This window comes from Nicotiana sylvestris, chromosome 7 (assembly GCF_000393655.2).
Source record: "Nicotiana sylvestris chromosome 7, ASM39365v2, whole genome shotgun sequence".
Classification (NCBI taxonomy): Eukaryota; Viridiplantae; Streptophyta; class Magnoliopsida; order Solanales; family Solanaceae; genus Nicotiana; species Nicotiana sylvestris.
This window is the reverse complement of record NC_091063.1, coordinates 13,051,843-13,123,931: the sequence shown is the minus strand read 5'-3', so window position 1 is coordinate 13,123,931 and position 72,089 is coordinate 13,051,843. Positions and strand designations below refer to the sequence as shown.

At 35.7% G+C, this 72,089-nt stretch overlaps 6 protein-coding genes across 6 annotated transcripts in view; 1 reads left to right on the top strand and 5 right to left on the bottom strand.

Moving 5' to 3' along the window:
- Positions 1-33,955: 33,955 nt before the first annotated feature.
- Positions 33,956-35,029, bottom strand: LOC138872758 (uncharacterized). Its single transcript, XM_070151176.1, has 2 exons — positions 34,505-35,029; positions 33,956-34,042 (listed from the first exon to the last, which is right to left on the bottom strand). The coding sequence occupies exons 1-2, from the start codon at positions 35,027-35,029 to the stop codon at positions 33,956-33,958; spliced, it is 612 nt and encodes a 203-aa protein (XP_070007277.1).
- An 899-nt stretch (positions 35,030-35,928) lies between these two features.
- Positions 35,929-41,203, bottom strand: LOC104221629 (membrane-associated progesterone-binding protein 4). Its single transcript, XM_009772709.2, has 8 exons — positions 41,021-41,203; positions 40,827-40,912; positions 40,653-40,724; positions 40,315-40,352; positions 38,444-38,487; positions 38,232-38,278; positions 37,675-37,849; positions 35,929-36,436 (listed from the first exon to the last, which is right to left on the bottom strand). The coding sequence occupies exons 1-8, from the start codon at positions 41,129-41,131 to the stop codon at positions 36,269-36,271; spliced, it is 741 nt and encodes a 246-aa protein (XP_009771011.1). The 5' UTR covers positions 41,132-41,203; the 3' UTR covers positions 35,929-36,268.
- A 366-nt stretch (positions 41,204-41,569) lies between these two features.
- On the bottom strand, positions 41,570-42,025 carry LOC104221630 (uncharacterized). Its single transcript, XM_009772711.2, has one exon. It carries the CDS (start codon positions 42,023-42,025, stop codon positions 41,570-41,572), a length of 456 nt encoding a protein of 151 aa, XP_009771013.2.
- A 1,726-nt stretch (positions 42,026-43,751) lies between these two features.
- Positions 43,752-50,292, top strand: LOC104221628 (uncharacterized). Its single transcript, XM_009772707.2, has 12 exons — positions 43,752-43,876; positions 44,012-44,159; positions 44,989-45,071; positions 45,181-45,256; positions 45,370-45,437; positions 46,661-46,736; positions 46,874-46,995; positions 47,153-47,236; positions 47,514-47,660; positions 48,779-48,887; positions 49,002-49,121; positions 49,909-50,292. The coding sequence occupies exons 2-12, from the start codon at positions 44,072-44,074 to the stop codon at positions 49,980-49,982; spliced, it is 1,047 nt and encodes a 348-aa protein (XP_009771009.1). The 5' UTR covers positions 43,752-43,876; positions 44,012-44,071; the 3' UTR covers positions 49,983-50,292.
- Positions 50,293-50,928: 636 nt separating this feature from the next.
- On the bottom strand, positions 50,929-58,068 carry LOC104221627 (uncharacterized). Its single transcript, XM_009772704.2, has 8 exons — positions 57,692-58,068; positions 56,420-56,857; positions 56,146-56,320; positions 54,888-55,185; positions 54,141-54,213; positions 52,658-52,748; positions 51,780-51,859; positions 50,929-51,589 (listed from the first exon to the last, which is right to left on the bottom strand). The coding sequence occupies exons 1-8, from the start codon at positions 57,773-57,775 to the stop codon at positions 51,272-51,274; spliced, it is 1,557 nt and encodes a 518-aa protein (XP_009771006.1). The 5' UTR covers positions 57,776-58,068; the 3' UTR covers positions 50,929-51,271.
- Positions 58,069-65,533: 7,465 nt separating this feature from the next.
- The window catches only part of LOC104221626 (DEAD-box ATP-dependent RNA helicase 53, mitochondrial-like), a 6,832-nt gene continuing 276 nt past the window's right edge, over positions 65,534-72,089 (bottom strand). Inside the window, exons 1-8 of the mRNA XM_009772703.2 lie at positions 71,825-72,089; positions 70,733-70,860; positions 70,138-70,549; positions 69,943-70,041; positions 69,545-69,769; positions 68,683-68,844; positions 66,641-67,181; positions 65,534-65,965 (exon numbers count right to left, since the gene is read on the bottom strand). The exon at positions 71,825-72,089 is cut by the window's right edge and continues 276 nt beyond it. Coding sequence (XP_009771005.1) covers positions 66,654-67,181; positions 68,683-68,844; positions 69,545-69,769; positions 69,943-70,041; positions 70,138-70,549; positions 70,733-70,860; positions 71,825-72,089 — 1,819 coding nt within the window. The 3' untranslated portion in view covers positions 65,534-65,965; positions 66,641-66,653. The remainder of the gene's footprint in view (positions 65,966-66,640; positions 67,182-68,682; positions 68,845-69,544; positions 69,770-69,942; positions 70,042-70,137; positions 70,550-70,732; positions 70,861-71,824) is intronic.

The following is a 72,089-nucleotide window of genomic DNA, read 5'->3' as shown; positions in this document are numbered from 1 at the left end:
GAAAGAGAGGAAAAGAAAAGGAAAGAAAGAAAACACAACAACAAAGTTAATTATGATACAGTGAACTACGTTTGACTTGATCCCGAAAAGGTACGTAGGCAGCTTTACTCCGAGGTTCAGTCATACCAAAATAGAAATCCAAAAAATCCCCAAGCAAAAAACTGGGGCAGAAGTTGTGATTGTTGTGAAAGGCGGATTCCAAAAGTTGTAATTTGAACCCATTTGAATTGTTTTGAGCCTTTTATACCTTTCTTTCTAACCCAATCCAAAAGCCTACATTACGGTCCAAAGAAAGACCTTCTGATCAATTTTTGATAAGTGCCAAGTCGAGCAGGTAGCAGTAATTCGTGGCAATGGCAACACTCTGGTTCAAGCAAAAAGAACAAAAGATAAAAATGAGAGAGTCTTATGGGTGAAAACCCTCACGGGAATCGTAAGGCGACGGGAGCTGAGGGAAAATAAAATGAGAGAGTCTTAATGGTGAAAACCTTCACGGGCACCTCAGGGCGAAAGTGAGTTGAGAAATGGCAAACTGAGAAAGGTCTGCTGATGGAAACCGTTTTGTGGTACCGCAGGAAAACAAGGTTGAGGTCTGGATAAGTCAAACAATTGATGGAATTTCTGGGCAATGAGGTATGGCAACTGAGAGTTGTTTAGTCGGATTGGTTGGGCCGATTAATCCGAAATGCATGTCATGACCATTGGTGCTAGCTGTTCCGGTCAGATAAGTTTCTTTTCTTTACTTCGTTTTTAGTAGTCATCCGGTTTTGGATTCTTCTTATCCTTAACCCGTAAAACCATTGCATTTCATTCTCGTTTAGGGGTTTTGTTTGTCTAAATGTTCTAATGTCAGTTATGTTCAAAAGCAAGTGAGAAAGGATTTCCAGGCTCACCACCAGCTTCCGGAATTGTAAAGCACAACGTGGTCAGAGCATGTTAAAAACAACATGATGTAAAATGGAATAGGGGAAGTCGTCGGAAGTTGCATCGGCAGAATATTTGGGAAATGTTATAGGAAATGTGAAGGTTCAGGCAAAAAGGGCCGGGAAGATGAGACAACAGTATGGGTACAAAAAAATTCAGGTGGTCAGAAATTGGGGAATGTGGAAGTCGGTTGGAAAATCAGGTAGTTCAGAGGATGTCAGGCAATACAAAGCAAGGCAATGGAAGGACGATGCAACAAGAATGCCATCAACTAACCACCATTTTTTTAAACTAACGAAATTTTTGGTGATTGAAACAGGGGCAGAAGAATTGTTTGTCAGGAGGAATTCGCCGTGAGGGAAGAGCGGGTATTAATCAAGTTTAATCGCAAGTGTGGCATGGTTAAAATACAAGATAATCATGAATAGCATAAGGGAATATAGTTTGGTTGCAAAGTTCGCATGTTTAGGATAAATGCGAGTTATTAGGAGTCCGCCAGGAGAACAGAGACATACTTTTCAAGTTTGAAGTCAGGAGTCCGCCTGGAGAACAGAGACATACTTTTCAAGTTTGAAGTCAGGAGTCCGCCTGAAGAACAGAGACATACAGGTTACATTTTAAAAGTTAGGAGTCCGCCTGGAGAATAGAGACATTCAATTTCAAATTCAGAAATCAGGAGTCCGCCTGGAGAATAGAGACATACCATTCAAATTTTATACAATTAGGAGCCCTCCTGAAGAACAGAGGTGATACAATTCGAATTTTTGTTTTTCAATCAAATCTCTTTGTCTAGTTTGAAGTCACGAGTCCGCCTGGAGAACAGAGACATACTTTTCAAGTTTGAAGTCAAGAGTCCGCCTGAAGAACAGAGACATACAAGTTATATTTTAAAAGTCAGGAGTCCGCCTGGAGAATAGAGACATTCAATTTCAAATTCAGAAATCAGGAGTCCGCCTGGAGAATAGAGACATTCAATTTCAAATTCAGAAATCAGGAGTCCGCCTGGAGAATAGAGACATACCATTCAAATTTTATACAATCAGGAGCCCGCCTGAAGAACAGAGGTGATACAATTCGAATTTTTGTTTTTCAATCAAATCTCTTTGTCCAATTTGAAAACAGGAGTCCGCCTGGAGAATAGAGACATACAGTTCAAGTTTCGGAAGTCAGGAGTCCGCCTGAAGAACGGATACATACATGTTACATTTTAAAAGTCAGGAGTCCGCCTGGAGAACAGAGACACGTATTTTGAATTTTAGCAGTCAGGAGACCGCCTGGAAAATGGAGGTGTTAAATATTTTAAGCAGTCGAAGTCAGGAGCCCGCATGGATAATAGAGGAGTAGTTTCAATTTTAAGTTCGGCAGTCATGAGCCTGCCTGGATAACAGAGGAATACATTCGAGTTCGAATTTATTTAAGTTCAGCAGTTTGGAGATAGGGAATAACATCTCAATTCACCAGGGGAATAACAACAGGGAATTTTTTCGAGAAAGCACAAGACAATGAGGCAACAAGGAAACACAGAACAACAAGGCAGCAAGGAAGTACAAGAGCAAGTTTGAAGAATTTAGATAGGATTTTTGTAATTCATAGAGCATAGTTAGTTTAGCTTCTTTTATCTTTGACGTGGTGTAATAAGGGAGGTCAGCAAGCAGTAACAGCAGCAAACGCAGTGAAATCACAGTTCCTGGTAGTCCCAGCTACCAGACATTCCCGAACTACACTGACCTGATTCCTGTTTAGCCCAGGATATGTAGGAAACCTCTGAAACAGGATGCGGTCAAACTTTTCAAAATGCTTCACAACGGAATATTTGAACGGGCAAAAATCGCTCGTATTTGCTCACTTATCTTTGCCCGAAAACCTTTCGTGTTTCCGAGCAAAGAGGGGCAGCTGTGAGCACGTGATTTTTGCCCTATATATGATTATTCCCAAAATCCCAAACAAAATAATTTTTCTTTATTTTTACAATTTTTGTGCATTTCGGTGTCATTTTCTGATAATTGTTGCATTTTTATTTGCGCATGTTAATTTTTATAAAATACAAAAATATGCATTTTCGCATTTAGGTTTTATTTATATTTTAGTATCAATTAAGGGTTAATTTATTTAGAACAAAACATGACAAATCACAAAATTAGTTCACTTTTGCATTCTAATGATTTTTATTGTGAATTTGTCATGAAATAGTTTTTAAAACAATTTTAGGAATTAATTAGTCTTTATTTTGAAATAATTAGGATTTCATGTTGGTGTTACATCTTTATAAAAATTAGAAAAAATTATAAAAATTTAAAAATGAGAAAAGAAAATAAGAGTAGGAAAGTGGTCTTAATAAAGACTCAAATTTGGGCCAATTCATTGATAATTTTCAGGCCCAAACGCCCTTAGACCATTCCAACCGGATCCAGGCCCAATGCTTCAATACCCGGTCTACCCAACAAAGTCCAAACGACGTCGTTTCCTCAGCCTTTAATCACGACCGTTGGATCTCATCAATCCAACGGTCCGGATCTAACTAGGATGTTTGGTATATAAGTGTCCGAACTTCCCCCCTTCACCCCCATTCGTACCGTATCCTTCTTCCTCATGAACCCTAATCTGCGCCGCCCCTAAATCCCTCGCGGCGGTGAACGTCACTTACACCGTTCAAACCCAAATTAACACCATAGATCCCCCATGAATCCCTCTTGCCATTCCCGTTATTGGTTTCCCTCGAATGTTGTCGGAGCTCGTCGAATCTCCGGTTGAAGTTTCCGGTCAGATCGCAGGTTTATCCAAACCAACCCAAAATCATACCACACAATTCCCAGACTTCCCTAAACCCAAATCCATGATTATTTTCCTTCAAATCTCTGTGAAGCGGCTCGAATTTCAGATCTAAGAATTTCTGGCCAAAACCCTAAACCAAAATCTTTATGATTTCGAACCGTAATATCCTTAACCATGTGTTCTCTTGTAAGAACACATGGTTAGGGATATTGCGTGTCAAAAATCTGAAAGGATTCGGACGTCAGTGACTGGTCAGAGTTTCTCGTGCTTCAGTGAGTTTTCCTGTTTCTTTTTACTTGCATGGTTGAAGTTTTAGTTACAGTCTTGATTTCATTAAGTGTTATGTTAATTTTACGATTTATTTTTGTGTATTAGTATAGTTCTGTCAATTTCTTTTAGTTCTGAATTTGATGTTTGAATGGTCGATTGTGAGCTTATTGGTTAGGAGTTAGTTTAATTTCATTTAATGTTGATCAGTAGCTTAAGCTTTGCTTTGATTGATCCTGGTCTCTGGTTTTCCTAGTTTGATTGAGTTGGTGTGATTGAACATTGGGATTGGTTAGTTCGATTAGTTAATTTCTGAGTTCTAATTAATCAGTCCTAGTTAGTTTTGGATTAATTTAGGGGATTGGTTATAGCTGTTGAGAATGTGGGTAGAATCAGTAACTTTGAGAAGCTTTCAGGGGTAGTTTGGGCATGGAAAAGGGTAATTCTGATAGGAATAGTAATTTCAAAGTAATGAAAAGGGCAGTATAGGTATTGCATGGGTAGAAGAATACCCTAGGGCCTTCTAGAATAGGATTTTAGTGCACATTTCAGCACAATAGAGGTGCTTACTTGAGTAACAAGTTAGAAATAAGAGGACTAAACTGAAAATAGGGGAGGGACTAAAAAGAAAACCCAAAATCTGACTAACCCTCTTGTATCACCTATAAAAGGGCATCAAGTGCCTTGAGGAAGGGGATTTTGAATTTTCAGCCCAAAAATCGCCACCAAAAGCTTTCCTCCTTGCTTTCAATTTTAGCTAGCATTTCAATTCCAATACTTAAGAAGAAACATCAAAAGATGGAAAAATCAAAAACAGTTTTACTAGTTCATCGCTAGTGTCAGTGATTCTCAGTCTTTTTTTGGGCATTCTTCATTCCAACTCGAGGTTCTATTCCTAAAAAGTGTTTGGGAGTGACTAACGACTGATTCAAGTGAGTTTGGGGCCTATTAGTTTGGACTTCAGTGGAGATTTGGGTCCAGCAGGATTTGAGAGCATCTAGGTTCAGCTGTGAGGGCTAGGAGTGCATTCCAAGTGTGTGTTGGGCTGATCTGTTGAGTCTGCTTATATTTCTTATTTTTCAAAAGCAGTTCCTGGCCTGTTCTGTGATGATATATTGTTGAGTTTGTTGCTGTTGCTGTTCAAAGTAGCTGACTTCTTTCCTTCTCATATTTTCCCTTATCCAAGTATACAATTGTACCCCTGATGACTGTGAGCTCAAGTGGGCGGAAATGAATTATGTGAAGAATGAATTTACTTGCAGAATTGAGTTTTGATTTAGCTAATTTCCAGATCTACGTATTCAGTGCTTAATTCATGGATATTGTTTAAGTTTTGCTTGCTTTTGTGCTAAATGGACTATATAAACTGTTATATTTCGGAGTCATGTGATTATTATGAAGTAAACACTAGTGTTAGTTGATTACATGATAGGTTGATAGTAATGTTGGCGTGAATTAATTCAGAAGTAATTAGATTGCTTTATACTATTGAGATCGTGTTTACAGCTCGGTTTTCACCTTGATGATGTCTAAGAACTCACCGGAATATCAGTGGATAAATTAGTCTGTGCATAAAACTGGAATTCAATTGACTAGTATCCTTCTAATTCGAGTAGATGCGTATTGTTTCCCCTTTGCTAATTATTGAACACTTAAAATAATTTAGAGGTAATTTCAGGGGGCGTTTGGTTGAGCTAAAATCAAGGCCTCGCTGGGCTCAGCGATAAGCCATCTCAGGCTGTCACACGGACGACCTTCATGAGTTTGGGCTTCCTAAGGGATTCGATCCCAGGTGCTGTTATCTGTCACCTGGGCTTCCCTTTCTCCTGCCTGACCAAATTTTGGGCCGTTTCTGAAGCCCATCAGTGGTCCAGCTCATTGTTGAGGTTGGACTACTGAATTTTATTCAGTTTACATGTAATTAAGTTCTCTTTCTTCTTTTAGGGATATTTGATCACTAGAAAATTGTAGTCACTTTCAAATGGGCCTTTTAATAAGTGTTGAGACGAATCTCGCCAAACAAAATCTCAAATACATGGCCCCCATTTAATTAACATATGAATCCTTAGAATTCGAGGCGTGCCATTTGGTTGAATTTCCATGGCCCTCGCAAATTTAACAACACGTAGTTGCTTTAGGCGCGCTATTTAATAGTCTACTTTCTTAAACTCGGGTGCGCATTGATGCGACCCAAATCTGAATCTCAACGGAGTCGAAATATGTCAACGACCACGGGTGCATTGATTGTGACGTGGTTCGAGACCCGTTTTCACGACGTTGCAATTCTCATAATAATAATAAAAGCGGTTTGAAATTAAAAAAAATTCATAAGAAAAAACATGTTCTGAAATCAGATAAAATTAAATACAACAGTTAAGCGACCGTGCTAGAACCATGGAACTCGGGAATGCCTAACACCTTCTCCCGGGTTAACAGAATTCCTTACTCAGATTTCTAGTTCGCGGACTGTTAACAGGGTCATAAATTTCCTCGGTTAGGGATTCAACCTGTGACTTGGGACACCATTAATCTCCAAGTGGCGACTCTGAATAATTAATAATTAAATCTCGTTCCGATTGTTCTTTAAATGGAAAAACTCCTTTACGCCCTTGCGGGTGTAGATGAAAAAGGAGGTGTGACAGATGGGATGCCCTCAGAGGCTTGATGATGTTAAGAACGCATATACCCATGTATGTCATGACATTTATACGCATATGCATGACATTATAAGTATTAAATGATTCATAGGGCTATTTAGACATACATGTTGAGTCTTTTACTCCATGTTTCTCTCATGTCTTTTATTTACTGATTTTTCATTCCTTACATACTCGATACATTATTTGTACTGATGTCCCTTTTTCCTGGGGACGATGTGTTTCATGATCGCAGGTCCCGATAGATAGGTTGAGAGTCCTCCAAGTAGGCTATCAGCTCAGCGGAAGATGTTAGTGTGCTCCAATTGCTCCGGAGTTGCTTATTCGGTCAGTATGAATAGGACGTGTATTGATTAGTATGACAGGGACCTATCCCGACCTTTATGATATTATATACTCTTAGAGGCTTGTAGATAGATGTCATGTATACGGATACTTGTATGACATTGTCGGCCTATGTTCTGAGTATATAAAGGATCATGTCGGCCTTATAGGCTCGTACATTATATGTATAAGTCGGTATATCAAGTTAAGTATTTCCTCACGTGTTATTCTACTTATCACACGACAACCTTTCCTTCTCATTTACCTATAAGAGTATGATACGAAAAAATGTGTTACGTTGGTACTCGGTTAAATAAGGTACCGGGTGCCCATCGCGGCCCATCAGTTTGGGTCGTGACACATAACTTTAATTTTTAAATATTATTTTCTAACATTAACTTCAAATATATTATTTTCAAGTTCAATAAATATTATCCAAATGCCTACTAAGATTATATAAAATTCAAAGTGATAAAAAGATTAGTTAGAAAGTAAATATTATTGAGATTAATTTAGTACTACAAAGTCAAATAGGGTTCTCAATTAATTCCCAAAAAGCTAAAGAGGTAATTCTTTATTTACTTTCTAAAATATTTACTGATGGGTAATTTAAAACAAAAAGGATTGGCGAGGAATGTCAAAATTACATTACATGAGAATACTTGTTGCTTTGACAAAAAAGAAAAGGAATAGAGTGTTTGGATTCACTATTAATGGCACGTTCCTGCTTGAAATGCAATCAGGGTGAAAGAAAATTTTAGTGGGACCCTTAGGTTCACAATATGGACAACATATCTAAAAGATTGTTGAAAGAAATTTTACCTCATATAGCAAACTATTACACTCTATTTATTGTAAACCAAAATAATTTTAAAATATTATTACTTATAGTTACTTTTTATATTTTATAGCAAAATATGTATTTATTATATACACTATCATTGAAATACGAAATATGTCAGTTATGTTTTTTTTCTCTCTCTTCCAGTTAGCACACCATCTTTCTCTCTCTGTGTGTGTGCAAGATTTTAGGAGCAAATTTCTCAGAATGAATCCCCCTTGATTTTGCTCCTAAAATCGTGGTTCATTAAGCACATGGCCGGTTCTTTCTTACTACTCTGTCATTCTTCTTTTTCTCTTCACTCTCCTTTTTAATTTTCGCCATTGCTAGGTTTTGAGGAAGAAACTTCAATTTTCGTCTTTAATAGCTGATTCAAGAACCCCAGATAGGGATATACAAGGTACACCCACTAAAGCCTTCAATTTTAAAGGGCCATCTTTCGATTTGTGAATCACTCAAGATGAAGCTGTATTTGCAGGTTCTACAACAACCATGGAAGCCGAGAGGCGAACCAAACTACGGAAGGACTCTATGAAACAAGTTGAAGATGCGAAATCCTCGAAAAGAACCCTAGTTGATGATGTTTCTAAAATTTCAGTACACAACATAAATGTGAAAAAAAGAAGAAAAATTAGCGATGTTGCTTCTGGGAGCAAGGGAAAATAGGTCGCTAAAGGAAGTAGCTCGAAAACACGGAAGGAAGGTGACGTAAAAAAATTCCATACATGTTTTCTTATAACCCGTCTGCTTTTAATATACATGTATTTCTGTTTGTTTGTCCTCATACATTTAATTAGTTCGTACATGGTTTTGCCTATTTTGTATTTAATTGTATTTATGTGTATTTGAATTCGGAAAATAATAATTTTAAATACACCAATAATACTGTATCAATATTGTCATAATTCAAGCTTGTATTTTGTTTGTATTGTATTTTGAGATACAATGAAAATAATGTATTCATATATATCTGTTTGCGAAGTCAGAAAACACCTATTTTAATCACAATCAAAGTACTGTACCAACCTAGTTGTATTTATCTGTATTTCAAGTATGTTTTTACTTTTTTGTGGTGTTTGTATACAGGAAATTAAATTCTTTGTTAAACACCCGCCTACTTCATTGCCACATATCTGATCCTGCACTAACTCCAAGATGATCTCCGACCTCAAAGAAAAGCTTAGTCCACAACAATACCAACTCTTCGGTCAAACTTGTTTGAGTATATTCATCGGTATCAAGCATTGTGAGGTTCAACATCAATTTTTCAGGCGCTTCATAGTGCGAGAGCTGGAAGAAAGTTCTCTTGAAGCATTTCTGATACATGTAAATCGAACAACATTGTGCTTTTCACTCAGGGAGTTTGCGGTAGTCACTGGTCTAAATTGTGTTGGTGATGTTGAAGATTTTAAGTTTAACACAACGAGGCCTAACATGTTTGTGGAGACATGCTTTGGCGGAGCAAAGACTATGAAGAAGACTAATTTAGTAAAATGCTTTAATGACAAGAATTGGGGCTTTGAAAACGATGAAGATGCGATTAAAATAGTTGCGTTATATTTCATACATACATTCATATTATCTAGTGAGAAGAATTGCACAACCATTCCAAAGCAATATTTTGACTTGATCGAGAGCGGGAGATATTGTGATTACCCATAGGGTAAGGATGCATTCACTGCCCTTCTCAAATCTATTAGCCGGAAGATGACTTCCCAGAAAAAGTATTACAGGATTGCTGGCATACCTCTTGCTATGCAAGTATGGTTATACGAGTGATGTTCAAAGGTCGACCCCAAAATCACACTCCGAGTTGATAACCAAATTCCCAGAATACTCAATTGGAAGTTCACTGACAACCAACCACCGTTTGATTATTTGATGAGCGCCATGTTCAACGACGAGAAAAATCGAGTAATTTATTCTTATTTAACTGACTGATATGACATACAAACATATGTTTATATAATTAAATACAGTGTTATAAATCAATACAAAGTACATTTGAATACAACATACAGTTATATATATGATTGCACATATTCAAATATGCAGTGACATACATAATACATAAATATAGCTTCACATTGAATACATTATTATAAATCAATATAAAATATATGTGAATACAATATACAGTTGTGTACATGACTGCACATATACAGATATACAATAACATACATAATACATAAATAGAGATTTACATTGAATGTATTACTGTTTTCAGATGAAATACAACAACATTCAACCAATCGCTACAGAGTTTGCAGTTATTCAGAATAATTACAGCATGTATTCGTATATCAGATTTTAGTCAATGCAACTACATATAGAAAACTAATAAAAATTTACAATTATACGGGTAGACAACGCCTCATTCAATGTAAGAATTTCTGGATATCTTTTCACAAGCATTACACATGTGTGTAGCATCTTTTCGATTGCTACAATTCTAACGTCCAAACATCTTCCTAACTTCTTCTAGGAAGTCATAGATTGGCGATTCTCTTGCTAATACACATGTCAAATTGATTGACTCGGCAATATTTGATGTCATAGTCCATCCCCGGTTAACAGGAGCATACAACCTAGCCCACTTTTTGTATCCAGCTAATTCTAAGTTGTCACGACCCAAAATCGACCCGGTCTTGATGGTGCCTATCGTGAAAATAGGCCAGCCGACACAACTCCCGAATCAACCATTATTCAATAAAAGTTATCTTTACACCATTTATTACTCAATAATTTCCTGCTATAAATTTAAAAGAAAAGTGCGGAATAAATACACAATCCCGACATCGGGGTGTCACTAGTCATGAGCATCTACCAGGTCTGAGTACAACAAGAGTCTAAAAATGTACTAAATACAGTAATAAAAATGAGAGGAAGGAAGCAGTGTTGCGAACGTTGTGCAGCCACCTTGATAACTCTGATGACTTCGCGTCTGGGCAATCAACACCCGCTACCGGGTTCCGAAATACCTGAATCTGCGCACGAGGTGTAGGGAATAATGTGAGTACTCCAACCCAGTAAGTAATAAGAGTAAATAAATACTGAGTAGTAGGAACGATGAATCCACATTATGATAAACTCAGTAAGCACAACAAGCTTTCAAATCAGAATATGAGTCAATCGTCTCATTTAAAATCCAGCTTATGGTAAAAATCATTTGAAGATGCTTTCTAACAGTTTCAATAGAGGTTCAATACACTTTATAATTAAAGAGATGAAAATCATAATCGGCCCCTCGGGCAAAACATAGTTCGTATACAGCCCCTCGGGCAAAACATGAATCATAAACACCTCATAACATAAAAATCTCAGTGGAAATAACAAAGCCAAATCAGTGATTAAATTCCGAACATCTCATAAAAACTCCAGCTTAAATGAAAGTTGTTTAAAAGCATTTGTTCAACATTTTCAACAGAGGCTCAGTATAAAGAGGAGTGGTAATAACAATTTAATAAAAACAAGCCCCTCGGGCAAAACATCACTCATATATGTATACAGCCCATCGGGCAAGCCTCTCAGTCACTCGAGACTCCACTCTCATCAATCAATGCTCACACTCAACACTCACACTCAATAAGTACCATATAGTAATCGTTGCGGCGTGCAGCCCGATCCAAATATCTCGTCGACGGCGCTCATTGGGGGTGTGCAGACTCCGGAGGGGCTCCTACAGCCTAAGCGCTATATATATATATATATATATATATATATTGTTGCGACGTGCAGCCCGATCCATAAATATATAATCCTCACAACCAGGCCCTCGGCCTCTCTCAGTCATTAACCTCACAATCAAACTCTCGGTCTATCTTAGTCACCAACCTCACAATCAGATCCTCGGTCTATCTCAGTCATCAACCTCACAATCACTCGGGCCATCAGTAAATCAGGGAACTCAGCCCAAACAGTTTTCACATTTTAAGAAGTAATGTGATAAAACCAAATTTAAACAATAACAGGTAAAACATGACTGAGGATATGCTTTCAAAACAAATAGAGTGAGGAAAAATAGTGAAAATGCCCCTAAGGGTCTAAACAGGTCGGTACAAAGCCCCAAACATGGCATACAACCCAAAATATAATATCAGTCTCTAAAATATGGAATATCGTAAGGTTTCAAATTAAATACACGACTTAACAGTCATACAGGACGGACCAAGTCACATTCCCCAACGGTGCACGACTCCACGCTCATCATCTAGCGTGTGTGTCACCTCAAAATAGCACAACGATGTAAAATTCGGGGTTTCAAACCCTCAGGACAGTATTTATAATCATTACTTACCTCGATCTGGTCCAAACTCTAACCCGCGATGCCTAAGCCCCCACGAATCGACCTCCGGATGCTCCAAGTCTAGCCACAATCAGTACATAACCAATAGAATATGCTAAGGGAATGAAGCCCACTCGAAAATATTCAATTTACATCAAAATTCTCGAAATTGCTCAAACTCGGTCCCTGGGCCCACATCTCGGAATCCGAAGAAATTAATATCAATGGAAGCTTCATCCTCTGACGAGTCTATACATACCAAGAACATCAAATTCGGACCTCAATTGCCCCATCAAATTCCTAATTTACACTCCCCAAATTCAAGCCCTAATTCCCCAATTTTTAGGTTTTAATTTCCACATATTTCATGGTTAAACAAGTAAGAATTAACATAGGATCGATTATAGAGTTCAAAAATCTTAGCTCCAAGTGTTTCCCTTCGATTCCCTCTTCAATCCTTCTCAAAAACTCCAAAAATCGTTCAACAATGGATAAAATAGACCAAAACTCGCGAAACTCACTTTTAAACATTCTGCCCCAGGTAAAATTACCTTTTTCGCGAACGCGACCGGTCTCCCGCATTCGCGTAGACCAAATTCACTGCCTCTCTATTTTTCCTTGTGCGAACGCGGATAATTTCTACGTGAACGCGATTCTTCGCCTTACCAGGATTTCGCGAACGCGGTCCAACTATCGCGAATGCATAGCACATGGGCTTGGGGTGCCCAACGACCTTACTCCTCCTCGCGAACGCGACCCCAGTCTCGCGTCCGCGATGCACATGAAGCCTCCACCTTCGCGTTCACGTACCCTTCCTCGCGAACGCGTAGAACAAAAAAATCAACATATAAAACACCCTTCGCGAACGCGAGTCCTTGACTGCGAACGCAAAGAACAATTTGTCTGCAACACAAAACCAGCAAAAAACTGCCAAGTCCAAAGTCCAAAATTGATCAGTTTAACCATCCGAAACTCACCCGAGGACCTCGGGATCTCAACCAAACATGCCAACACATCCCATAACTTCATTCAAACTTGTTCCAACCTCCGAAATGATCAAAACAACATCAGAACACCAAAATCATATCGGATTCAAGCCTAAGAATTTCAAGAACTTCCAAATTCCGTTTTCGATCAAAAAGTCCACCAATCCTTGCCCGAATGACCTGAAATTTTGCACACACACCCCAAATGACACAACTGAACTAGTGCAACTTCCGAAATTCCATTCCGACCCCTATATCAAAATCTTACCTATCAACCGGAAAACGCCAAAATCTCAATTTCGCCAATTCAAGCCTAAACCTTCCACGGACCTCCAAAATGCATTACAATCATGCTCCTAAGTCCCAAATCACCTAACAGAGCTAACCAAATCATAAAAATTCCAATCCGAGATCATATACAAACAAGTCAAAACTTGGTTAAACCTTTCAAATTTCAAGCTTCAAACATAGAACTGTTCTTCCAAATTCATTACGATCACCCTGAAAACCAAAACCAATGATTTACATAAGTCATAATACATCACACGGGTTAAGTCATGCCCGAGAACTGGCGAGCAAAGTGCAAAAGCTCAAAACGACCGGTCGGATCGTTACATAAGTAATCTTTCATACGAATATCCACCTTCTCCACCTTTTCTATTAGACTATCAAATTCATCCTGGGTGTATGCTTTTGCTATTGAAAAGTATACCCCACTCAACTTCTCATGACTCTTTTTGAATCTCCTGATACATTGTTCTAGATATGCCATATACAAGCAAAATGCAGCAAGGTAGGATACACTCTGCATACAGCCTTGATGTTGCTCTCATTCCTATATGAAATAATGTACATGGTTTTTCGTTCGCCATAAGCTTCCTTGAATTTCTCAAAGAACCACAACCAAGCAGCAGCATTATCTGAATCAGCCACACCATATGCTAGTAGTAGGATATCCCTTGTAAATACAATTGTATGTATGTATTACTTTTGTTGTTAATTGACTTACATGCACCTTCCGACGTGCTAGCCGAAACAAATGTCCTTGTGTATGCTTATTTTAGGTGGGTTCCATCTACAACGACGATAGGTCTACAATAATCGAATCTCTGTATAAAAGCATACAACAATATATTTACATGAACTCTTTTTTAGGAGATTTTTTTATTCTGATATGTGAACCGGGATAAGTTGTATCCAATGTATATAAGTACCCCGGTAATTTATTGTATGAATCAGTTCGTTCCCTCTCAAGAAATTCAGTACATTTTCTCTAGCGCGCCATGCCAACATGTAACTAACATCGACACCAAAGTATAATTTGACATCATCAATTATATCTTTTGGCGTGTATTTTCTCTTATGACTAGTAAACTTGGAGCTAATCATGCCCCCAATCAACCTACTAGTTGTTTGACGTTGCTCATACACCTTATCCATTTGTGATTTGTTAATACTAGAAGCCTTAAATTTCCATTCACAATGTTCAAAAATACATAACAAGGTATAGCTGCAAATACAATTTTAATACACATACAATCGATTTTGTGTACACAACAACATAGAATTAGTTATGTAATAATAGTAAAACCTAATGGCATATGAATACAATATATAGATTGTCACACCACCTTTTTCCGCCCTCGCGGGGGTACAGGAGTTTTTTCCAATTAAAGGACAGTCGAAACGGGATTTATTTCTTTATTTCAGAGTCGCCACTTGGGAGATTTAGGGTGTCCCAAGTCACCTATTTTAATCCCGAATCGAGGAAAAGCATGACTCTGTATTACAGTCCGCGAACCAGAAATCCGGATAAGGAATTCTGTTAACCCGGGAGAAGGTGTTAGGCATTCCCGAGTTCCGTGGTTCTAGCACGGTCGCTCAACTGTTATATTTGGCTTGATTATCTGATTTTATACAAATATGGACTCATGTGCAAGTTTTATCTTTTTACCGCTTTCATTATTATATTTTTTAAAGAATGTGAACATCGTTTAAAAACATGTCTTTGGATTGGGTCACATAAAATGCATCCACGATCCGGAACATATTTTTATTCAATGTTTTGGGATTTGGATTTGGGTCGCATAAATGCATACCCGTGTTTAAGAATGTATTATTATTATATCGCGCCTAAAGCAATTAGCGATTTATTACTTTGGGGTAGGGCCGTGAAATTTGCTAAAACGACTCCTCCTTAATTCTAAGCAATTAAATGTACATTTATTGAGGGCCCCGCAATCTATACATTTTATTAAGCGAGGCTCATCTCATTTATTTTCCTAAATGGATAAATCTTAAAGCGACTACATTTTGCTATTTAAAATTAGTCTCTAAAATGAATAAAGAAAATCCTAATTAATTACGTTTTTTTTATTATTATTATTTAAGAAAACATGACACGCTAATTGCTTGATTCATACAAATATTGATGAAAAAGGAATTTTATTCTTAATTTCGAAAATTATAAATTAAATAAAATTTCAACAACTAATATTCAAAATAAACAAATATAGCTAGATTAAAACTTAGCATTGTTATTTTTTTAAAAAAATATTATTGAGATTAATTATTCACAATCATTTGAAACTAAATTTAACCATAATTACTAAAGCTTATTAGAAAGTTTATTAGACTTAAACGTTCTTCTAATCTTGCTTAAGCTCAAGTCATGCCTTAATGCCTAATTTACGATGTTTAATTTAAATTCGTGTCTTAGCTAAATTTAGCTACTTGTTCATGATCAACCTATAATCTTGAAGCCTTCATAACTAGTGAATTAACCTATTTTGCCGAACCGATTTATTACAGACTAACTTATGATATTATTTTCTTATTCCAGTTATTATTTAGTAATTCATGAAATAGCTTAAATACAATCAACAAAAGGAACAAAGAAAAAAAAACGAAATTAAAACTTCAAATTTTCATTCTTCATATGTATTCACGCTTCATATTTCGGATTACAATAACCAGCTTTTCAGTTGTGTACCTGATATTGGAAGCAAAAGAAAATGAATATGAGAATCAGCAGCAGCAGTAAAATCAGTACAACACAGCAACAATAGCCCAGCAACAGTAACAACCCAGTAACGGACCGGTGGAGTAGTAATCTCAAAAAAAACAAAAAAGCTTCCAGCTTTGATGAAACAACAATTAATTCTGATTTCAAACAACAAAAGAAAGCAGGATATTTTTTTTAGTTTTTTTTTATTTGAAAGCTTAAATATTTTTCGGAATTTTCTATCTCTTAAATATTCAGCCCTTTTCTCTCTCTTATTTTCAGATTTGTTTCTCTCTCTCGTATCTGTGTATTTTTTTTCTATCTCTCTCATTTGATTTCAAGACTTCACATATATAACCCATCCCATAAATCTTTTAATCAATTAAAATCAACCCATTTTCTCTACCAAAACCCATTATCTTCCCACTCATCCCCATTATATTAAATAAACATATCACACCACCCCATTTCATTTTGTCCCCCATGTTTTATTTAAAATAATGCAAGATTCCCCTTTAAATTAAATCTTGTCCCCCCTTTATATTAAATAATCATATCACAACCCACCTCATTTCATTTTGTCCCCCATGCTTCAAATAAACAATTACAAAATGTACAATTCCTAAACTACCCCTTCCGACCTTACTGAAATTACCAAACTACCCCTGAACGTATTACAAATTTACCAAACTACCCATCAGCTATAACACATCAATTAATCAAACTTAACCAAAATATAGACAATATGATCAATTTCTAACAATGTTCAAACAACAATATGAACACGGATGAACATCATAACAACAATATCACATGAACATGATTTTAACAACATTTCAACAACAAATCACATGAACACAAATTGAACAACCAAGAACAACTAAAATTTGATTGAACAATATTTTTGGCAACAACAAACCTATTTTTCGGATTTAAACAACAACAACAATCAAACAAGTATATTTAGATTCCTAAATTCAATAATATTGAACTTAAAATCAACTCTAACAACATTACAACCAACAATTCCTATATTAAACTTTATGAGACAAATTCAAGAAATAATCACAAATGGTAAACAAGAAATCAAGCTATACAAATTTCGGATTCAAGAACAATCAAACAAAGTATGAACATGAATTAAATCTATTTTAAACAACAAACATGATGGATTTAAACGATTAAACCAACATATTTCTCTAACACAACTAAATTCTTTAAACAAATAACAAGACCGACGAAGAAACAATTATGAAATTAAACTTGAACTTAACAATATTAACAATTTCTAACAATACATAAACACATGAAACAAATTGAAGAAATAGTTAATTAAATTTCAATTTGAATCTAACAAACATCAAACTAACAAATACTTACTTAAACAATAATACAAACATGAAATAAACATGAAAACAACTAATTAAACTTCTATTTTGAAATCTGAAAATTAATTTAACAAACAACATGAACACACTAGAAAATTATTTCAACGATGAACAACGAACAAAACAAGAATTGAATTCTTTAACGATTTTGGATCCGGAAAATATCAAACAAAAATATGGACAAAAATAAAACTCAAAAAAAACTAACCGGAGATGAATCAACAACGAACTTTGATTGTAAACAAATCTATCCGAGAACGAATCTCGCACCAAGATAACTTGACGTCGAAGACGACTACGAACGGACGACCAAAGAAGGTGGTCGTTTGGCATCGTTTAAAACGAACAATGGCAGCCCGCCACAAGCAGAAGGCAGCAGCAGCAACACTGCTGGAGCAGCAGCACGGAACAGTAGCAGCAGCAGTGTCGGAGAAGATCCAACGGCAGCCATGGGAGCTCGAGTTCGAGCTCGATGAAGCTCGTCCATGGCTGGACGCGGCGGGCAGCAGTTGTGGTGGTTTGTTTGGATGACACAACAACAACATGAAGGATGAAAAATGCAGCAGCAGCAGTGTTGGAGAAGAAGAAAATGCAACAGCAGGAGGAGAAGCAACTACGGGCAACAACGGTGGCGTAGAAGTTGCTCGACGAACTTGAAAAACGCAGCCATGGCAGTGAGGGGATGTCGTGGGGGTGAGAGTGGTTGTGTTGTGTGTGTGTTGACGTGAGGGGGGCAGGGGTGTGAGGGGGGAAGGTCTGCCATGGGAGGAGCTTGGGGAAGCTTGAGGAAGAAGAAGAAGATAGGAGGGGGCGGATGGATTTCTTAGGGTTTTCTTCTTCTTCTTTTCTTTTTGGTTTTGTTTTTGTTTTGTGTTTTGAAAAATAAAGAAGGGTGTTGGGTATTTGGGTTAATGGACAGGGTCGACCCAGTTCGAAATGGACAGGGTCGACCCAGTTCGAAATGGACTGGGTCGTAGGGAAGATTGGGCCATTTTTTGGGCCTGTGGCTTGAAATCGAAGAAGAGGCCCAATTCCGACTTTATATTTTTGTTTTCTTTTTTCTTCTTTTATTTTTCTAAAACTAAATTATAAAAATACTTAAACTATTATTAAGAACTAAATTAAGTTATAAAAGCGCAAATTAACTCCCAATAACAATTAACGCACAATTAAGTAATAATTAAGCATAAAATTGTATATTTGGACATTAAATGCTAAAAATGCAAACGATGCCTATTTTTGTAATTTTTATTTTTTGTAAAACAAATTTAATTACTAACAATTGTAGAATTAAATCCTACATGCGAAAGGCGATATATTTTTGTATTTTTTATTAATTTAGCAAATAAACATGCACAAGACAAATACAAATAATTCTTCAAAATATCACAAAATTGTACACCAAAGAAAAATCATTTTATTTTTGAATTTTTTGGGAGTAATTCTCATATAGGGCAAAAATCACGTGCTTACAGCTGCCCCTCTTTGCCCGGAGACACGAAGGGTTTTCGTGCAAAGATAAAGCGAGCGATTTTTGCCCATCCGAGTACTCCGTTGAAGCATTTTTTTGAAAAAGATTTGACCGAACCTTTGCTTCAAAGGTTTCCTACATATCCTGGGCTAAACAGGAATCAGGTCAATGTAGTTCGGGAAATTTTGGTAGCTGGGACTACCGTGGGACTGCATTGTTACTGTTGTTGCATGCTATTACCACTGCTTACCGATCTCCTTGTTACACCATGCTTAAAAGAAAACAAGAAGCTAGGCTAGAGTACAATTTGTTTTTGTTGCCTTGCTTCCTTGTCTGCTTGCATTTCTTCCGGTGCTTTTCTTCTTTTGACACATGTACTTGAGTTTGTACTGTGACCTCTTGTTGCAACCTTCTGTTTCCCGGTGCCGGGGAATTTTATTGTTTCCTGCTGGGGATTCCTATTGTAACCCTCTGTTTTATTGTCCTCTGACTTGATCTTGAAATGTATGCCTCTGTTATCTGGGCGGGCTCCCAACTTCAATACTTGAAAATTAAAGACTTGAAATGTATGCCTCTGTTATCTGGGCGGGCTCCCAACTTCAATGCTTGAAATGTAAAGACTGAATGTATGCCTCTGTTCTATGGGCGGGCTCCCAACTTCAACAACTGAAATGTAAAGACTGAAATGTATGCCTCTGTTCTATGGGCGGACTCCCAACTTCAACACTTGAAATGAATTACTGAAATGTATGCCTCTGTTATATGGGCGGGCTCCCAACTTCAACAACTGAAATGTAACGACTGAAATGTATGCCTCTGTTATATGGGCGGGCTCCCAACTTCAATGATTGAAATGTAACGACTGAAATGTATGCCTCTGTTATATGGGCGGGCTCCCAACTTCAATGATTGAAATGTAAAGACTGAAATGTATGCCTCTATTATATGGGCGGGCTCCCAACTTCAATGATTGAAATGTAACGACTGAAATGTATGCCTCTGTTATATGGGCGGGCTCCCAACTTCAACGATTGAAATGTAAAGACTGAAATGTATGCCTCTGTTCTATGGGCGGGCTCCCAACTTCGACCAATACATCGTCATTCCTTTCTTTAGGTTGGCAAGATTTCAACAACTTTTAAAAACGCCTTTCCTCTCTTCAGGCGGGCTCCTGACTTCAACAACAACTTTGGAAATAATCGCCATTCCTCTCTTCAGGCGGGCTCCTGACTTCAACCAATACATCGCCATTCCTTTCTTTAGGTTGGCAAGATTTCAACAACTTTTTAAAACGCCTTTCCTCTCTTCAGGCGGGCTCCTGACAACAACTTTGAAAATAATCGCCATTCCTCTCTTCAGGCGGGCTCCTGACTTCAAACAATACATCGCCATTCCTTTCTTTAGGTTGGCAAGATTTCAACAACTTTTAAAAACGCCTTTCCTCTCTTCAGGCAGGCTCCTGACTTCAACAACAACTTTGGAAATAATCGCCATTCCTCTCTTCAGGAGGGCTCCTGACTTCAACCAATACATCGCCATTCCTTTCTTTAGGTTGGCAAGATTTCAACAACTTTTAAAAACGTCTTTCCTCTCTTCAGGCGTCAAAGTAAACTTAAGAGGAAATGCGTCTCCTATGGGTAAAACTAAACTTAGGAGGAAATGCCTCTCCTATGAGTCAAAGTAAACTTAGGAGGAAATGCGTCTCCTATAGGTAAAACTAAACTTAGGAGGAAATGCCTCTCCTATGGGTGAAACTAAACTTAGGAGGAAATGCCTCTCCTATGGGTAAAACTAAACTAAGGAGAAAATGCGTCTCCTATGGGTAAAAGTAAACGTACGAGGAAATGCATCTCCTATGGGTGAAACTAATCTTAGGAGGAAATGCCTCTCCTATGGGTAAAACTAAACTTAGGAGGAAATGCGTCTCCTATTAATGAAATTTTCACTTAGGAAGTGCGTCTCCTATGCGTGAACCATTTCCATCTTCCTGAATTATTTACTTACCTGTGTTGTCTTTCCTCGAAACTGCTGGGGATTATTTTGCTGGGGATGACTTCTTCCTTACCCACTCTGTGTTGTCCGACCCTCTTGAAACTTGGTCGAGGATGCTTCTACATCTCGATGATCCACTAGGGATAACACTGCTGTGGATAACTCTGCTGAGTAAATATGTTATCTTACTCCTTCCAAAATTACTTCCTTTTGAGTATGATGTTTCATTCCTCTGCAAACTACTTCCCCCTTTTTCTTTTTTTCATTTTTTTTTTAAAAATAAAATAAAAATGACAAGACTGAATGTATTCCTCTGTTATATGGGCGGGCTCCCAACTTCAACCAACAAATCGCCATTCTGTTCTTCAGGGGGCTCCTGATTACTTAAAATTTGAATTGTATTCCCTTATTCTCCAGTTGGGCTCCTGACTGTTGATACTTCCATTGTATTCCCTTATTCTCCAGGTGGGCTCCTGATTGCTGGGGATAATACTACTGGGGAAGTCTCCTTTCTTCCCCTCCTTCAAATTCAATTTTTTTTTCTTTTTGTTGTTTTTTTTTTGTTTTTTTTTTCAAAACTGCTGGGGATAAAAGTGTTATCTTCTCGGGATAACGTTGTTGAGGATAACGCTGCTGGGGAATTTTATCCCTTCAAATCGATGCTTTATTCTTCTGGAAGCTACTGGGGATGATAATGGCTTTTTGCTTTTCTGAGCACAAGTGTCATCCTTTTATTCTGTCTGCTGGGGAATACTTCCTCCATTGAAACTTATTATGTTGGGGCAACACTGGTTCAAACACCACTTCCCTTGAGACTGGTTCTATCTTTATTCTTCCTCGAATGGGTACCTGACTTCCAGAAAATTTTCCAAATGAAAGGAAAATTTTCTGCCCCAGTTTGACAGTCTCCCTTATGGCATGCATTTCTGTCATCAATACCATTTCCTTTACCTGTTTCAAATCAAACAAAATTTGTTAGTTTAAAACATGGTGGTTGGTTGTGATACTCCTACTGGGATGACTTTTCCTTTTCTCCTTCCTTGCTCTGCGCTCCACAACTTGTTGGGGATGATATTATTTGCTGGGGATAATCCCTTACTGCTGGGGATATCCCTCTTCTTTTGTGGCATAGCTCGGAAACTGGCATTTCCCCGACCTTTTAGTCTAGTATGAATTTCCCCAAATCATGCTCATTGTTCTTCTTGATTTGTTCAACGGGCCTTGGCCTTAAGGTTTATAACCTTTGATTTCGGCAAGGGTATCCCTCTTGACACTTGTCAATCCTTTTGTCAATTCCCTTTTGCTGGGGATATCTTTTTTGACACTGGTCTCGCGTTTGTTCCTCGCTGACTATACCACTTGAATGTACTAGTCAGATCTTATCTTGCATAATTGGAAAGCTGATGGCATATTTTGAAGTCAATTCACACTTGTTTTGACCAGACAGACTCTATTGGGGAGTTTTTCTATGAAAGGAAAAGATGAAAAGGAACAGAATAAAGACAAAGGAAAAGGATGACTCTTTAACAAAAGAAACTATAAATAAAAACCTATCAAACGCAGACACCGACTCTAATGGTCATGACATGCACATGTGGCCTATCCTCTGCCATCAATCATCTTTCAAGACCTTCAATTGGCAATTCCCCATCTGATTCTTAATCTTATTCGACTTGTAGTGCCCGAAGGGTTTTCACTATCAAGTCTCTCTCATTTTGGTTTTTCTCTCAGCTTTCATCGCCTTATGGTGTCCGTGAAGATTTTCACCGATAAGACTCTCTCATTTGTATCACTTTCCAGTTGGGGATTTGGAGTGTTGCCAGTATGACTCTCTCTGTTGGAGATTAGAGTCCTTTCTGCTGTGGAACATAATGTTATGTTCGCCGGTAAGACTCTTCATTTGTCTGACTTGGCATCTTTTAAAGACTGATCAGAATGTCTTTCTTTGGACCGTAATGTGGGTTTTTGGATAGGGCTAGAAAAAAAAGGGTATTAAAGGCTAAAAAATGCATTAATTTTGGGTTATTAGTTACAACCTTCGGAATTAGATTTATTTACAACAAACGCAACCTTTGCCCCAGTTTCTTGCTTGGGGACATTTTAATTTATGATTTTTTCATTTTTCAAAACTATGATCGAGCCGTGAAGCGCCTACGTATCCTCTTTGAGGAATCAGGTCAAACGTAGTTCCCAATTCCTATTTTTTCATTTGACTTTTTTTTTTTTTATCATTTTTCTTTTCTTTTCTTTTTCGTTTTGTTGTTTTCTTTTCTTCTTTTTTTTTTCTTTCTTTTTCTTCTTTTTTTCTTCTTCATGTTTTCATGCCATGCTCGCGTTTTCTAGTCGTTTTTACTGATTCCGAACGAGGGGTATGAAAGAAAAATAAGTAAGGCTCAAAAGAGGTAACGAAGGATAAAATGTTTAGGTAGCAGAACAAAATGCCTTCGTCCTTCCAGTTTTCAAAACATGTCAAATGCAAACAACACAACAAACAATAGATTTATAGTCTCTTCTGACGGTGCTGGGCTTGACAATTATGTTAAACATTTGCTTTTCCCTTTGTTATTTCTAAAACATCGTTGGGCGACACTCTCATTATCATGAATGACCCTCATGCCAATTTAGAGAATCTTGATTTTAACGGTTTTCTTTGTGTTTAACTTGCCCCAGTTCCACATGACTCGGGCTTCAAATAATCCCAAACCATTCTTATTTCCTTTAAATGGTCTGATCGCCTTTTCAGGGTTTTACGATTAACTTTTAAGGTTAGGCCCAAACTGTGTGCGCATGTCATGTCACTAGAATCGGCGCTGAACAAAATGACAAAAGGACTAAACAAAAAGATGACTGGAAATAATAAAAGACCGAATTTTGCATTGGACTACCGGTGAAATGGTTAAAAAAAACAAAAACAAACCGGAATAAAATCCTAAACAACCTGGACAAAACTTAAACAAACTGCTATGATAAAACGGAAAGATAAGCGGAAAGATATTGACATAAAACAATATCTGAATTACAACCCTAATAATCCGAACAACATAAATGTCAACAAAATAAGTCACCACAAGCTTCTCTCTTGTTAACCAAGGAACAGAGCGTCCTTCCACTTTATCAAGACTGGCATCTTAGCCATTGAGCTTTGCATCGATACTGCCAAGACCATTACCAGCTTCAATATCATCAACATCCGTTGGCAAGTTCTCGAGGGGGCTCGAGTGCACCATGTCACTGTTATTAATCACAACCCGCCCTTCTTGGATCATTTTCTCTACTTCCCTTCTCCAACTATGACAGCTCTCAATGTTGTGCCCTATGACATTGGAGTGGTAGGCGCATCGCGCTGCCGGATCAAAGCTCCTTGCAAGTGGATTTGGAGTACATGCGGGGAGTGGCTCAATAGAGCCAGCATGCTTTAGCCTTTCAAACAGACTTGCATAAGATACTCCGATAGGGGTGAGAGCCTTTCCTCGTTTCAGCAACCTTTCGTTCCTAAATGCTTGATTGGGCCGGAAACCTGATCCAGGGGGCTTCCGGTAGGCTTGTGAGGGTGGATAGGCCTTCTGTGGAGCTGGGTATTTGGAAAGTGAAGCCCGTCTTTGGGAATCTCGTGGAGAGAAGTAGCATTGGGGAGGGGAGTAGCGTGGACGAGTGATGGAGCTACTCGGGTAGCTAGGAAAGCTGTCATAAGTGGGCTGGGATGGAGAGTATGGGGGATGGGTAATGCCAGAGTTTGAAAAGCTTGGCGGTGGTGGGGGTGGTGCTTTCCCAGTTATCCATGCCTGATACATGTCTGCCACATGTTGTCTCAGCATTTTCACTTCTTCTACCAACCCGTTGTTCTGTTCGACCAATTGTTGTCGGTCATCAGTACCGACCCACCCTGTTCTGAGGTTCTGTGTCATTTGCTTTGCAGGGAGGAGTTACCACAACCAACCACTTTTCTATATATGAACACAGCAAAGGGAAGCCATCACGTTAGTGTCAGGGCATTTGACAGATAATCATATATTAGAGATGCATTGCACCTAAGCAGTTAAACCATTCTATCAGAGATGCGATGCACTTGCGCTTTCCTTTATTTTTCTTTCTTCCCTTTTTTTCTTTTTCAGTGGTGGTCGAATCTTATGGAGATTGCCTACGTATCATGACCCCGCATGAATCAGACCTTGCGTAGTTCGGACCAATAAAGATAAACAATACTCAACATTTTTTTTTATTTTCATATTAAAACAAACTGGGTTTCAAAGGTTTAAAGATGACATACAAACTTGAAAATCAAACAACCCGCATATTCTAATCAAAAGATTTACAAACTCAAAAACAAACGGCCAGCTTCCTTTCCCCGTTTATCAAATGCAACCAAATGACTATTTTTGCAAATGTGGCCCCTTCCAATTCTCACATGAATTTTGAGGCTGGGGAGGATTATTTTATGACACTTCACCAACTTGTCCATTCTTTTACGAAAATAACCTTTCGACAACTGAAAGATACTCTAAGGCTATTTCGGCAAGAACGGTTTAAGACGAGGCTGAAGCTGGCTCGGCTTATTATGACAAAATTCAAACGGTATTCACCTGACCGCCGACTCTTTGTTTTTTTTCTTTTAAAATTATAATAAAAACCTGGTGTTGCAAACACGGCCCTTCAGCGCCTCGGGGACGAAGATTTATAGGGCTGTGTGGGTCAACTAGACCAAAAATCCTAAACATGACCCAAAAGTGGCTGTTTATGCAAAGTCAGCCTTCCGGCGTTCCTTTCGGGAACATTCGGCTATTTATGACATAACAACATCACCTGACTTATTTATGACTCTTTTTATCGTTTTTCAAATTAGAAAACTCAATATTGCAAACACGGCCTTTCAACGTCTCGGGGACGAAGATTTTTAAGGCTGTGTGGGTCAACTGGACCAAATCTTAAACATGACCCAAAAGTGGTTGTTTATGCAAAGTTAGCCTTCCGGCGTCCCCTTCGGGAACATTCGGCTATGTCTTGATAAAACAGCGTCACCCGACTTCTTAGAAATTTGACATATATATTTTTGCTATTTTTTTTTAAAAGGGAAAGTTGGACATCACCCGAAATTTGCTAAAACGACTCCTCCTTAATTCTAAGCAATTAAATGTACATTTATTGAGGGCCCCGCAATCTATACATTTTATTAAGCGAGGCTCATCTCATTTATTTTCCTAAATGGATAAATCTTAAAGCGACTACATTTTGCTATTTAAAATTAGTCTCTAAAATGAATAAAGAAAATCCTAATTAATTACGTTTTTTTTATTATTATTATTTAAGAAAACATGACACGCTAATTGCTTGATTCATACAAATATTGATGAAAAAGGGATTTTATTCTTAATTTCGAAAATTATAAATTAAATAAAAATTCAACAACTAATATTCAAAATAAACAAATATAGCTAGATTAAAACTTAGCATTGTTATTTTTTTAAAAAAATATTATTGAGATTAATTATTCACAATCATTTGAAACTAAATTTAACCATAATTACTAAAGCTTATTAGAAAGTTTATTAGACTTAAACGTTCTTCTAATCTTGCTTAAGCTCAAGTCATGCCTTAATGCCTAATTTACGATGTTTAATTTAAATTCGTGTCTTAGCTAAATTTAGCTACTTGTTCATGATCAACCTATAATCTTGAAGCCTTCATAACTAGTGAATTAACCTATTTTGCCGAACCGATTTATTACAGACTAACTTATGATATTATTTTCTTATTCCAGTTATTATTTAGTAATTCATGAAATAGCTTAAATACAATCAACAAAAGGAACAAAGAAAAAAAACGAAATTAAAACTTCAAATTTTCATTCTTCATATGTATTCACGCTTCATATTTCGGATTACAATAACCAGCTTTTCAGTTGTGTACCTGATATTGGAAGCAAAAGAAAATGAATATGAGAATCAGCAGCAACAGTAAAATCAGTACAACACAGCAACAATAGCCCAGCAACAGTAACAACCCAGTAACGGACCGGTGGAGTAGTAATCTCAAAAAAAAAACAAAAAAGCTTCCAGCTTTGATGAAACAACAATTAATTCTGATTTCAAACAACAAAAGAAAGCAGAATATTTTTTTTAGTTTTTTTTTATTTGAAAGCTTAAATATTTTTCGGAATTTTCTATCTCTTAAATGTTCAGCCCTTTTCTCTCTCTTATTTTCAGATTTGTTTCTCTCTCTCGTATCTGTGTATTTTTTTTCTATCTCTCTCATTTGATTTCAAGACTTCACATATATAACCCATCCCATAAATCTTTTAATCAATTAAAATCAACCCATTTTCTCTACCAAAACCCATTATCTTCCCACTCATTCCCATTACATTAAATAACATATCACACCACCCCATTTCATTTTGTCCCCCATGCTTTATTTAAAATAATGCAAGATTCCCCTTTAAATTAAATCTTGTCCCCCCTTTATATTAAATAATCATATCACAACCCACCCCATTTCATTTTGTCCCCCATGCTTCAAATAAACAATTACAAAATGTACAATTCCTAAACTACCCCTTTCGACCTTACTGAAATTACCAAACTACCCCTGAACGTATTACAAATTTACCAAACTACCCATCAGCTATAACACATCAATTAATCAAACTTAACCAAAATATAGACAATATGATCAATTTCTAACAATGTTCAAACAACAATATGAACACAGATGAACATCATAACAACAATATCACATGAACATGATTTTAACAACATTTCAACAACAAATCACATGAACACAAATTGAACAACCAAGAACAACTAAAATTTGATTGAACAATATTTTTGGCAACAACAAACCTATTTTTCGGATTTAAACAACAACAACAATCAAACAAGTATATTTAGATTCCTAAATTCAATAATATTGAACTTAAAATCAACTCTAACAACATTACAACCAACAATTCCTATATTAAACTTTATGAGACAAATTCAAGAAATAATCACAAATGGTAAACAAGAAATCAAGCTATACAAATTTCGGATTCAAGAACAATCAAACAAAGTATGAACATGAATTAAATCTATTTTAAACAACAAACATGATGGATTTAAACGATTAAACCAACATATTTCTCTAACACAACTAAATTCTTTAAACAAATAACAAGACCGACGAAGAAACAATTATGAAATTAAACTTGAACTTAACAATATTAACAATTTCTAACAATACATAAACACATGAAACAAATTGAAGAAATAGTTAATTAAATTTCAATTTGAATCTAACAAACATCAAACTAACAAATACTTACTTAAACAATAATACAAACATGAAATAAACATGAAAACAACTAATTAAACTTCTATTTTGAAATCTGAAAATTAATTTAACAAACAACATGAACACACTAGAAAATTATTTCAACGATGAACAACGAACAAAACAAGAATTGAATTCTTTAACGATTTTGGATCCGGAAAATATCAAACAAAAATATGGACAAAAATAAAACTCAAAAAAAAACTAACCGGAGATGAATCAACAACGAACTTTGATTGTAAACAAATCTATCCGAGAACGAATCTCGCACCAAGATAACTTGACGTCGAAGACGACTACGAACGGACGACCAAAGAAGGTGGTCGTTTGGCATCGTTTAAAACGAACAATGGCAGCCCGCCACAAGCAGAAGGCAGCAGCAGCAACACTGCTGGAGCAGCAGCACGGAACAGTAGCAGCAGCAGTGTCGGAGAAGATCCAACGGCAGCCATGGGAGCTCGAGTTCGAGCTCGATGAAGCTCGTCCATGGCTGGACGCGGCGGGCAGCAGTTGTGGTGGTTTGTTTGGACGACACAACAGCAACATGAAGGATGAAAAACGCAGCAGCAGCAGTGTTGGAGAAGAAGAAAACGCAACAGCAGGAGGAGAAGCAACTACGGGCAACAATGGTGGCGTAGAAGTTGCTCGACGAACTTGAAAAACGCAGCCATGGCAGCGAGGGGATGTCGTGGGGGTGAGAGTGGTTGTGTTGTGTGTGTGTTGACGTGAGGGGGGCAGGGGTGTGAGGGGGAGGGTCTGCCATGGGAGGAGCTTGGGGAAGCTTGAGGAAGAAGAAGAAGATAGGAGGGGGCGGATGGATTTCTTAGGGTTTTCTTCTTCTTCTTTTCTTTTTTGTTTTGTTTTTGTTTTGTGTTTTGAAAAATGAAGAAGGGTGTTGGGTATTTGGGTTAATGGACAGGGTCGACCCAGTTCGAAATGGACAGGGTCGACCCAGTTCGAAATGGACTGGGTCGTAGGGAAGATTGGGCCATTTTTTGGGCCTGTGGCTTGAAATCGAAGAAGAGGCCCAATTCCGACTTTATATTTTTGTTTTCTTTTTTCTTCTTTTATTTTTCTAAAACTAAATTATAAAAATACTTAAACTATTATTAAGAACTAAATTAAGTTATAAAAGCGCAAATTAACTCCCAATAACAATTAACGCACAATTAAGTAATAATTAAGCATAAATTGTATATTTGGACATTAAATGCTAAAAATGCAAACGATGCCTATTTTTGTAATTTTTATTTTTTGTAAAACAAATTTAATTACTAACAATTGTAGAATTAAATCCTACATGCGAAAGGCGATATATTTTTGTTATTTTTTATTAATTTAGCAAATAAACATGCACAAACAAATACAAATAATTATTCAAAATATCACAAAAATGGCACACCAAGAAAAAATTATTTTATTTTTGAATTTTTTGGGAGTAATTCTCATATAGGGCAAAAATCACGTGCTTACATAGATTTCACAGCAGGAAAATGATGAATACAATATAAAAAACAGGGCATTATGAATATAGCTAGGGTATTACTCCTACAGCTGAATCATTACATACTTTTCCAACCACTGACACACAACATTTACTTTTTGAACAAAGTTATAAATACAAAAACATATAATGAAATACAACATATTACAAATACAACATAATATATGTTGTATGCATAATATACTATTATGAATACAGCATAAATCAATTATGAATACACAAACATACAATGAAATACAACATATATTATGAAGTTCTAATATGTAATAACAGTCAAACCTGATAGGATTTGACCTATCAATCCGGAATTGAAACTTTGTAGCAATTGCATATTGCTCCAATATTGCCTTCAATGTTGCATTATCCTTGTATACATGTCCAGCCATCACCTCTTTTTGATTAGTATTTGAAATAATCAAATCCCTTTTGGGTTTGAAAACCTCAATTGGCCCACCTGAGTTTAACGGCGTAAGTGCAAGTGTATCAATTGTATGCACACCATCTGTAAAGTCAAGTTGCATTAGATCACTTTGAATTACACTTCCTCCTTCAACGATTTCTTTATACATTGTAGTTATACACAATGGATACATCCCGAATTTCATGTTCTCCTTTTTCAACTCTACATACACTTTGAAACTCATATTGTTGTGTATTTCCATAGGCATATAATTTCCTTCCACTTTGTATTCAATTTTAATAGATTTCGAACTCAAGTCTATATCAAGTTGCTTTGAAATTGAATCAACTAAATCACTGTGTGAAGCATACTCCTTTATCACTATCCCCCCTCTATTGAATAATCGACATAACAATTTTTGTTGTTCCACTTCCCAGAATGACGAAGTGACATTATTAAGCTTGCCATCTAGTAAATTCAACTACTAATACTTCTGTGAATACTTGTATCAGTGCCGGAGGGAAATCAATCCTATTAAGGTCGGTCGAACCAAAACCTCGAACACACTAAAAAAATCTTTGTCTCTCTGAAGCTTTGTAGATTGTGTTTTGTTGAAGCTGAATACAATGCTCTGTTTTTTATTAAATGTCTGAAAAAATATGCTAATTATGGAATGATAATGAGACGTGTTAGAATTAATTTTGTTGCGATCGTTTAGAAGTAATACACGCTAATTGATTCCTCTTTCCGTTATTAGACAACTGGACTCTCTATTTATTAGGTAAATTTCCCGACTGTATTCATGAATACAATAGTGCGAATACAGTCGGGTAGTAATGAAATATTAGTGATATGAAGCAAATATGTATATGGTAGCTATAGGAAGCTAATAGCCACTAAACTATAGTGGTTTCTGAAATATGAGATTGTTGTATGGGATATAAACTAGCCATAAACATATGAGATTGTTGTATGGGATATAAATGTAACATTTTAAAAAAAGGATCTTTACACAAATAGTTGGTCATATTCATTGTTTACTTTTTCTAGCTATATATATAGAATATACATTTATTATACATATATAATACATATACATATTTATTTTTTCTATCCATATACAATCTCATATTTCAGAAACCGCTACAGTTTAGTGGCTATTAACTTTCTATAGCTAGTATATACGTATTTACTTCCTATAACTAATATTTTATTGTTACCCGACTGTATTCGCGCTATTGTATTCATAGATACAGTCGGAGAATTCGCTCAACAAATAGGGAGTCCAATTGTTTAATAACGAAAAGAGGAATCAATTAGCGTGTATCACTCTTAAATGATCGCAACAAAATCAATTCTAACACGCCTCATTATCATTCCATAATTAGCATATTTTTCGAACGTTTAACAAAAAACAGAGCATGTATTTAGCTTCAACAAAACACAGTCTGTAGAGCTTCAGAGAAACAATGATTTTTTTTAGTATGTTCGAGGTTTTGGTTCGACCGACCTTGATAGGATTGATTTCCGTCCGGAATTGGTACAAGTATTCACAGAAGAATTAGTAATTGAATTTACTAGATGGCAAGCTTAATAATATTAATTCGTTATTATGAGAAAAAGAACAATGAAATTGCTAGGTCGATTATTCGATAGAGGGGATAGTGATAAAGGAGTATGTGTCGTACAGTGATTTAATTGCTTCAATTTCGAAGCAACTTAATTTAAACTTGAGTTCGAAGTCAATTAAAATTGTACGCTTATGGAAATACACAACAACATGGGTTTCAGGGTGTATGTATAGTTGAAAAGGGAGAACAGGAAATTCGGGATGTATCCATTATGTATAACTAACTACAATGGATAAAGAAATTGTAGAAGGAGGAAGAGTAATTCAAAGTGACCTAATGCAACTTGACTCTACAGATGGTGTGCATACAGTTGATACGCTCATACTTACGTCGTTAAACTCAGGTGAGCCAATTGAGGTTTTCGAACCGAAAAGGAATTTGATTATTTCAAATACTAATTAAAAAGTGGTGATAGATGGACACGTATACATGGATAAGGCGATATTGAAGGCAGTGATGGAGCAATATACAATTCCTACAAGTTTTCAATTCTGGGTTGATAGGTCAATGCTATGAGGTTTGATTGTTATTACATATTAGAACTTTATAATATATGATGTATTCATTGTATGTTTGTGTTTTTATAACTGATTTATGTTGTATTCATAACAGTATATTATGAATACATCATATATTATGTTGTATTCGACATATATGTTGTATTTCATTGTATGTTTTGTATTCATAACTTCGTCAAAAAGTAAATGTTGTGTGTCAGTGATTAGAAAAGTATGTGCTGAATCACTTGTAGGAATAATGCCCCGGTTGTATTCGTGTATTCACAATGCCCTATTTCATATACTGTATTCATATGCCATTAGGTTTTACTATTATTACATAACTAATTCTATGTTGTTGTGAATACATAACCGATTGTATGTGTATTAAATTTGTATTTGCAGCTATACCTTGTTATATGTTTCTATGCATTGTGAATGGAAATTTAAGGCTTCTAGTATTAATAAATCATAAATGTTCAAAGTGGGGAGTTTAGTGATAAGCATACATGTCCATTGAAGGATAAGGTGTATGAGCAACGTCTAACAACCAGTAGGTTGATTGGGGGCATGATTAGGTCTAAGTTTACTAATCAAAAAGAGAAAATACACACCAAATGATATAATTGATGATGTTAAATTGGACTTTGGTATTGATGTTAGTTATATGTTAGCGTGGCGCGCTAGAGAAAAGGCTGTAAATTTCTTGATGGGGAACCAGCTGATTCATATAATAAATTATCGGGGTACTTATATATATTGGATACAACTTATCCTGGTTCATATATCAGAATGAAAAAATCTCCTAAAAATGAGTTCATGTATTTGTATATATCGATGTATGCTTTTATAAAGGGATTTGATTATTGTAGACTCATTATCGTTGTAGATAGCAGCCACCTAAAATCAGCATACACAAGGACATTCGTTTCGGCTAGCACGTTGGATGGTGCGGGTAAGTCAATTAATTAAAAAAATACATACACGATACACAAACATACAAACCGCTCCTCTAATTATTTAATACAACAATACTGATATTTTGTGTTTGTATGCAATTGTATTTACAGGACATATCTTGCCACTAACGTATGATGTAGTTGATTCAGAGAATGATGTTGCTTGGATGTGGTTCTTTGAGCAATTCAAGGAAGCTTATGACGAATGAGAAAACATGTGCATTATTTCAGATAGGAATGAGAGCATCATCAAAGATGTATCCAGAATGTATCCTACCGTACCGCAGTTTGCTTGTATATGACATCTCTCGAATAACGTATACAAGAAATTCAAAAGGAGTCATGAGAAGTTGAGTGAGGTATACTTTTCGATGACAAAAGCATACACCCAGAATGAATTTGATAGTCTAATGGAAAAGGTGGATATTCGGGTGAAAGATTACTTAGAATTAGCTGGATACAAAAATTGGGCTAGGTTGTATGCACCTGCTAACCGGGGATGGACTATGACAGAAATATTGCTGAGTCAATCAATTTGACATTTTTATCAGCAAGAGAATTGCCAATCTATGACTTTCTAGAAGAAGTTAGGAAGATGTTTGGACGTTAGAATTGCAGCAATCAAAAAGATGCTTCATACGTACACAACGCTTGGAAAAAAATATCAAGAGATTCTTACATTGAATGAGGTGTTGTCTACCCGTATAACTGTAAGTTTTCATTAGTTTGCTATATGTAGTTGCATTGACTAAAATCTGATATACGAATACATGCTGTGATTATTCTGAATAACTGCAAGCTCTGTAACGATTGGTTGAATGTTGTTGTATTTCATCTGAAAATAGTAATACATTCAATGTAAATCTCTATTTCTGTATTATGTAGTTATTGTATATCTGTATATGTGCAGTCATGTACATAACAGTATATTCTATTCACATGTATTTTGTATTGATTTATAATAATGTATCCAATGTGAAGTTGTATTTCTGTATTATGTATGTTACTGTATATTTGTATGTTCAGCCATGTATATAATTGTATGTTGTATACAAATGTATTTTGTATTGATTTATAACAATATATTTAATTACATAAACATATATTTTGTATGCAATATCAGTCAGTTAATAAGAATAAATTACCTGATTTTCCTCATCGTTGAACATGCCATTCATCAAATAAGCAAACGGTGGTTGGTTGTCAGTGGACTTCCAATCTAGTATTCTAGGAATCTGGTTATCAACTCAGGTGCGATTTTAGGGTCGACCTTTGAACAACACTCGTACAACCATACTTGCATAGCAAGAGACATGTCAGTAATCCTGTAATACTTCTTCTGAGAATCCATCTTCCGGCTAATAAATTTGAGAAGGGCAGTGAATGCCTCCTTACCCCATGGGTAATCACAATATCTCCCACCTTCGACCAAGTCAAAATGTTTCCTTGGAATAATTGTGCAATTCTTCTCACTGGATAATATGAATGTATGCATGAAATACAACACAACTATTTTAACCACATCTTCATCGTTGTCAAAGCCCCAATTGTTGTCATTAAAGCATTTTACCAAATCAGTCTTCTTCACAGTCTTTGCTCCGCCAAAGTATGTCTCCACGAGCCTGTTAGGCCTCTTTGTGTTGAACTTAAAATCTTCAACATCACCAACAAAATTTAGACCAATGACTACCACAAACTCCCTGAGTGAAAAGCACAATGTTGTTCCATTTACATGTATGAGAAATGCTTCAAGAAAACTTTCTTCTAGCTCTCGCACTATGAAGCGCCTGAACAATTGATGTTGAACCTCAGAATGCTTCATACCGAAGAATATACCAAAACATGTTTGACCAAAGAGTTGGTATTGTTGTGGACTAAGGTTTACTTTAAGGTCGGAGATTATGTTGGTGTTAGTATAGAACAGATATGCGGCGATGAAGTAGGCAGGTGTTTAACAAAGAATTTTATTTCCTGCATACAAACACCACAAAAAAAAAAGTAAAAACATACTTGAAATACAGATAAATATAACTAGGTTGGTACAATGCTTTGATTGTGTTTAAAATAGGTGATTTTTGACTTCGAATACATGTAAATACATGTATATATGAATACATTATTTTCATTGTATCCCAAAATACAAGCTTGAATCATGACAATATTGATACAGTACTATTGGTGTATTTAAAATTGTTGTTTTTCGAATTCAAATACATATAAATACAACTAAATACAAAACAAGCAAAACCCTATACGAACTAAATTAAGTGTATGAGGACAAACAAACAGAATTACATGTATATTAAAAGCAGACAGGTTATAAGAATACACAAAATACATGTATGGAATTTTTTTTTACATTATCTTGTCCTTCCGTGTTTTCTACCTACTTCCTTTAGCGACCTGTTTTTCCTTGCTCCCAGAAGCAACATCGCTAATTTTTCTTCTCTTTTCCACATTTATGTTATGTACCGAAACATTAGAAAGACCGGCCATGTGCTTTACCAATTAGTAATGAACCACAATTTTTAGGAGCAAAATCTGGGTGGATTCATTCTGAGAGATTTGCTCCTAAAATCTTGCTAAGGGAGAGAGAGAAAGATGGTGTGCTAACTGGAAGAGAGAGAAAGAACATAACTGATGTACTTCACGCCTCAACGGCATTGTATATAATAAATACGTATTTTGCTACAAAATATAAAACGTAGCTATAAGTAATCATATTTTGAAATTATTTTGGTTTATAATAAATAAGTTGTAATAGTTTGCTATAGGAGGTAAAATTTCTCAGAAATATCGCCAGAAAGAAAGAATGGTCCAAGGTCCATTTACTTTACACGCACAACAATGTAATTTCCAACTAATGAATAAAGGACTTAATGCTCCAAGAGTTGTAAAAAAAAAAAAAAACTTATGCTTTTCGAAGATGGGGACAGAGAGATGCTAGAAATTACTGTCCCAGGAAATTTTGGTAATGTTACAAAATCTCCTGACATGGAAATTTTTATAAATGTCTGTGGAATTGATATCAGATATGCTATAAAACCCCCCACTGCAGTTTTTATAACCGGCATGTTTTGGCTAAATAATCACATCCTTCGTAGACCTCCAAACCTGGCTGGCCAAGATCATCCTCTTTAAAGCAAGCACAACGTTTGCTCATTTTTCCGGTCAATGCAATCTGCTCAGGTCGTTGAACTAATCTTGGATATCCATCGTCACACCAAACCTGAAAAGGGAAATAATGTTGCTACTTAGCAAGCGTTTAGAAGCATGCAATGACATTATCTGCAATATTACGACAGTACATAAAATTGAAGTTTCATAGCATACAGGATTCAAGAACAAGAGCCTTCCCATCTAATTTTGTTCCCTTTATTGAGAATGACACACAAACTATTTGAAAATTCAATTGCGGAGAAGAGACATTTGCAGGAATGTGCTAGTTGGAAATCCATTTTTCGTATGCTTAACTTTTGAAGAATACGAACTAATGTACAATAACAATCACTTGTTTCTTGGCAAAGCACATCAAGGTACGTCCCTCCTATCTCAAGTTTGAACTGAAAAATAGTATCGATCCCATTACTTTTAGTCCCTCCACAATTTATCAGACATTGCTGATTACGCGCAGCAATAACCAGCTGTTTATTTTCTTCTTAAATCTTTTTTGTTTCACATTGCCCTTTGTTTGGAAACTAGGGAAGCAGACGGACACAAGTTGAAAGCTTTCCTTTCCCTTATTTGGTTAGGAACAAATGGGACGAACCAAGATGACATGCATACAAAAACCTCTCCTTCCCAGTGGATCACATCAAATTGTTGTCACCCTAGGAGAAAAGTAGGGAGAAAACAGAGAAATAAAGGTCTCATTAGAAAATAAAAGACCTTTTGTATTGGCCTCACCCAAAATAATCACTTTCAATTGGGCTCCATGCAGGGGCAGATTTATATCCCAATAAATGGGGCACGTGAACCCATGGTCTTTCCGCCAAACAAGGTATTCTATATATATATTTTTTTGTATTGATCTAATATTATCTGGTCCCAGACCCCACTTGTGGGATTACACTGGGTTGTTGTTGTTGTTGTTGTATCTAATATTATCTGGTGGCACTCATGCTCCAAAGAGGCTAAATGGTACACTTGGTTGAATGTTGAGTTGTTACCCTAAGGAGCAGGAATCAATTCCCACTTAATACTTTCTTTTTTTCCCTTTCTTTAGTGGTAATACTTTCTTTTTTCTCCTTTCTTTAGTGGTGCACCCATATTAAAAAAAATCTAGATCTGCCTCTGCCTCATGCAAGGGATATTGTATTATCTTCTGCGTTCTCAACCTAAAGGAAACAGGGAAGGGAAAGCTATGACCTCTTGTCTTCCTCTCATTCTTCCCCTACCGCAGTACCTAGTATTTAAAAGGAATATCTTTGAGGTATGGAGTTTGGAACAGAGATAAAAGAATTATACCTCTGAACCCTCTTCTTGACTCCACCTTGAGTTACAGCTAGGTAGTTTAGCCTCTTCCTTCTTCTGTTTTTCCATCAGCTGAGCACCTCTGGCGGCCTTTGCTTCAGCCCCTTTTAAGTACTTTGTGGGATTGCCTTCACTGTCATAATAGCGACCTACAAGCTTACCGACAAATCTGCCAGAAAGGAAGAGAGTTAGCGATTCATTCAATTCTTCAATCTTGACCTTCCTACCTATGTTGGTCATGATAGGGGAAACAAACAGAGGGATGGCTTCTTAAGCCAAATTCTTTGTTATTGCCTTTTAGCTTCCAAAAAACATGAGATATGAACCACAATTTGTTATTTTATTAGCAGAGAAGAATAAAGTCTAATCTCTCCATTAGGAAGAATCTATTCCCTGATGTTTTGCAGAAATATCATGGAAATTAAATAGTAATAAATCTGAGTTTTGAATAAGAAATTGAAGACACTGCTGATAACCTTTCAAATAGATGAACTGTTTGCATTTCACATTGCCAAATTCAAGATTAAGAAGTTTGAAGATGAATTACTCACGTGTATGTTCTGAAGTAGAAGTCTCTCCAGTCAACAATACTTTTAACCTATGAAAGTGAGATGTCGAAAATAAGTTCTTCCCTATCAAGACAAAAAAATGCTAGACACAGTACACTTTAAAAGATATTTCAGCAGACTGATATCAATACAACTTCAGTACAACTCAAAAAAAGGAAGCAGACCCACTGAATGACAACAGAACATCATACTACCTCAGCACTGGATAAACCGTGCAGTGAGTCAGTAAGGCCATCTCCTGAATTAACATAGAATAAAAGAACTTAATTTTAGAAGCCACAAATCATCAAGACAAAACCAAAATATAAGAATCATATTTCATTTACATCATGGAAATAGTGAGGCAAGCAAGAAGTCGAGATATCACAAGTACTGCAGTTAGGCATCAGTCTTTTACAATTTACAGGTTTCAAACTATCTAGAAGCAAGAAAAGGGAATTCTCTTTAGCAAGTTGAGTTTGTAAAAGGCAACAGTATCCAGAGTGGAAATCACAACTGGGATTCTTAAAAGGCAGCAGTTATTGCTTAAATGGCTTCAAACACCATAATTCGTAGTTCTCAGATTCTTTTTCCTAAATCGTTGCAGGATTAGTCGAAAGATTTCAAGAAATAGACAAGATCAAAGCACATTCTTTAAATTATACAGAGTTCGTGCTTGACTGAGCTTTGTTTTTGATAAGTTGCACTTGACTAAGTCTAAAGAATCTAGTCCTAGGTATTCCTTTCCCTTTGACGAAGCCCAGGAAAAGAGAAAAAAAATATAGCTAGTACTGTCATAACAACAATTCAATTGTACAAACCATAGAGCACAACTTTCAATTTCTAGCCTCTTTCAATACAGATGCCGTGAAGCTCCCCAATTTACTGCTTCCATTCTGCATTCGCCTTCTAGCTGAAGCTTTTGCCCAGTTTCAGTATATCAATATGCAGTTGATCATTGGATGTTCAAAATATCTCTTGGTCCTTAGAAGTTGATGACAACAATATTAAACTTAAGGTAGGAGAATTCTTGGCTAATGAATGTCCATATCCCACTTCACAATATGGTAAAGAACCGTGGGGAGAATTGATGTGTCACAATATCTGCTAGATTACTCCTTTGCATACTCAAATTTCCTTTAGAATTTGAAACTTTTTTAACTTTAAATTTTAGTACAAGCAACCTGTTTGTACAACATAAAAGGAACACTGCTTGACCCAAGGGGATAAATATAGAAGATGAATTTGATCAGATAACAGTTCAAATATTATCTGAACTTACACTCACCAATTCACTTACTAACCTTTCAAAGAAAAAGAAAAAAGAAAAAAGAAAAAAGAACGATAGCGTGTAACTCTACAATAATTGTTTCCATCTTACAAATACAACTGGTGCTAAACCACTAAGCAAACCACGCCAGAACTCTAGCAATAAACCATAATCCCTAATTGCTTCCTAACCTTTCAAAGAAAAAGAAAAAGTAAAAAGAATGACAGTGGCTAACCCCATAATAATGTTTCCTCCGTACAGATGCAACTGGTGCTTAACCACTAAGCAAATCATAACAGAACTCTAGCGATAAACCATAATTCCTAATTGCAGGCAAGTGACAGGAGCCTCCAAGTAAAATGCATTCTAAAAACATAATTTTTTAATATAATCGGAATGACACTTTTTTGGCAGCTGAAGGTGGATCCATTTACTCTTAGAAAACCCCTTAACATCTTCCCACGACTCTCTCAGAAGCAGAATTGACTTAAAAGCTGGAGGAAATCTCCAAGTAATGGTATGCATATCATCAAATCTTCCAATCAAGCTAATTTGCTTCATCTTGCAGTTTGCTAGCATAGCAAAGCGACCTTTTTTTTTCCAAGGCTGGACTTAATCTGATGCTGTCCAGATCTTTCATCTATTAGAAAGGAAGGTTGATGTTTAAGTTGGTTGTGCTCCCGTCATGAACGCTCATTCACACTATTTGCAGTCAAAGTGTGATGTGCAGTAGACAAAGTTATAATAATCTTAATGGAGTACATCATAGATCTACCATATCCAAAAAAAATGGAAATATAGTCAAAAGATGCAAACCTGTAAAATTTCCAGATACAAATGCACGTGAAGCATCTCTGAAATTTGAAAATTGCAAAAAAAGCATATGTTAGTTGGAAAAAGCAATACAATTTGTAAATACTCCTATGAGATTAGCCTTATATGATTCGGAATCAGCAAAAGTTTATAACTTGATTTTCCTTCATCAGAAAATAAAAAGTTCCCACATAAATAAGAAAAAAAAGGATGAAATAACCACTCTTATCAATCAAAAGTGATAGAATCAAAGATTTCATTAAACCTTCAATAAGGATTACAAATTATGAATTAGCATAAATACAACAATTGCAAGAGAATTTGAAAAAAACAAAAAAGACCTTCCAGCAAAATGGTTGTAGCCACCTCCTACACCATAGTGACTCTTTCCTTTGCTCACATCAAATACTGACCTAATAATAGCAACCAAATCAAAAGCAGCAAAATCACTCAAATGTTCAAAAAAATGCAATCTTTAAATGACTCAAGAGTAGTATAGCAGATTTAACATGTACCCAATAATACCAAGAAAAATGGGCAAGCTTGGATCAGACCCATTGTAAATTGCAAGTTCTTCAACAGTAAAAAGTCTCTGAAAATTCTAAAATAAGGAACCCCACAAAATAAAAAAGTGATTTTGAGATTCAGATACAAATTATACAACAAAAGATACTGATACAATTAAGATTATGGGGTTAAAGAGACATACTTGTGGAGTAGAGTAAAGTGATTTGAGAGGGGAAATCTTGAAAAGGAGCAAAGAGAGAAGAGCCACTATTAGAGAAATCCCTAAAAATGAATTCCCTAAAAATGAAGCCATTTAATTTCTTGCCATAAAATGTTAAAAAGTACGCCACAAATAGATTTAAGGTAGGTCGCTACTTCAAACATCAACCTACAGTAAATCATTATGTGGCATATTTTATTAACTTTTTGTGGCGAGAAAAGTAGCGCGAAGATAATTTGTTTAATTATAGCTTTGTGGTGAGTAAAATCGCCGCAAAAACTTAACAAATGCGTCACAAATAAATTTAAGGTAGGTCGCTACTCAAAATGACGACATATAGCCCACCGTTCAACCATTACTTATTGCAACGACTTTGGCACTTACTTTTGGTCACGACTAAATAGGTCGTCCCAGAACGTTATCACTGAAAATTTTATTTTCTGTAGCGAAAAAATAAAAAATAAAATACGTATCTTGCAATGTAGTCAATCTTAGTTATGACTAACAACATAGACAATATTTTCAAATTCATTAATCAAATGATATACTATAAAGATCAGAAGGTTGAAGTTGTTTAGTTACATTGAAAAATCTTAGAACATCTACCCATTGCTCCCACTTCTTTAGCCTATGAACAGCTATTGTATCTGGGATTAGCTCATGTGAACATCTCCCATTAGTTCCTGGATAATCATACATTCTTGGTTTGTTAGAAAACCTATTTTTTGCTTTATTTCCCAAATTTAGCCATTGACCAACCAACTTATCTTCTGGACCATAAGTATTGTTGGCAGGAATATTTGATCTTCCAATCCATTCCACTAGATCCCACGATAAAATAAACCCCATTCCAGACATGTAATGCACGAACGCGTTCATGCTAGGACAAGGTATAACAAAACCATAGTATAAATCAACTCTAGGTAATGGTTGGAGAGATGACGCTAATGGTGCAAGCCTCAAGTACACATCATCATCCGCCTTCATTACGTAGTCGTAACGTGTAGGAAGGATTCGAGGGAGGGTAGAAAAGTAAGTGTAAGTTTTGCCACTATTCATGTTTTCAGAGCAGTTGAGGATGATAATGTCATTAAAACGCATGATTTCTAAGACAATGAATGTTCGATGTTCAGCATTGGTGATGTTGCAGAAAATGAATTTCACGTCGATACGAGCTATGGGCGTGGATTGAATTCCATATACAAGGCGAAGGAAATGACGTCTATCAAAATTTTTTGGTTGTGTAAAGATTCCTATTAAGAGGGTGAATTGTGCGTTCATTTGGGGCGATTGCTGCAACAAAATGGTATTGTTTAAAGAAGTTGTTAACGAAAAGTTTAAGCGAATATTAAATGATATAAAGAAGATGAAGAGAAGTATAGCAAAAGAAGATAAAGAAATCAAAAGCAGCTTTCTCCTTAGCATCCTAGCTTAGAAATGATTTAAAAAGCATGTCATATATGTATATAAAGAAAAGGCATTGTCCTTACATGGCATGGTTAATATTATGATGAAAGTAAAATTCTTGTGATATTGTCATGCTTTGTATGCAAGGAGTAATTATCTTGTGAAGTTTATGTGATGAGGTGCTTAAAATGTGAATAATTTTACAAGTATATTTGGATTTTTATTGAAACTTTGGTTTAACTTGAATCAGAAAGAGCTCAAAAGTTACGTTACTGCCGAAATTAAAGTATTGTAACACGATACATCATAGTTAATGTGCCATGCAATTTTTTATCTCAATCTAGTTATGTAACGGGTAAACAAATAGTACTTTAAAAATTTAAAAGTAGCATTGTATTATTTTCTTGTTTTTATTATACATATAGCGGAAGGGAGTGAGAAATGAAGAAGGGAATTACAATATAAGACATCCTACACTAATAGCCAATCAATTGAGTTACTATGATCCCCAATTTAAAAATATCATATGATTGTAGACATCAAGAATTTCGAAAGTCTCAAGCATTTAGATGAAATGGGAAAGGGGGAAGAAAGACTTTTAGAATTGAACGACTATTTAAAATATAGGAGTAATTAGTTTTAAAAAAATTATTTAACATCTGGCCAGATTTGGCAACTTCAGACCATCGGGTCTGAAATTAGGCTATGCAAAAACTAACTTCTGCCTAAGGTATGAAAATATAAATATTCTTGACCGAAATTGAAATTTCTCCTTATGGGAGTTTGATTCGGGATAAAAGAATTTACTGATACTTTTTTGTGGTGATATTTAACTTTTGACCTCCGCTTACTCCGTAGTCAGAACTTCAAGATAAAAATTAGAAGTGTTGTCCATGGGACAAGCGATAGGTAATAGTTTTTAAATTTGAAGTTTTGGCTATAGGTAAACAGAGATAAAGATTTATGATCATCCACTTTGAGGGTTATTTATGTACTTCACCCATTCTGGATGGCTAAATACTAAATACTTTGTAAATTTTGTCTATTATTATTTAAATAACTAACGATTATAAAAACAATTTTATGTGCATTTCACCGTAAAAATGACACCAGATAGCCACCCTTTACCACTTTAAAGGGTTGCTATTTACGAGTTAGCCAATATATCCTAAATTTTAATTTTTTCATTCCCGAAGTTAAGATTTTTAGTTTAAAAATTTAAAGCACGGACTAATCTCTAAATAGCATTCGCGAAAATGACTATCTCTGCACATTTCACCCGGTTCAACCCCAAAAGGCCCAAACCCAATAGGAAAACAAAGTCTTGCTTGGTCTCTTGAAGGATCTTTGTCGTCGTCGTTTTCCCTCCGAGAAGTATCAGAGATCGGATTCTCCTCCCGCGGCCTGCTCTCTCTTCTCTCTCCTATCAAGGTACTTTCTCTCTCTACAATTTACAACTCCTCACATCATTGAATTTTCTTAAATTTTATGATTTTTGTTCCCCAGAAATGTCTGATTTTTAGCTTTGATCTAATCGACGAACGTTATTTCATTTTTGTACGGCAGTCTTCTAGTTGATTGATTGGTTGCAGTATTATAAAATTGAGAAGAAAATATAGAGAAGAGATGGGGTTGAAGCAAGTTCTAAAAGCCCTGGATGCTTTTCCACGTGCAGAAGATCATTTGTTGCAGAAGACTAAATCTGGCGCCTTTGGTATTATTACTATTATTATTATTAATATTATCTTCTTACTCCCAGTCTTGTCTTCATATGGGTAACTAGGAATTGTTTCTTATTGCTGGGGATGATCATAACCCCCCTTTTTGTTTTAGGGAAAAGGAAACATAGTGCTACCTGCTTTTCATTATTTGAATAAGGACTGATGCTAGCTGATTAATGTACATGCATCATATGTTTAACACGTCGAGCAGCTTTACCACAGCATACCATGTTAAATGTAAAGGGTGAAATGATAATTATCCCGTAGATATATGGGAGATGTAGGTACCCGGGCTAGTTAAGTAACTGAACTTCAGATACCCAGTATTTCTTTAAATGTGTTGTGTCTTTATATCTAAGTTGTGCTAGTTCATGTTTTTCTTGAGCCGAGGGTCTTTCGGAAACAACCTCTCTACCCCTCTGGGTAGGGGTAAGGTCTGCGTACACTCTACTCTCCCCAGACCCTACTTGTGGGATTTTACTGAGTAGTTGTGGTTGTATATTTAGTTGACTCTACTATATTTAGACCTGCTACGACTTTTGGAGATGCTGTTTTTCTTTATTAAAGTTATTGATGCTACTTCTGGTCATTCCTTGGTTGTTTGATTCTATAAACGTTTTTCCTGCACTTCTGTCGAAGTTGGTCCCTGCGCCTGGTCAAGTGCCTAGGGGATGGTACTGAATTGCGACGGTTGTTGGTTGCTTCAGTTGGCGCTAATTTTGAATTGACCATTAGAAGAAATCATGCTTACTCTATTCTGCAATTTTTTCTTTTAGTTTGATTCTTTACTAACTTTACTCCTTTGTTTTTCTCTCTCACTAGTTTCCATTGTGGGGCTGGTTATCATGGCAACACTATTTTTGCATGAACTGAGTTACTATCTTAGTACAAATACAGTTCATCAGGTTTCCTCCTCTTCAATGCTGCTTTCTCGTCATTGTTTACCTTATTAGATAATTGCTATCCCACTTAAGAGTTGTTTAAAGGTTTCTGCTCTGACTTATGCTTTTACAGATGGCTGTTGACTTGAGACGTGGAGAGACTCTACCCATACACATTAATATGACATTCCCCTCTTTACCTTGTGATGGTACGGATAATGATCCCCCATCTGGTCTTATGTTTGCTTACACTCTTTAAGAGTTTTTTTTTTGTGTGAATCTAAATGCTTCAGACATTGACTAATTTCTTCAACCGTGGTAGTTCTAAGTGTGGATGCAATTGATATGTCGGGGAAGCATGAAGTAGACCTTGATACAAACATATGGAAGGTAACTGCTCTTTTTGAATTGAGAAAATTCGTGCTCTGCCTTAACTTTAGAAAAAGGTGCTCTGCTCATTAAACTGAAAAGAAAGTGACCATGTTTCGCATGAAAAGATGATGTATAACACCTTAGCTTATAGTATGTTAACCGTACTTTCACTAGCAACTACTTTGTGCCTTTATTAGACTTAATCTGGTAATATTATTTTGTTAGATTTTTTTCCTTTTTTGTGTTTGTTTTACGGTGGGAGGGATAAGATGCAGCAGTAGTGGGGTATGACAACGAAAGCTGTGATTCTGTTTTCACTTAGTATTTCGCTATTGTTTTCTTCTGCCAGACATGTTTGGCATATTTATGTTGGCTAGTTGCTTTAGTCACATAGTAGCATCTGAAGAGAACTGAACTATTAAAAATAGTTTAGTGTTTATGGTTACAAGATGCACTGAAAAGTGAAAACAGTTGGCAATAACAATGATTTGGATTAAGGCCTAGTTGTTTTTGTTTATGACAATCCGATGTTTGTGAGAAATCTTTTTTTCCTGGTTAGAGACTTGTATGTCTGTTTAGGATTAGCTGTGAGATTTAGAAAACCTCTAGCTTTTGTGAACCCCTAATTAGCATTAAAAGATAAATACTTAGTATTTGAATGAAATGGACCTAAATGTGAAATAGTTGCAGAGGATTCATGTAGCCAATCCTACTAACCCGTCATTGATCTGTATTTGTTTAGTTTTTATAGTTATAAGTTACAACTTGCAGTACTACAGGTACCATGCTTTTATGCTAGGCTGAAGATACATTGATCCTACAGTAGTTAGAGCATGATTGGCGAAGCTTCTAAAAACTGCTGAATTCATTTGAGAAGTACTTTTGTCAAAATTGCTTTTCTGAGTAGTACTTTTGGAGAGAAGTAGTTTGTGTTTGGCCAACTCATTTGAAAAGTTTTTTTTTTTTTAAAACTTTTTGATAAATAGATTGTGTTTGGCCAATCTTTCCAAAAAGCGGTTTTGGGTGTCAAATTACGAGAAAAGACAGTATTAAGCTTCATTTTACAATAAGTATAATTTAAATAGAGAAATGATTTTAATATTTTTCATGAAATACTATTAAGTTTTTTTTTTGTTTCTATTTTGGTAAAATTTGAAAACAATATATATAAAATATTATTAAAATTTAAAAATAAAATAAAAGGCTCATAGCCTTTGCTTAATGGTTGAGAGTTTTTGCAGCTTCGCTTGAACAGAGATGGGCATATTACTGGAACTGAGTATTTGTCAGACCTTGTGGAAAAGGAACATAAACATGGTAATGTCTTCCTTTTCTGCTCTGACTCTCGTATAAACTTTTTCTTCCTCACATTAGTGAACTTTAATTATGCTTTTTGTTGGATAAAAATATATTATATGTTTAATAACATGGTTTTAAATGACAACTTTAACCAGATGACCACAAAGACCATCATGAAGATTCAGATAACAAAACCCATCTGCAAGGGTTCGATCAAGATGCTGAAAATATGATTAAGAAGGTTAAGCAAGCATTGGCTAATGGGGAGGGATGCAGAGTATGTGCCTCTTTCATTTTTAGCTTATTATTTTATTTGTTATTCTTCTCTCTTTCTCCTTTATGCCTCAGAAATAAGATTAGGAAAAAGGTTTGGAGATTCATACCGTCATACCACTTGGACTAAAAAAGCAATGGTAATTTATTGTTTATTGCAGGTCTATGGTGTTTTGGATGTCCAACGTGTTGCCGGAAATTTCCATATATCTGTTCATGGGTTGAATATTTTTGTTGCTCAAATGGTTAGCTCTCGTGGATTCTATGTTCTTTTATGGAGTGATTTTTACAATGATAATCAACCTGTTAAAAGACATTGACGTCTCCATTTATCTTTCTTTTCTATTTATGTATGAAACAGCGATCTTTGGAGGTTTCTAGTTGGAAGATGCTAAAATTAAAATAGACTTGAAAATAATGACCTTTAGGAATTAGTTTATTGGAAGTTCTTATATAAATCAGATTTGTCCTGTTTCTTTTTTTTCGCTTACTCCTGTTTGTATCTGTTTTTAACCACTGCAGATTTTTGGAGGTTCTACTCATGTGAATGTGAGCCATATCATCCATGACTTATCATTTGGGCCCAAATATCCAGGTATTCACAACCCGCTTGATGGAACAGAACGAATTCTGCGTGGGGCAAGTGGAACATTCAAATATTACATTAAGGTTTGAGTTGTAGCCCTCGTTTGAGATTATAGACATTTATTTGATGTTTAGTTTGAATATGTTGCCTACAGTATTTGGACATAGCCATACATCTTTCTCGAACTGATGAAATGAATTGTATAACTGCTCGCTTTAGTTATTTTCTATTAATGTTTTTTAGTATTTTGTTTTAACTTTTTATCACTAGTCTTTCTGGAATCGTTGTGAAAAGTAGATATGCGCTGAATTTAGGTACCTTTTCCATTGTAATGCGGAGCTCCACTTTTGTGCAATTGATTGTTTATACAGATCATAAATCATACTTTCTCCACAAAAGAACGATATTAAATAGAATGACTTGGTAATCCGGACCTTAAGTGCCCCCCCCCCCCCTCTTTTTTTTTTTTTTTTGTAATTATAGTCCCAGAACAACTTAATTAGCTTTTGAGCTGCCTAACAGCTGCACTAAATGGGTGAATGCGGTTCGTGGAGACATGCACTGCAGTGCATGATCTTCATATCCACTTTGAACTGAAAGTGAGGAGACTCTTTTTTTTGCATCAGGCCATGATTGTCAACAGCGTATATATTTAGCTAAAAAAATGATCGTTTAACAACATATATTTTCATCTGTGTCGTCTGTCCTGTCCTACTTCCATTTTTAGGTTGTCTCAAGATCGTATCCACTTGAAATTTTTACTTACTTTAGTATAAAAAAAGTTAATATGAGACCTATTTTCACTCTTAACAATATTCAATTTTTTTGAAAGTCAACTTTATCTTCACTTTTGGACCCACTTTAATTTAAATATGATAAATTTCCAACTGTAACCTTAGTAGTCGAGTCGAAACTAAATTTGACACCTGCATTTGGACCGAAGGAGCAATTTTATAAATATGCAGTTCTATAACTGGAGTAATTTCTGTTCCTGGTACCTGCCACTATCCGTAGCCAAATTATCTTTTAAGTATACCATAAAGTTTGAGAAATTTCCATGGATTTATGGTGAGTAATTAACATTTAGCTGAAATGTATGGTCTAGTTAAGTTGTGCGGATCTCATACCAAGTTTTTCTTTGAAGCTAATGTTCTGTTGTTTTGCTATTCTGCATTTTGAAGTTCTGGTTTTTGTCTTGTAGATTGTTCCCACTGAATACAGGTATTTATCAAAAGAAGTTTTGCCAACTAATCAGTTCTCTGTAACGGAATACTTTTCTCCCATCAATGAGTTTGATCGGACATGGCCAGGTGCATCTCTTAAGTCTTAAATACTCAACAGACAAGTTCTTTCTATCAATTGTTGCCTTTTCTCTTTTTCTCTTGTTGTACTTTTTTGCTTATTGTCTTTCTCAATTAATGCAGCTGTATATTTCTTATATGATTTATCACCAATCACTGTGACCATCAGAGAAGAACGTCGCAGTTTTCTGCACTTTATTACTCGGCTCTGTGCAGTTCTGGGTGGTACATTTGCCTTGACAGGTTTGCCTCCAACACTTAACTGTAGCCTGTAGGATTTTTTGAAGTTAAACATTCTCTTATAAGCCAGAAGTCCCTGCTATTATTCTACTCTTCTTTTTGCACATACATTCTTGGCATTTGAAGGTTGAACTTAATGCTCTGCATTTTGTTGTGTGGGAAGATTGTTAATCATTTACTCTGGTGTGTGGAAAATGCTTACAAGTATTTTGGTACCAGGAAATATGATACTTTAGACTTCTTTATTCTTATTTCTTTCTTGCATATTCAGAATGGAGTGTTAATTGCCTGGGGAGATCATCTTCTAAGAGTCTCAACCAATTCTTGGGAAATTTTCTCCCGTGTTCTATAATCTTTTTTCCCCCCATGTTTGCAGTTGAGGGATCTCCATTCAAACATTATCTCCAATTCTCCATTCACGCATTTCGCTGAAATAGCATAGACCTGGCATCTGCCAATGATTTGGAGTTTATATTGTATCTGTTTAGTTAGATACCGATTTTTTTTTATGTGGGGTTATTACAGTCATAGGTTTGGGGAGCGGCCTAATATTGGGAAGTTTTTAAACTTTCCCTGAGAAGTCTGTCGTAGATTTACGTATGGACAATGTATTTTTCCCTGATTCTTTTGGCTTCCTCTTAGGATCTTTTTTTGTTTGGAATTTCAGGGATATTCCCCTAAAGCTGTTTCTTGCAGTTAAGAAACTGGACTGTGAAATTAGTAGGAAATCTTTAATCTAATCAGTGATCACACATTCTCACATATTTGCCTAATGTTTTGTGTATAATAGGCATGCTAGATAAATGGATGTACAGGTTCCTTGAAGCAGTTATGAAGAAAAACAGCAGAAGTCTTGTGCGATAATTTAAGGTTACCTAGTGACATGTTGCACCTACAGAGTAGTATTCAGCTGAGGAAATCCCAAATTCCCAGAGCACTATGCTTTTAGCGAACAAGGGAGATCGATAAATGAGGCTTGTGTATAATTTATTCCGTGTATTTTGTTTTTCTGACTTTCTTTTTATCCTTTAATTTTGATAGCACTTTACACAAATATACCATGGTGTATCCAAGCCATTCTAGCAGTCTGAGAAAAGATTTACTTACTGGTCATTGTAACATAATGTAGTTTGTAGTTCAAAGGAAATGAACATTTCCAGGTTTTCTTGCTCAATTTTAGTTGAAAAACTTGCTGGAACTGAGAGAGATGGACTTCTATGTGATGCTTTATTATGCAAGTCTTGTTTAATGCAGTACCTGGAAAGTAGATGGTCTGGTAGATCTTGTAAATTGGAGTGAAACCTATTTCTTCCTTTTATCAGTTTTGGAAAGATAGTAGTTGACCAAATACTTGATGCCATTGATACTAGAATAGAGTGAGCATGGAGTCGAATCGAATAAAGCATGCTTCAGTACAAGGAGGGTCTTTAAATAGATTTGGAAGCCGCCAACCCGGGATTCGGAAGTCTATTGGGTTATTATCGCTTTTAGACCACGCCAAAAATTATTTTACATTCGATATCCGAAAAATTATATTAAATTTTTATAATTTTGTATATAACATATAGAATGTGTGTGTGTGTATATATATATATATATATATATATATATATATATATATACAAAAAATATACATTTTTTCGGTTATTTTAAGAGCAACTATACAGTGTCATTTTCCCCAAGGGTAAGTCTATCTATTCAACGATGTTCGCCTTGATCACATTTGCCATGAATTTGCAAAATGAATGAATAAAAGCATAAAAACCAGGCTAACTTTCTAGAAAGTGAAAAAAAAAAAGAGAATCGATACTTGTAGACAATCAAGCATAAGCCTTTCTGTATTTCATAAAATCTCAAAAGTACTCAAAATTCCATGTTTCCAAATACTTTCAAAGATAAAATAACTCCTACGGCTACAAGACCCCTATACTATCCCATTTCTGCAATTTTTTCCACCCTTACTGGCACATTTTCTATGTGGCCTATTCCTTGTGCAGCTAAGTACCAAGTGAATTTTCAAGGTACTACTACAAGTAGCAGCACAAGGCAAGGAATCCCTCAAGCTACAAAAATGCTTGACCATTAGTCAGCATCACATACTGATTTGACTTCAAACTATTTATCCAATGCTGTGAAAATATTAGAAGTCTGAGTTAAGAACTCTGAATCCTAATCTCTTGCAGCCCCGGATTCTCTAATTGTCCAACAACAGGATTATGCAATGGTTGGTGTTGTTGCTGCTGACTATTATTATGGCGTTGTTGGCGTGAGGTGTTGTCAATGTAGCTATAATATCTTTGATCAGGCAGAACATGTGGTTGCATGGCACTGGTTGTTTGTGCAGGGGATGATCGTAGACGCCTGCTTGCTCTCCACCTCAAATACTCTACAAGGAGCGAGTTGGTACTAATTGCAATACCGAAACCAGTGAAGGAAGAAAGCAGCACCGATAGAAGTGCACTAACATTAAGCTGCACATATAGCAATTATGTAAATCTTTATGTATCTGTTATTTTTGCAGGTGAAAGCAACAGCGGCCTTCACCTATCGTCCAAACAAGGAACCTCACTCCCTCCTCTTCCCCCTACCCCGGCTGCCAACATACATAAGAGAGAAGGGCGCCAAGAAATGCAAGAAATTAAAGAGTGAAAGATCTTTTACCACTGCATAGAATATATGGGCGAAGAGGATAACAATTGCAAACTGAAATGACGCATAAGCCCATATGTAACTCTTGCTGACTGCAAATGGCCAAAGAATCTGTTATAATTCTTGATAAAAAGATTCATCCCTCCAAGAAAAAAAAATCAAAAGGAATGTGTAAAGAGTGTGAAGAAATGAGCTAACAACAAAAGTACGTCGACCCAAAAACATCAAAATGATGTAGAGAACATTGAGGAATGAGCCAATAATAAAAACATGTCTAAATTTTAAAAGACAGAGCCCATTCAGTTACTTTGTCTGTCAGGTCAATTTCATTATATTCATGGCTATTGATGAGGTATGTATTACAGCACGATAATCAGTTTGAGTCTTTTTCCTTTTCTTCTTTCACTTGGACTGATCCTCAAAAGAGAGATGTTTCCCTTGCAATAGAGAGGTTTTGCGAAAATGGGATAGCTAAGTGCGAAAATTGAAACTTTTACCCAAGCAGGCTCTTGGCTAGTGACACAAACTGTTTATCCAAACACGTTAACCATGTTTCCTGAAGATCAAAATTCCACTATATATGGCTACTTAACAGTCGTGTGTAAATCACTAAATCCTATAATATAAAGTGCAGTAATTCATTTCCAGTTAAGAAATGGTTAAATTGCATAGATTGTGATTTGATAGTTCTTAGTTATCTTGATATCTAAGAGACAAAATTCAACAAACATGCAGTGGATTAACAGCCCCTTTTGTCTCTTTAGCCATAATATATTTGAAAGTATTCAATTAAGTTAAAAGAAAAGACCAGGAAGTAGAAGTTTTATATGTGGAATCATTTCAGAGATGACATCGGATGAGAAGAAATAGAGAAGGGAAAACAATCATACCCATTGTAGAAGCTATCATAGAAGAAAGGAGACCTAAAACACAAGAGAAAGGTAAAGAGATAGCAAGAGCACGAGCGCCTAAGTCAGTCACCTGTCACGATACAAAAAAAGAAAATGATAAACACAATATTCTAACATCAGACAGAAATGTGAATGCTATATGAAATATGATCAAAGAAATGGTTGTGCCTTTAATAGGATTCCTAAATATTTTTTTGGACAGTTCTAAATATCAATACAAAGTTAACACTGAAAGAGACTCACTATCCAATTCTTTTTAGGCCATACTGAGTTATGATATGAGCACCAAGCTGCACTTATTGACACACACACAACATAAAATACCAATGTTCCATCTAGGCTTTCGAGAAGTTCGTGCTTTAACACGAAATTGTTACATAACCTCTTAAAATATGATAACATGAATGTAGAATATGAATGTCATGATGGTTATGACAGCTGAACAAAGGAACCAGTGATAAAATAAAGCTAAAGTTGCATCTTATAACCTAGTTTATAAGAGTCATCTGTTTTTGGCCTACTTCTTTAAAATGTAGTTCTGGCACCTAGCTTATAGAGTTTCCACATTTGTTGTCCTACTTTTTCAGATGCAAACATAAAAATCCAACATTCTAAAAATGTGTAAAAATGGGATTTTCCTCTTGGCGCTGCCTAATATTTAGATGGAAAAAGTAATCTGCCTTGCACATGATTCTTTATCAGTCTTTTTGATGCTCAAAACTTATATTCATTCAAATATTATTTCTTGAAGTAATAAAAAGCATCAATTCTCCAACATCTACCCCTTACCTTAATATGCACACAAATTTAAGACGTTTTAATATAGTACTAATAATCATTTTATTTTAACAATATTTACGATAACATTTATCTCTTTTTATCTTTCAAAACCCTCAAATATCCACACAAATATAATGTATAGATTATGGGTTTTGAACTCTCAAATGGCTGATCAACAAGTTGTGCATGAATTTTTTCATCAAAAAGTAATGTCGTTAGAGGAAGTCCTATTTTAGCATTTCTTTTAGAAAGTTTGTATTATGTGCACAGACCAAAAAATTAGGACAAAAAATGCACAAATCCTATAAAATAAGTACAAAAATGCACATTCCGGAACAATAGGACAGAAACGCATCAGCTTAAACTACGCACCAATAGTATGCAATTTGGCCGAAAATAAATTGAAATTTACTGGATTATATTAGCGCTTTAACTTACATAGGAAGATATATAACCATAAAAAAGGGCAGCCAGGTGCACTAAGTTCCTGCTATGCGCGGGGTCCGGGGAAGGGACGGACCACAAGGATCTATCGTACGCAGCCTTACCCTGCATTTCTACAAGAGGCTGTTTCCCCGGCTCGAACCGGTGACCTCCTGGTCACATGGCAGCAACTTTACCAGTTACGCCAAGACTCCCCTTCAGGAAGATATATAACCATGAAGAAACAAAAGGAAAGTACCAGAAGCTGCTCCAGAAAGCAAAAGTAGGCAAGCATGCTGACCATGACAAGGATAGGTACGTCTTGCCAGACTCTGTTGATAGCAAAAGAAGAGAGAAACACCCAAATAAGTGTGACAAAACCAATTTCCATGTGACATTGGTTAACATTTAGATTAACCTGGTTACAAGTATCACCAAATAAATGAGAAACTATGGACACCAATTAGGCATTATCATGGTATAAAACTGACAAGACACCAAATAAGTGCAAGTAAAGTTTATCACTTGTGAAGAAACCTTGTAATGTTAATCAAGATCCAGGCCATTCAAGAGTTCAATATTTGAGAAGGATTTATTATTAAAAGATCATATGCTTTCTAGTGTGTCATGTAAACAATCAAAAAGCTTCCAAATGTTTAGATAATCTCATCTGAAAACATGTTATTCACTTGTGAACAGATCTAATAATATATGTCAAGATGTATAAGTTCAAGAGTTCAGTACTTGATAAGGTTGTAGGATTAGAAGATTCTAGTGACTCTATCACATAAGGAATAAGCTTCCAATATTTATGTCATATCCGTTATTGACTGAATTGCAAAGGCATATAGAAAATGCATGAAGCTACATTTCCTAACAGAAAGCATCTGCCGTGATTAACAAAGTACTAGATCAGAGGTACTTATCTATCATCTTTTCAGTTTGAAGTTCACATAAATTCAAGCCAAGGTAAAGGAAGCAGTAAAACTTTATTAGCTGAACTTGCCTGTAGCGAGGCACTTCCCTCTGCTGTGTAACAGTTTGGGACCTTCTGGCAGCAGTTGGAGGATTTTGAATTTTTAATAATGTTACAGGGAGGTTTCGCACTTCCTGCTTGCAGACATCACAAATCTTGTTACCCTTAATACTAAACCACTTCAAGGTACACTCCTTGTGAGCAAGTGCAAGCTCTCCTTTGCAGCTGCATTCCATTTTAAATGTTTCACTTTCTTCACCAAGTTCAACAAAGCAAATTCTGCAAACAGCCTCTTCCTCAGGAATATCTTCACCACTATTATCCGTGGCTGTAGATAGCAAAGGAAAAAAGCCATTATAGTCACCAAAAGATAATCAGCGAAGATGTCATAGGAAGTACTGGAACAAGGAAAGGAGACAGCAGTAGTCATGTCCTTTACTCTTAACTATTGCCTATGATGAAGTATCTACCATCCTATTCAATTCGAGCATTCTTTCTACTCCAAAGATCCAAAGAAAGTGAACACGACCAAATAGAAATTAGTAAATTGCGATAATTAAGAAACATTCACCATTCCGTATTCTTAATCCTTGTAAGGAATACTTCCAATTTAACACAGCCAATTCTATTCCTTACTAATTTAAACCCGTGATCGTTTCTACCAAAATTGTTGAGATAAAGAGCTCTTTAATTGAAAATGTGATCTACAAATGATACTCCCTTGACTAGACACTGAGACCAAAATATTGACTTATGTATGATGTTAGTGGTAGTGCAACAAAATATTAAAGTGAACGGTTGAAATGTTAGTCTTATCACATCAAAATTTTAAAAATTTAGTTAATTGAATTTGAATTCTTGAAGTTGTATAGAACACTAATATTTTCGGATTGGTGTCAAAAAGTTTGGCATGTACCAAAATGGAAAGAGCATCATATAAACTGGGATTGAGGGAGTAAAACGTGAGCAAATAAAAGAAGCTCTAACCATAAAAGGATGTTTCAGTATAACTTGCCACAGGAGGAACTAAATCACAAATGGATATAAATCTCAATAGGCAGAGACAGACATGTATACAGAGTTAACATCTCAATAGGCAGAGACATACATGTAAAACAGTTAGTGTTGTAGGCTTGTACCAAGAACCTTTTTAGTCCAGAAAATGATCAAAATAGGTTTTCACATATGCACTCTTAAGTACACTCATGAAGCATTAGCAAATTGGAGCAGCTAGTGACAAGTGAGTATAAAATTTATAAGAGCCAGTACGCCACAAAATTTGGCATACCATTTTCTGTTTCCTGTGATATGTCTGCTGAGGCATCAGAATCTGTAGTTGGGCGAACAGTTTTGGAAATGACACGGATGAGACTGCCACTAGTATCTGTCCTCCTTAAGCTTCTGCTTTTAACATGTATAGGCACTGAAAATGAACGCTTCATATGCTGTTGAGCTTCAGGTTTCTGTCAGTAAATATATCAATGGTACAAAAAGAAAAAGTAAGAAAGAGTACACACAAAAATTGCATCCAAATAAAGTAAATATTAGGATATATGACATACAATTAACTCTAACTGAGTATCCAAATGATTGTCCTCTGCAGGCTTTACCACAGTTCCCATTGGCGTCTCTGGTAAAGAGCGGATTGATCTTGTCATCGAAGAGAACAAAACTTTATTCAGAGAAAACGATCTTGAAGTTGAAGGCTTATCTGAAAGAGGCGTGTCTGGGATAATGAGAACTGTCTTTTCGCCATCGTGGGTTACATTTTTTGTCCTAGTGCTCTTCTGTGGAATCAGATTCTTCATAGATGACATGAACTTAGCAGAGTGGGGCCTCGGGGGCAACCCTGATCGGGCAGAGTTAGGACTTGGAACATCTATTCTTGTAAAACTGGATAATGCATTTTCCAAAGATCTTGTAGGTATTTGCAGAGAGGAGAGATTTGGCCGTCTTGTTGACTGTTGCCGCACTAAAGTGGCTTCCTCTCTCTCTCCTTTCTATTAACACAAAAGTAAAAATTCAGAACACAAAAGCAACAACCACAAAAGCAAGAAATAATCAGCATGTTTAACTTATATTGCAGCACAAACTGATCCGCCACGAGCGGTTTGAGAACCATAGATCATAATGAGTTGACAAACTGGTGTTATCTAATGACAAATTCATTTAAAAGCAAAACGTTGCAACTTTGTCTAGACCCTTTACTTCTGAAGAACAGTGGAATAAATAAAACTAAAATCTTAATATAGGTCAGCAAAAATGAGATTCTAGGCCTTCTTGGCATACATTACTCCGATTATTTCTTTCCCTATTTTTTTCTACTTCATAAAAGGAAGAAATACAACAACACCAAACCCAGTATAATCCCACGGTCTGGGGAGGGTAGTCAGTATGCAGACCTGACCCTACCGTGAATTTAGAGAGTTTGTTTCCAATAGACCCTCGGCACAAGGACATAAAAGGAAGAAATGCCAAAAAAAAAAAATTGAAGCACCAAACTAGCTAAAGTAATTCCATAAAAATCTCAAACCAGCTAATTCATCAACATTCAAACTCACTTATAAGAAAGGTTTAAAAAATCAAACCTTTCACATTCCAGCTTCCACCACTACCAGAAATGTCACATCTTTCTTCCTCAAACCACCAAAAAACATTAAATTCAAGAAAACCCCACAACAGAAGAAGAAGAAAAATCACTTCTTTGTCATTCCTTTAGCAACCCTCTTTACACAAACACACTCACCAACTCTCACAAAAAGGGGAGGAAAAAAACAACAAGATAAACAGTAAATAAGAAGCATAATATAAAAGAAAAAAAAGGAGAGACTTACAAGATTAGAATGAGCAGAAGAATCAAATTCAGCTGAAGGTGGCTGATGCATTTCTTGAACAGAAACAACCACAGAATTTTCCATTTTCACTTACAGAACAAGTAGCTGTAGTACTAGGAGAAGAATCAAGAACCCCAGATCATAAAATCATTTGGATTTGGTGATTTCCCATATTTTAATTCTATTTTCTTATCAAAGAGAAGCAAAACTGTTCCAAATTTCTGAGACAGTAATGATGAAAACAAGAAAAGAAAACAAAAGAAAAAGAAAAGCTACTATCTTTTTTTTTATTTTAAAAAAAATACTATATTAGTAGTAATATTTTTGTGTTCATCACCAAAAACTGTCTAGCTTTGTAGACAAAACAAAGCATTTTTACCTTTTCAATAACTTAAAAACAATTTATATTTGTATGGATTGTATTATTAGCCGCCAACCTTATTTGGTTTTGCCAGCTGAGTTCAGATTCCTTTTTATTTCTTGAGTTTTATTTTAAATTTTAATATTTGTCCTGTTATTATACTTTTCTTTTGTTGCTTTTTATAGTTATATTATATGCTTTTGGGTTTTATTATCCTTTAGTTAGTTACTTTTGTTTGACTGTTCTTGACTAGATTATTAGAATTAGTTGCCACTCACTTTTTGCAAATCCATGCATCCTTTTTTAATTTTATTTTATCAATGTTGAGGTGTAGGGAGCCTTGAAGCAACGGTAAAATTATTTTTGTGTGATCTATAAGTGACGAGTCCGAATCATGGAAGTAGTCACTAATGCTTGTATTAAGATAGACAATCTACGTCATATCCCTAGGAGCAGTGGCGTACGCAAAAAAATTTGTAAGCGGTGTCAATATTTGCAGAAGTAAACAAATAAATAAATTATTATGACGACAAGCGGCGTCATTTTTTATATGTGTACCCAATATTTTAATTTTATTTATTTATTTATACATATAGATATACCAAAAAAATTCGACGATACCATGACACCGCTTCAAATAAGGTGCCTATGTGGGTGCGATCCTTTCCCGAATCGTACATAAATGTGGTATGCTTGAAGGGTCTAAAATATAAAGACTAAGAAGGAAAGTCTATTAAAAATAGAAATTTTACATTTTTAGAATGGAATTCTTAATTTATTTTTATTTTTTCTACTTTGGTGGGCATGAGAACTGGTCATTTTATTATTGATCTATCTAATCTAGTAAGTTTTGAATTAATATCAAAAGTATCTTCTCATAATTACTATTATCACATGCACTGGCAAGGGTTAATCTGCTAATTGAAAAATATTTTTTTACAGTTAACTTTACTTCAAATTTAAGATTCCCACTTTACTTCATTAGTGTAATAATTAGGGACCTCTATTTTACTGTCTAGCAAATAAAGTTTCAAATTTAGTCAACATACGTTTTCTTTTTTCACGAGAATCTCAATCTAGATTTTAAAATTATCCACATTGAGTGGAATTTTGAAATAATAAAAGCAGTCCAAGACAAAATGAGAAAGCCTATCAAACACTCAAACGCTGATTTAAGATTTTAAATTTTTGGGTTCTCAAATAATATACAATAATAATTAATTTTATAATTAAATATTTATAATATTTTAGTAAAAATTTTAATATATATAGACAAAAAACTATTGGGTACCCGTGGGTGTATAACTTCTAAGCTAGGTCCGCCTCTTTTAATTCCTCCCTAAAAAATGGCATGTATCAATGTAATACCTCACATTTAAAAATAAGAATAGTTAAGTAATTGACAAAACAAAAAACAAAAACAAAAACAAAAAAACAAAAAAAAAGGAAAAAAAAAAAAAAAACGGAAGAAAAGGGGATTTGGAGAAATCCTTCAACAACAACAAAAAAAAAAAATATAAGAATAAACAAAGAACTATAGTTTCTATTTAATTAAGTACTACTAAATTGCGTAGCAGAAAATCAATGGTCATATTTTAAAGGAATGAAGACAGGAAAATTAATTAAAGGTGATAGGGATGGACTGATTATGTTGGTAATACACGAAGTTTATACGTGAATTGATTTTGTTACAAGCAGGCAGTTGAAGAAGTGGAACGAAGTGCTCGAGATGACGCGTTTCGTATTCCTGCACGAGTACCGTGAGTAGTAATTTTACCACAATTTGTGTTTTCATAACCTGCATGGTTTATATGTTATTTTGAAAATAAAATATGTTACCGAATGTTTGAAATTGCATGTGGGACAAGTCCTTTACTTGATATGGTACTGAACAATTTACTGGAGATGTTTACCGTTATTTAAAATGTTCTCACTGTTACTAAACATGTTTTACTGTTATGGTTACCATTACCGAAATGGATTTACATGATTTGGTAAGAATTGATATGCCCTTTATGAGTTTGAAAATACTTTCTTATGAATATTTACTGGTTACAAGAAAAAGTATAAATGGGAGGAGACTTTGAAGGATCCCGTAGTTAACGGCGGGTTCGTTAGACCCGGTGCACCTTATATTTACAGATTACCGATTATAGTTATAGCTCTCGCTAGTGGGAAAGTAGAACTAATATACAGTTACAGTTTTCCCTCGAGTAGGGACCTACAATTATATTTGACTCCTTTTACGAAAAGGTCTACATAGTGATACAAATTACATGATCCTTTCTTGAAAACCTCCCAAACATAAAGATTTGCTATGAGACCGTGTTTACTCAGTTTATTACCGATTGGTTAAATTGATTTATATCACATGAAGTACATGAATATACTGATTATATTTATTGTTTTTGAGAGGGCATCTTATTTTTACGATACTTCTGAATGTTGTCATACAAGCATGTTTTTTGACTTGTCCCCAATTAAAAACGGTTGTGGTTAAGTGTTATTACTCACTGAGCTAACGACTCACTCCCCGCTTTTTTTTTTTTTACAGAGACAGCAGTTGATGCGAGCGAGGATTTCGTTAATTAGAGTATACGAGTTGATAGTTCCTGGTGAGCCCTGCACTTGTTCGCGTGGGCGAAGAGTTTATTTATTTGTTATCGTCTTTTCTTATTAACTCATAGAGTCGCTCCATGGTCATTCTTTTAGTGTCATGAGTATCCTTTCATTATTATAGACATAGGATGAGTATTGCATTTTCTTATCGAATTTGGAGATAAATCGGTATTCGTGGTTGTTAGTGGGTGGATTATAATGGTTGAGACTTGTTTTGGTTAATGGATAAAATGTATTGTTGGTTGGATTGATATTAGAATGTTGGTTGTTGATTTTGCGACAGGAATTATTTTTGGATAGTCCAAAAAATAGGGAAAACTCTGTCCGTTTTTCTATAAAATATCAATGAGGTTTACTTGGGGGCACTTGCTCCTAAGCGCCGGTCATGATCTTAAATTGGGTCGTGACAATCAAGCCTGCACGTATATACTATTAAAAAAAGGAATTTTTACATTCATATGTCATATAGTAAACTATATTACCCTAAATATTCATATTTAGTAAATTACCCTACCTAGTGAACCACATGTCGAGAACTTGCATTGGTAACCCAAGTACTTCCAGGGTTCAGCCAATTAACTGTTTTGTTAGAGTGGAAAGTTACAAAAACTAATTACAGGGCTCCACATTAGCTCCTTGAGAACCAATTCCAACAAAAGTGTCTAAAGTGGGATTCTTAGGGAGTGGTTTCCCTACAACTTTATAAATTCATGCGACTAATTATATATTATACAATTTATTTATAGCTTTCATACATTATTTTATCCATTTAAATATAACTACAATAATATACAATTTAAATATAAATTTTATACAATATGACTTTTGTATATTTTGTATCTGATTTATACATAGTAAAAACAAATTTCCTACAACTAATTATATATTATACATCTTCTTTACAATTTTCATACATTATTTCTACTCAGTTATATACAACTACAATATAATACCACTTAAATATAATTTTTATACAATGTTGTTCAACTTTCATACAATAGTTAAATGAATAAAATAAAAATAAATAAACAACATAATACTATTTTTCTACAATTTCTGCAATATAATGTATGTCATGTCTTCTTCTTCTTCTTCTTCTTCTTCTTCTTCTTCTTCTTCTTCTTCTTCGAGTTTCAATCTGAAATTCAGCCAAAACCAAGTCTAATCTTCACCGAAACCCCTCAAAATTGAGATATAAACTCCAAAACATATTCCCAATTATTTACAACAACACCCAATCCAAACAAATAATGATTTTTGAAAATCCAAATTCGAATTCAAAGCTTCAAAGTTTTTTAATGGTTGTCAATGGTGGAATCGTTGCTCTCTTTTCCTTTGCTTTATATTACTGAAATTTGGGATTGAGAGATAGAGCGAGACGTAGAGAGAATTCTCAATTCTTTGCAACAACATCCAATCCAAACAAACAATGTTTTTTGAAAACCCAAATTCGAATTTAAAGCTTCAAAGCTTTTTAATGGTTGTTAATGGTGGAGGGGTTACCGAATTTCGCTAGTTTTAGAAGAGGAAATAGTGGGTGATTGAAGAGGAAATCGTGGGGTGTGGTTTGATACGTGGGTGAGGGGGTGGGATTTGGAGAGAGAAACTTGGTGGAGTGGTAATATACGGTAGAGTTAAATTAGGAGACTAATTAATACCATTAAAACTCCTAAAATATACATAAATGGTAATTAGATATATAAAAGGTAATTATATTAAAATTAAGCATGGAGAGTAATATAGTTTACTATATGGCATAGGAATGTAAAAATATATTAACTTAAAACCAACCAAAAAACATGAACTCTTGATTAGTTGCATTAACCTACATATTTGTTTGTTTTAGGATTATAAAAAGGAAATTTTACCTCCTATGGCAAAGGTATACACCCTATTTATTATAAATCAAAATTATTTTAAAATATTATTTTCTATAGCTACCTTTTATATTTTATAGTAAAATAAGTATTTACGGTATACACTGTCATTGAGGCATGAAATATGCTATTTATGTTTTTCATCTCTTTTAGACAGCTGAACATACCTATTTTTAAGGTGATTGATGTTACTATATTTATGAATACATGGCGCGAATACATGCGTATACAGCTGGACTGCCCTGATTTTAAGCGCTTTTTATTGTTGTATTCACGAATACAGCAGCGCGAATACATGCGCGTACAACTGGACTGCCCTTATTTTATGTACTTTTTACTACTGTATTCATGAATACATGGCGCGAATACATGTGAATACATGCGCGTACAACTAGACTGCCCTGATTTTAGGCGCTTTTTACTGCTGTATTCATGAATATAGCAGTGAGAATACATGTGAATACATGCACGTACAGCTGGACTGCCCTGATTTTAGGCACTTTTGCCTGTTGTATTCATGAATACATGGCGAAAATACATGTGAATAAATGCGCGTACAGCTGGACTACCCTGATTTTTAGGCGCTTTTTGTTGCTGTATTCATGAATACAACAATGCGAATACAGCGAATACACTACCGTAACAACTGAATAGTAGCTATAGGAAGTAATTATGAATATTGTAGTTATAAGAACTTAATAACCACTAAACAATAGTGGTTTCTAAAAATTCCCTTATAAAAAAGGTTTAATTCTGAAGAATTGCGTTACATGCCAACTACTTTATTTAGACAATGTTCTAACCAAATGCATATAAATGAATATTTGGTAAATAATGTCTTTTAATCTGTCCAGCCTCATTCACATTCTCCAATGCGATGAAGTAATTCAAATTGTTAAGCTGTAGTGCCATGAGGGTTAAGAAAATATTCGCACGTATTTATATCAAGTCATATTAATTTATCATAATTAAATAATAAACTAATATCAAATGTGTATTAATTAATGATAATATTGTATATAAAGACACATTGCATGTACTTATTGGTTTGAAGTAAATATTTGGTATATTAAATTTTCCTTGTATTGTGACCGTAAAATATGAGCTGAGAGTCTATCGGAAACAATCTATCGGAAACAGTCTATCTATCCTATCGGGTTAGAGGTAAGGTTTGCGTCCATACTATCCTCTTCGAACCCCCTTTGTGGGATTTTACTGAATCGTTGTTATTGTTGTTGTTGTGACAGTAAAATATGAATTCTCCAATTTATATTCTTTATTTTATCTTTTGAAAAAACAAAAGCTATATGACTGGACGGGGAAAATAGATATTAAATTTAAGGCAGACAAATAGTTCTTTTTTGTTATGAAAATGTTCAATATAAGATTTCAAAACTTCCGAACATAATTAATTATACAAACTGTAATAAGAAAATATAAAACCTAAGAGACTTTATAATTTTAGTTTTTCTCTACAGATGACAGGCAAACCTGCCGACCAGCCGAACAGACCTTTGGGACAAGAAGCATATTTTCTGGCAAGTGTTTTTTAATTAGTTTTGGATTAAAATCTTGCTTCATATATTGCCAATAATAATAATACAATAAACTATATCGCATTCGCACTGTATTTTGATAAAGATTTTTTTTTTTAAAACGCCAAACTATCTCAAGACAACAACAATAGCAACAAACTCAGTGTGATTCGACAGGTAGGATTTGAGGAGGATCAATATACGGATTTTATTCATATCTTGTGAAGGTAGACAGGCCGTTTCTGACAGACCCACGGCTCAAAAAAAGCATGTAAAAAGAAGAATCCATGTAACGAGAAACAGTAACCATAATATATAATATATAAAAAAACATAGCAAAATAATCAAACTATCTCAAGAAATAACATTTTAAGTCTGACTTGATACAATTACCTAGTGTAACTATTTTTTTTTCCTTTCGTAAGGACTATGAACTCGCGGTACTATAACAGGCGCTGCTCCATAACTCACAATGAAATCTAAATGATATTCACATGTAGACATTAAAGATATAATTAAGTAAATAAGAGCGTATTATTTTTTATAGCTTAAGATGCTAGATAAGTCGATCACATAGTTTCCATGTTCAATTCTCAGCATCATCCATTATCAAAAGGAATTTTCACATATTTGGTTCATGAAAAAGAATTAAGACCACACGTATATCGAAAAATTAAGTAAACAAAATTATAGCATTTCTAGGTATTTAAATTTTTATATGAGTGGATCACACATTTTAACAGTCTTAAGAGTTATCAAAAACACAAAATTCAATTACTGATTAAAGACGTTTTGACATTTTTTTTTACCTCTACTATATCCTAATGCTAAAATGCTAAATCTCACCTTAATCTTGCCAAAAAAAAAAAGAGTTTAGCTATAAAAAAAAAAGACAGTCCAGCGCACAAAATATCTCGCATTCACGCAGAGTCCAGGAAAATGTTACACCCCAAGGGGTGTGATACATGCAGCCTACCAAAAAACACTTACTCACACTCAATCCGTGGTCAAAACGAGTAAACATACGACATTTGTCTCACACAAAGTTCATCAGTGGCCGCCTTTAAAGAGGCAAATGTAGTAAAGGGCAGCCCGGTGCAAAAAGTATCCCTCGTTCAGGGTCCAGGAAGAGTCGCACCCCAAGGAGGTGTGATGTAGACAGTCTACCCTGATGCAAAGATCAGTGGTTGATTTTATGGCTCGAACACGTGACCTACACGTCACACAGATACAACTTGACCGTTGCTACAAGGAGGCAAAGGTAGTGTTAACAATAAAATGGAACCATATGCAATGGAAACAAAAGCTGTTTAATTTGGCTTCTAAAATTAACTACACTTGACACTTTGTATTCGACGAATTAACCAACGTCAAGGCAAATATGAACGTCAATCAAATGTAAACACTCACCAACAAAGTTGTCCTGTCGCACCTTTATCTCCTACTGGAATGAAAAATCAAAGCATCTTTTTTACATTTGGTATAATAATCGGAAAGGAAATACTGATACATAGTTTTTTAGAAATTGATAGTATAACATCTAAACTGTCTCTACATACTGCAGGATACCAATCAACAGCTCCAATAGCACAAGTTAACATCAAGCTTGAGAACAAAAATTACGACCATCAAACAATATAATAGCAGGCAAGAGAACGACTTTCTCGATAGCTATAGATTACATATAGGTGTTACCAAGTGGATATAAAATGGTTATTCTTATGGAATTCTAAGTATAGCAATTCAGTTATAAAATCTGAAGCTACAGCAACTCTAAACACGGAGCCTGGCAATCAACACAGATGCTTCATAAATTGGACATCAGTCGCGCATTCGTCTCTTTATGGTCATTCCCAAATAGCCATATTCACAGAGTCCACGCCTGTTAAACAAACCAGTGCCATTACATCAAAATATAGTCCTAGGGGCAAATCCTGAGGAGCCTTCTATGATGAACATAGAAGGATAAAATGCAGCATTTCGTTCAAACACGGACAAAGGAAATTATGCTATGTTTGGCTAACCCCTCCCCCCCTTTTCTTTTCTTGAGTAGCAGTTGGCATGGAACACAATAGGCAAAACAACCACAAGTAACATCTGAGTATGGCTACAGTTGAAGCATATCCACAGAAACAGGTTTAAACTCTTCTCACTTTATATCTGGAAGACAATGAGTTAACCATACTATCTTTATCACTCCATTCTAAGATGTTTTATGACCTTTTGACAACAGGAACCTTTAGAAAGCTTTTATAGCTGGAACTGTTTCAAATACAAACAACCATTCTTAGAAGGGGCAAATGATTTAAAACTCATGCATGTCCACCTATACAGACCAGCCTCACGTGCTTGATATATCAGAGACTCGCGCTTTTATTTCCACTTTTCCAACTTCTGTGTCCAGTTGTTATTGTTGTTATGATTATTATAATATTATTGTTGGTAAAGGAGTAAGTCCTGCTTAACAATTTTTTATACAAATAGGAACAAGTGGAGAATTATCGATCACCATATGGATGACAGTATCAAATTCATCAGTGGAGAACAAGGAACTTGCCTTACAGAAAGAACTAGAAAAATTTCCTCCCAAAACCTTGGTCACCACTAGCCTTGCCATCTCCAAAGTCATCAGAACGGCTCGAACGATTTTCATTATCAGAACGGACACCACCAAATCCACTAGAGCGGCCTGAACCAAATCCTCCAAAACCAGTTGAGCGATCTGAACTCTCGGAATTTCCAAAACCACCAGTCCGATTTGAACTTCCGAAACCACCACTACGGTCTGAACCACCAAAATTGCCGAATCCTCCCTGACGATTGGAGCCACCAAAATTCCCTGAGCGGCCCGAGCTCGGTCCACCATAGCTACCCCCTGATCGTCCAGAATCGGATCCACCAAATCCACCTGTTCGACCAGAAAATCCGCCTTGCCCGCCAAACCTGCCGCCAAAATTTCCATAGCCACCAGAACGACCTGAACCTGAATCACCAAAGCGACCACTTCCCGTGCCACCATAAGAGCCAAAGCGACCACCACTTCTGCCCATGTCACCGAACATGTCTGTTGCTCCAGCCTCCACTTCTATCCTTGGAAGCTTTTTTCAGAAAAATACATGGAACAAGATAATTTGATAAGATGATAAAATAAGAAAATTTTGGTTACCACTGTACAAATAACCTAATTTGGCCAAGCAAGAACAGGGAGTATTATGATACTTATGTGACAAGATTTTGAAAATTGCTGGAGCCAGCAGTAAAACGCTTCATTTTCAGCTCTGATCCAGTGTATATACTCTCATGTTCAATATTATTGAGTTAAGTACCCATCGGACTGGCCCCAAGGCTTTGGTCTAGAGGTAAAGTGCAGCATGTACTGTGTGGGCTAGACACCCATCAGGATAGAGCGATGGGCTCATTATCCATTGAGTTTCAAACCACTTGCTACCGACCCTCAGGATTTCTCGATTATCAAAAGACAAAGTAACCATTTAGACCAATGAAAATAGTGATAGAAAGTAGAAAATCACTTAATTTGAACCTCTCAAAGAAATAAAGATTCAGCCCTGCGTCTGACTTTCTCAACAAAAGGGAAAGAACAGAAGACATAGAGAGTGGGAAACCATGCTCCATGAAGTAAACGACACAAGTACCTGAACTACTTCAAAGGTCTACATGAAATTAAATTTTAGTTTGTCTACACTAGTATTCAAATAATTGCACACCACATCTCCCTCACATAGTTTGCATGCCAATGAAGTACTAGATCTAACTACCTCCATTTACAATATGCCCCATTGAATCTATGCCCAACACCCCCATTTTCTGTGACATAATTTCACTTGGCACCCAAGGTAAAGATAGATACCTGAGTTACTATATTGAAATCATCAAGAGACATCTTCAAAAGTACTAGTAACAGTAACCTTGCCACAAATAAAAGTATGGCATTTAAGTGAAGAAGTGTAGAGGGACGAGCCCATTATAAGTTTCAAACAGTGGCGCTACTGGTCCTCGGAGATTTCAAAAAAAAATAATAGTAACAGCAAGTGAAAAGAACGTTGAATATGTCTAAAAGATCAAAGTATGACAATGCATTACGCTATTTCACTGCAATCATAAAACAGTTGGGCAAGAACTTTTGATCTTTATTACTCCCTCCGTCCAAATTTATGTGATGGTGTTGGACTGGGCATAAAATTTAAGAAAGAAAAAAAAAACTTTTGAAACTTGTAATCTAAAACAAGACATAGACATTTGTGTGACGTTAGGATAAAATGAAAATTTTAAAGTTAAATTGTTTATAAATATAGAAAGATGTCATTCTTACTAAAAAAGAAAGAGTGTCGCATAAATGGAAACAGGGAGTAAAACAAGTCAACTTTTTGGACCCCATGAGAAAGGAGGCTTGCAGAGTTACTAACAGTTACAGCAGCCACAACTCACGTGGCAATTGTAGTCTTTAGAGCATACAGCTGTTTTCTCCAACTGTTTCCATATAAGGTTCACATTCACCAGTGCCATCATAGGTGACAATGAGGGCAAAATGTGTTGGAGGACATCAAAAAGTAAGAGCATCAGAGATATTAGCAGTCTAACCTCGATAAATCTGCATCCCACATCGCGTTCAATGCCTTTCACATCCCTATGTTGGCTTGAAGAATATATCAGAATTGCACTTCCTTTCTTCCCAGCACGCCCCGTTCGACCGGATCGATGAACAAAGATCTCTGATGAGTTTGGAAGCTCATAATGTACCACCTGAGCAGCAAAATATCTACTTTACCTTCAGAAAGAAAAAGACAAAAAGCAGACTGCAATTGAAGAGACTCGATACCATCAGCAGAAGCTTCTCATGATACCTAATTGGTATCACGCACAGAAAGCAGAGATGTCCTTAGACGCATCTTACATACTCTTGGCAGCATCCTATTTCAGTTAATAATTTATCCTCTAATATGCAAAAAGAAAAATTAGAAAAGGTATTATCCTCTAATATTCAATTATTTCCCTGGTATACACAGCAGACTTGATGCACTGGCCAGATATTGGTTTCAAGTTTTTGTTCCTTTCCCCTAAAAGGTTTCAGAGGACATGTTGTAGGAGAAAGCAATGCACACAGGATAAATCACTCAATAGACGGCGATGCAGCTGCTGGGAAAAAAACATAGGAAAGGGAACTGGCGCAATTGCTCAGTCAGCACACGTGTAAAGTTGTACTGCGTTCTGAAATGACTTTTAAACCATTAAAATATGAAAGATCAGGCAAGATTTGATACTTTGATATGCAACTTCCACCTAACACCTTCTATTACAGGTATATTTGTTGGTTTGTTGATCAACGGTTCTAACAGAAGGTTTTCTGATATATGCTCTCTCTTTGTTGGAAAGTGCAGATGAAGAAAAAGAAATCCATGATTATTATAACCCAGAATCACAAGTAGGAGAATAAAAGACCAACCAGATCAACATTAGGTACATCAAGTCCTCGAGCAGCAACATCAGTGGCCACCAACACATTGAATTGACCTTGGCGAAATCCTGATAGAGTTCTCTCCCTTTGGTTTTGTGAGATGTCCCCATGTAAAGCTTCACATTTTAAACTCTTTTGCATTACATAAGCCAATCTATCAGCATCACGTTTAGTTTGAGTGAAAACAATGCACTTCCCTCCCTTTGCATGCTCCTGCAGAAAAAATGAAATGCTCAATTAGTTTCAGATATTAATGATTGTCGAAAAAGTAGATAGCAGAAAAACCATTCTCTTTATGGTGGTGGCAAAAAAAATGGAGAATGGCTTAGAACAATATGTTGGACATAAAGTAGGACAGAGAGGAGACTGAGGGTTTATATCCATACGGTTATCAGAGGACCCAGAACTGCTGGTTTTTGATGCATCTCACAAACAATTGAAAACAAGGAAATCCCATCAGCCAATTTCTGATCAGAATCTCCTACCTGGGATAAACAACATAAATTATTTGAAAAATTAGCCTCCAGGGTTCTTACAAATTAAGGAAATTCGTATTAAAATGTTGAGCATTTTGGCCTCACAAGATCAATGTGAATAGGATTCTTCAGGAACTTGTTGGTAATCTTTAATATCCAACTTGGCATTGTGGCTGAGAACATCATTGTCTGATGTTTCTGTCGAACATTTTCTAAAATGGTCTCAACATCCTCCGCAAACCCCACATTAAGCATTTGATCAGCTTCATCTAGAACAACAAACTGGATCTCTGACAAATTCAAAGCACCCCTCTTCAGCAGATCAATAACCCGACCTGGTGTACCCACAATAATATCTACTCCTCTATCAAGGGAGCTCATCTGGCGTGAAATGGGGACACCACCATAAACACACAGTGTATCCAGACCAGGAGCAGATTCAAAAAATTCTTTATCCACTTGTTTTGCAAGTTCTCTTGTAGGCGCCAAGACTATGGCCAATGGGTTCCTTCCCCGTCTGCACAATTAAAAATAAGCAGAATTTCTCAAGTGTAACAAGTTCCAAATTCTCAAGAAATATTCAGAATCAAACTTTAATAACACTTGCCAAACCTAGCAGATGACAAATCTATATATCATGCTGCTAGCACATTTATACTATTAATATATAAAACCAGAGGAGAAAGCAGACTGAACAAACCCATGCTTCTCGTTGAAGCGAATGATCTTATCCATGATGGGAATGCCAAAAGCTAGTGTCTTTCCAGTTCCAGTTCTAGCTCGACCAATCATGTCAGATCCTTGCATTGCTGGTTCCAGAACAGCTCTCTGTACAACCCAAAAAGAATTAAAGTCCGCGTCTCTATTTGCCTTGCATCACATGACCAAATTAACCTAAGGCTACGCATTAAACCATGCAGTAAATGACTAAATTAAGCTCATTCTACAAATTAAAACACAAAAGGACATACCATTCTAAACGCGACTTTAGGAGAGAATCTTGATATGGTAAGTGCCTCACTAATGAAGTGGTTAAAAAATTTGAAGACCAAGGTTCAAATCCTAACATAGACCCAAAAAAAACTACGTGATATCTTCACATCTGCCTAAGCTGGTGCAAAGTTACCAAATACCTGTGATGGTCGGGTAGCGTCTACTAAGTGGAATGGTCGAGGTTTATTAAAATAAATGTTACGTGTACCTGTGGAATAGTTGAGGTGTGCCGTTATTGAAATAACTGTTAAGTGCTTTACTATAAAAACTAAAAAAGCCAACCCATGAGAGTACACCATACAACTCTAAGTTACTCATCCCTAGATAATATTTTAACTTCATTAACAGAAAGACAAGCAAAAACATACATTAAGGGTTTGTTTGGTAATGGCAAAAATGTTTTCTCCAATGAACATATATTATGTCGAAGACAAAATTAGAAAAATAAAATGCGGTCTCTCTAACAACTTACATAACTTAAGCTTTTAGACTAAATGGTGACACACTTACGAACATATTCAAATTTCAACCAATAGAGGGAAAATGGCATCATTCACTTTACATCACTATATATCCCTCTCCTTTTTTTGTGCACCTCGACTATGTTATTAATTACCAACTTTTAACCCATAAAACATGATTCAATCAACACATAGACATTGTTGTCAACTTCAATACAATACAATTACTATATACCTAACCAAACAATTGAAAGTGATACACAAAATTATTTGTTAAGATAAAACATTTCCACAAAAGCTTAAAAAAAGTAATTTGGGGGGGGGGGGGGGGTCAAAACCTGAATAGGGAAGAGTTTAGTAATTCCTTTTTTGGCCAAAGCAGAAATGATCTCCTGAGAAATACCAAGTTTTGATATCTCAAGCCCTTCATCATCTTCAGGCAAATCCGCCACCGCATATCCAGCTTGTAATTTACCACTAGAGTGAAACCCTCTTAGAGAAAACCCAAATTTACTATCAACCCATTTCTCAGTTACTGAATTAGTAGCAGTGGTAAAGCTGTTAAATTGGGAAGTCGGGAGGGCATTTCCGGTAATAAACTTG

Bases quoted from the DNA above. Each gene is read 5' to 3' on its own strand.
- LOC138872758 (XM_070151176.1), bottom strand. From the start codon at position 35,029: ATGAAGCATTCTGAGGTTCAACATCAATTGTTCAGGCGCTTCATAGTG. The intron at 34,043-34,504 runs GTATGGTTGTAC...TACTATTTTCAG, and splicing joins ACATGTCTCTTGCTATGCAA to ATGAAATACAACAACATTCA.
- LOC104221629 (XM_009772709.2), bottom strand. From the start codon at position 41,131: ATGGCTTCATTTTTAGGGAATTCATTTTTAGGGATTTCTCTAATAGTG. The intron at 37,850-38,231 runs GTGAGTAATTCA...CCTTTCTGGCAG, and splicing joins TTCTACTTCAGAACATACAC to ATTTGTCGGTAAGCTTGTAG. The intron at 36,437-37,674 runs GTATAATTCTTT...TTCCCTTTTCAG, and splicing joins GTCAAGAAGAGGGTTCAGAG to GTTTGGTGTGACGATGGATA.
- LOC104221630 (XM_009772711.2), bottom strand. From the start codon at position 42,025: ATGAAGGCGGATGATGATGTGTACTTGAGGCTTGCACCATTAGCGTCA.
- LOC104221628 (XM_009772707.2), top strand. From the start codon at position 44,072: ATGGGGTTGAAGCAAGTTCTAAAAGCCCTGGATGCTTTTCCACGTGCA. The intron at 45,257-45,369 runs GTACGGATAATG...CAACCGTGGTAG, and splicing joins CCCCTCTTTACCTTGTGATG to TTCTAAGTGTGGATGCAATT. The intron at 45,438-46,660 runs GTAACTGCTCTT...GAGTTTTTGCAG, and splicing joins TTGATACAAACATATGGAAG to CTTCGCTTGAACAGAGATGG.
- LOC104221627 (XM_009772704.2), bottom strand. From the start codon at position 57,775: ATGGAAAATTCTGTGGTTGTTTCTGTTCAAGAAATGCATCAGCCACCT. The intron at 55,186-56,145 runs GTATGCCAAATT...TGCTATCTACAG, and splicing joins ATCACAGGAAACAGAAAATG to CCACGGATAATAGTGGTGAA. The intron at 51,860-52,657 runs GTATGATTGTTT...GGCCATTTGCAG, and splicing joins TATGATAGCTTCTACAATGG to TCAGCAAGAGTTACATATGG.